General features: G+C 40.1%; 2 protein-coding genes and 1 pseudogene across 5 annotated transcripts; 1 reads left to right on the plus strand and 2 right to left on the minus strand.

The window, feature by feature from the left end:
* The first annotated feature begins 4,897 nt into the window (after positions 1 to 4,897).
* Positions 4,898 to 46,858, plus strand: Slc25a14 (solute carrier family 25 member 14). Of its 4 annotated transcripts, XM_052739131.1 has the most exons (12): positions 4,898 to 5,027; positions 5,158 to 5,404; positions 6,577 to 6,621; positions 11,170 to 11,263; positions 12,895 to 13,042; positions 15,235 to 15,329; positions 17,038 to 17,123; positions 19,982 to 20,077; positions 35,595 to 35,719; positions 37,127 to 37,262; positions 44,975 to 45,055; positions 46,428 to 46,858. In XM_052739131.1, the coding sequence occupies exons 4-12, from the start codon at positions 11,200 to 11,202 to the stop codon at positions 46,467 to 46,469; spliced, it is 873 nt and encodes a 290-aa protein (XP_052595091.1). In that variant the 5' UTR covers positions 4,898 to 5,027; positions 5,158 to 5,404; positions 6,577 to 6,621; positions 11,170 to 11,199; the 3' UTR covers positions 46,470 to 46,858. The 4 variants fall into 4 exon arrangements, with proteins under 4 accessions (XP_052595091.1, XP_052595077.1, XP_052595083.1 ...); XM_052739117.1 differs by lacking the exon at positions 6,577 to 6,621; XM_052739123.1 differs by lacking the exon at positions 6,577 to 6,621 and having other exon boundaries at positions 5,158 to 5,395.
* Positions 20,621 to 24,890, minus strand: LOC128111005 (60S ribosomal protein L7a-like; annotated as a pseudogene).
* An 11,992-nt stretch (positions 46,859 to 58,850) lies between the features above and the next one.
* On the minus strand, positions 58,851 to 59,858 carry Gpr119 (G protein-coupled receptor 119). Its single transcript, XM_052747083.1, has one exon. It carries the CDS (start codon positions 59,856 to 59,858, stop codon positions 58,851 to 58,853), a length of 1,008 nt encoding a protein of 335 aa, XP_052603043.1.
* Positions 59,859 to 72,089: the final 12,231 nt, after the last annotated feature.

Raw genomic sequence — 72,089 nt, forward strand, 5'->3', positions numbered from 1 at the left:
ACACAGTGGAGTATTAGTCAGACTTTTAAAAAAATGAAATAATGAAATTCTCAGGTAAATGGATCAAATAGAAAAAAATCGAGTGAGGTACTCAGACTCAGAGAGATAAATATGGTACGTATTCACTTATGTGTAGAAATAAGTTGTTAAATCAATGATAACCAAGCTCTGTAGAACCACATGGGTTAGGTACGGACTTAGAGTAAGGGTTTAAAGGGAACAGATAGATCTTCCTAGGAAAGGGAAATAGAACAGATAGTTATAGATGGATGGAGGGCCTGGAATGGGAGGATCAAGTTGGGAGGGGGAGAGGAGGGAGGATGAGGGAAAGAATGTGGGAAGAGAAAGTTAAAATGAAGGGTCATTTGAAGGGTAATATGGAAACCTAATATAGTAGAAGCTTCCTAAAATATATACATATATGAAGGCGCTTTAAATGAAATCACGAAATAATGGATGAGACAGAGTCACAATTGGGTATCTCTTGTCATCAAATGAAGTTTCCAGTACTGGGATTGGGTCATATCTAATTGAGTTGTTGGCCAAAGGGGTCCCATGGGAATCCCCAACAACCCAGGCTGTTCTCTAAAAACTGATGGCAAGGCCCTATTGCAGACAACACAGCCACAAATCATTGAACACAGAGATGATAAGCTGGTGCCTGCATAGAACCTTCACCCCTATGTGCTAGTGTTTCATACATGAAGGTACTCTGCAAGCTCTCAAAAGAAAAACACCAACATAAACCTAGCCACAAGCCCTTTGATCTATAAGGGTGTCCTGCCTGTAAGATATGCTAGTGCAATGGTGGCACAAAGCTTGTGGAAGCAACCAACCAGTACCTGATTTGACTTAAGACCCATGGGATGGAATCCATACCTGACACTGCTCGAAGCAGAGGTGGACAAACACAGAGCCTCACAGCCAGACATTATTCAGAGAGTAAGAGACCTTAGAACACCTAGCCCTAAATGGGATGTCTCCATCAAATCCCTTCCCTTGGGGCTCAGGGAACCCCGTGAAAGACAAAGCAGAAAGAGTGTAAGGATCAGAGAGGATGGAGGACACCAAGAAAACAAGGCCCTCTAAATCAACATGAGCAAAGCTCATATGAACTCACAGAGACTGAGGCAGCATATGCAGGGCCTGCATGGGTCTGCACCAGGTCCTATGTTATATAGTATAGCTTCCAGTTCAGTGTTTTTATGGATTCCTGAGTGTGCAAAAGAGTGGGTCTCTGTTTCTTATGCCTTCTCTAGAGCTCTTTCCTTCTGTTTATTTTGTCCAATTCCTATACGTTAGTTTTTGTTTTATCTCCTTATACTATATTATACTATACTATACTATACTATACTATACTATACTATACTATACTATACTATACAATTATATCCACTTAGAAGTCTGTCTGTTTTCCAATGAGAGACAGAAAGGGGGCAGATCTGGATGGTGGGGGAGGGTGGGAGGAACTGGGAGGAGTAGAGGGAGGGAAACATAATCAGGATATATTATGTGAGAAAAAAATCTATTTTTTTTTTTGGTTTTTTCAAGACAGGGTTTCTCTGTGTAGCTTTGTGCCTTTCCTGGAACTCACTTGGTAGCCCAGGCTGGCCTCAAACTCACAGAGATCCGCCTGGCTCTGCCTCCCGAGTGCTGGGATTAAAGGCATGCGCCACCACCGCCTGGCAAAAATCTATTTTTTAATAAAAGGAGAAGGGAGTGAGGGAGGGAGGCAGGGAGGGAGGGAGGGAGGGAGGGAGAGAGAGAGAGAGAGAGAGAGAGAGAGAGAGAGAGAGAGAGAGAGAGAGAGAGAGAGAGAGAGAGAGATTGGAGATGTGGGAGCTGAATATAATATAATGTCCTGAACTCGTGTATAATAGTAAAAGGACCAGCCTTAATATTATACTTTCCAGGGACTCAGAAGAGAAAACTACGAACGGTGAGAATTATTTTCAGGGAATGAATCTAAGTACACCATGCTCTTTGTCCGTCTACTTTGTTCCTCTGGGATAAATCCCATCTACACAGCTTCAGTTCTGTTCTCGTGCCTAGCTCCTCTCTTGCCTGATTTCTCTCTACTTTTATCTACTGCTCCCTCTAAGTTCTATCTTAATTCCCTTGTCTTAATTCTGCCTCATCTAGGTCCTTCTCATCTTGTTCTTACCCAGCTAGTACTTCCCGTCTGGCTCTTCCTCATCTTCCATCTTGACCTTCAGTTCTCTAGTCAAAAATCCTTTCCAGGCAAAATCCTCAATATCCTCTCTTTGTTCTCTTTATCCCTCTAGGTTCTATCTTTTTTCTCTGAAAATAAAACTGCCTTTTTATCCCTTTGATCCTTATCTGTCCAAGCTATCTGCCGATTTTTCTGCAGGGTAGGGGAAAGTGTGCTCGGTCCCTAGGCAACCTGTGTACAGCTAGATGCCTCCGGCGATAGTTAAAGGGAGATCTGGAACTAAAGGTATGATTTGGGAAAGGAGAAAGTTAAGCTTAATTGCCACATCCGCCAGGCCTTCTCAAACAGGTAGTTTGGATGCTAGGGTCTGTTCCTAGAGAGTACAGAGGTATCTCTGATAAGATACTTTCCTGGGTCTGGGGATGGACCTGGCCGGATGCTGCCAATGATGATAATTACAGGGAGGCTTGAACTGGGGTTCTGGCCGTGCATAGCTATCAGCACAGGTTATCTAAATTCCTAGAAGTGACTAGGTAAGGAGTTAGAGGTCTATAAAGTTAGTAAGGCTGTAAGAAAAGGAGGGTCTGAGCTAAATTGTGCGAAGCTATTACTTAAGGTCCACCTGACCTAGGCAGTGTCTCCATGTGGAATTTACCTTAGTTCAGGAGACTTATTATGTGCTGGTTTGGACTGTTATTCCTGTTAGTCCTTGAATGTGGCTAAGGGAGATATCTGATTCCAGCGCTAAAAGGAGAAGAAACGGATGGGCAATTAGGAAAGCTATGAAGGCACACATGATTTTCATAACAGAAGACAGTTGATAGATAACAAGCCAATTAACACCAAAAGCTCCTTGGAATTTGGCTTCCTCTGAAGGAATTCTTTAATCCCTTCAGGTAGTGGCTTTGCCATAACCAGCTGGGTTCTTATTCTATATTCCTGCGGCCCATAGCACTGAACTGGATACTCGAATGGTTCAAAGAAATTCATGTAAATGCTGGAGAGCTCAGAATGTCTATGGTTTAGTTAATATCTTGCTATTTGACTAACATGCTAAGTTACATAAATGTTAGCAATTAGCTTGGAGAAGCTGATAAGAGAACACTGTAGTATCTTTATAACTTCTATGTAAATCCAAATTATTCTAGATTTTTGGGTTTTTTTTGAGACAGGATTTCTCTGTGTAACAGCCTTGGTTGTCCTTGAACTCACTTTGTAGACCAGGCTGGCCTCGAACTCACAGAGATTCACCTGCCTCTGCCTCCTGAGTGCTGGGATTAAAGGCATGGGCCACCACACCCTCCTCCATTTTGCCACAATAAAAGAAAAAAGATAAATGTTTAATTTTTATGAAAAGTTCTATTTTTTTCTACAAAAGAGTAATTACAACCATAAATGATAAGGAGCCAAAATTAGTCCCTACCTCATAGTGTTCTTTAAATATGATATAGCTCTGGGCTCATAAAGAATACTCAATAAAAGATTGATAAATGTTATTGTAATAATTTAGAACCACTTAAGGGTAGTATATGCTTCTTGGGTGTGAATTGGATGTGTGCAAGATGAGGTGTAAACAGACTTCTTAAGTTTTCATATTCAAACTAATCACATAGGCATCATGAAAAATGCTGATTCTGATTTAAATAGGACTTGGCTGGAGTCTGACTATCAGAATTTCTTATAAGCTCCGAGTGTTCCTGATATTGTCACTTGGTCTCAGCTGAGTAGCAGGGAGCTAGATGCTTTGTTGAGGGCTTTCTGGAGAAGGTACATGATAATGCATAAGATCGAGCAAGGAGTCAGATGTCTGCTGCCTTGCATAGTGGCCACCTACCACATGTGGTTACTGAGCTTTTCTGGCCAATTATGAGGTGCGGATTAACTCCCATTATTCTCTTCAGATTAGTTCCCTTTAACTTTTCATGGTCCTCTTTCTGTTCCCAAGTAGTCCCGAAGTTTCTATCTCTCGGCTTCGAGAACAGGGCATGTAGCCTCAGCTACTGCTCTCTGACATTCAGTAGATGAGGCTTATTTGCTTCCCTCATCCTGATTTTCCTTTCTGAGCCCGGGTTCAGTGTCTAAATTCCGCTCACCTCCTAGTTCCCATTTTTTTTTATCTTAAATTCTCCCACTCTTAAAAAAATGTATTTATTTATTCTTCTCTCATATATTACATCCTCAACCGCAGTTTTTCCCTCCCTTCCCTGCTCCCAGTCCCCCTCCTCCCCTCCCCTGTTCCTCCAGACCCATTGTTCCTGCTTCCCTTCAGAGAAGAGCAGGCCTCCCAGGGATATCTACCAAACATGGCATAACAAGTTACAGTAAGACTAGGCACAAACCCTCATGTCAAGGCTGAGGGAGCCAACCCAGTAGGAGGAAAAGGGTCCCAAAAGCAGGCAAAAGAAATTCTCCCACTTTATCTGAAATCTTTTGATCGACCTCCCTTTAAGCGACGCCCCTCCCGCCGTCTCGCATTTTTAAGGCTACACGGACCATCTGGTAAGCTCCAGGGGGGTGGGTGACATGGCATCGCCTCTGCCCTCTCTGGTGAGCACATTCCGGGCAGAAGCGGCCGCATTCTCACGCCTTAGCGCCCTCTCTGGAAAAGCAGGTGGCTGGCTCCCGACCTTTTGCACGGCTTTCAGGACTCTGGCCTTTTGACCCTAATGGTTTCCTTTCATTCGCGCCTTCCTTTTCAGGCTAGGAGGGGGCGGAGTTAGGATGGTTTGCGCCACTGTTGCCGAGGCGACGCCTTGGTTACTTCCGTTCCTTTCAATGCTTCCGGGTTGGCGCTGCGGTGGCGTTTCCTACTGTGGGAGCCTCCGCTTCCCAGTCGTCTGATGAGCTTGAGCAGGTGAGGGGGAGCTCCTGGACTTCCAGGTTGGGGAGCGGGGTTGGGTTGAGGCAGGCCGCGCAGGGCCGGGCTGGCCTGGTTCCCGGCCTGGGAGGGGCTTAACGGTCCTTTGATCTCTCTCTCCCCTCAGCTGAGTCCCTTCCCTGTCTTTCACTCTTCTGGCATCGGTGGCTTTACTTCTTCGATTGAACCCTGCTTCCTCGATCCCCCCGGGAGGCCGCCTCCTTCAGGCGCCTCCCTTCTCTCTACGAACTCGCTCTGACAGCTGAGGAACTGGCAAGATCCTGCTACCCAGAGGGTGAATGGGTATCTTTCCCGGAATAATCCTAATTTTTCTAAGGGTGAAGTTTGCAACGGCGGCTGTGATTGTAAGCGGAGTAAGCAAACATCTCCATTGTATCAGTGTGAGGGATGCTGTTGAGAGATGCTCCCCATTACTTTCTATCCCCCTGTCACTCCTGAGGTTGAGGCATTGAAGGCATCTATTAAAATGCAGTTCAGTTACTTGATTGGGATCACAGCTATTATTAGCATGAATTTTGTTTCTCAGACAAGGTAACAGCAGGGACATTTATAGTTTTCTACCAGTGCTTCCTTGCCCAACCCCTAGAGATGCTTAGAGTAGCCATTAACTCTTTCCTCCTCTTCATTTATATCGTGAAGTGTCTTTTGTCTCCATTTCAACAGATTAACCCCATTGCTAATGAGCATTCTTTTTTTTTGCCTACTTTACACCCTCCTAAGCTATTTTCCCTACCTCTTCTGTTTGCAACCCACTGTGCTTGTAGTCCCTACTAGCTAATTAAAACAGGGTATTACCTTAATTCATTTCCCTATAAATAGAATCAGTCTTCCTCCAACATCTTGTTTTCAAGCCTTTCAAGTAGAACACTTGTTCAGCCAAAAAGCATATTGTGTATTCTGCTTGGGTCCTTCATTTCTGTCTCAGTACAAACTATATTGATGCCTACCTCCACGCGATTGTGTATGTTTGCACATCTCTCTTTGTGCATCCTATTCACCCATCCCAGATATCTTCCTTACCTGCTCCTACCCAGATTCGATCTGCTCACTATTGAGACCCAATTTAAATTCTCTCACTTCCAATAGCTTTTCCAAAGCATTCAAACACATGCCTATTGTTTTCTTGCTCTTATAGATTGCTATACAGTTTAACATTTATTTTTTTCTAACAAAATAATTAATTTCTTCTACCAGATGATTGTCCAGGGAAGATAAGTGGACTGACAAATATTGTCTACATTAGAATATATTTCTGTGAATTTTTTTGAGACAGGGTCTCACTATGTAGAACAGGCTGACTTCAGATGAACAGAGATCCATCTGCTTCTGCCTCTCAGGTGCTGGATTCAAAAACATCAATCACCACACCAGGCTGTGATTTTTACAAGCTTGACCAATTATATTCAGAGCACATTGCAGGTTTGAGTATTTAGTATGCCTTTAACACATAGCTTTAGGCTTCCTATTGCTGTCTTCCGAACATGAGAATGTTCTGAACGTGTCTAATACCTACTCTTTCTTAAAGGAGAAACCAAGAAGGTCACCCAGAATTTCCTGACCAGACTTTGAAGTAAGTGTAGGGGCTACATAATATGGATTCTAGGATATTTTTATTGTTATTTGTTAGGATATCAAGATTTCCACAATCAGATTCTAGGAATAGATGCACAAATTCTGAAGACAAATTTCATTGGCTTCTTTATATAATAAAAATATTTAGGGCACTGTATTTATATTGTTACTTAGATATGTTTTCTGTCCTTTCACCCAAAACTTAGGTTAGCCTCCATAAGTCAAAATAACTTTATGAGGAGTTGGAATACTTTACGAAGCAATTCTCTGCAACATAAGCAAGAGACAAGGGTTTCTAGGTAGAGAATCTGGGGATCAGGAGAGTGTTGTATAAGGTGTATAGTATTGGCCAGGTCCAGCAAATTACTTTTGTGGCTTCTTCTGTAATTGTTTATATACAGGTTGCATACATAAGACACTCAACTATTTGATATGTTTGTCCTCATTCTATACTAGTTTCTATGAGGTTTATAAAAGGTTTTTTTTAAGATTGATTTATTTATTATGTATACAGTGTTCTGCCTGCATGTATGCCTGCAGGCCAGAAGAGGGCACCATATCTTATTGTAGATGGTTGTGAGCCACCATGTGGTTGCTGGGAATTGAACTTAGGACCTCTTGTAAAGCAGCCAGTGCTCTTAACCTCTGAGCCATGTCTCCAGCCCCTATAAAAAGTTTTTTGAAATATGGCATCATCTTTTAGGGAATCTTACCTATTTAAGAGGAGAAGAGATGGGATAACTAGAGAATAAACCTCACCCTCGTCATCATTTTATGCCTGAATTTAAGATGTTGAGTAAACAGATTTCTCAAAAAAAATTGCATAGCTGTAGAATAATAGGTGAGGCATAAATTGGATCCATGTATCTAGCTTTATGTAAAAGACTTTGGTATTCACTGAAACTTTAATGCTTCAGTTGTATGATATGCCTCTCTGAAAAGAAACGGAGGTCTTCAGGCATAGTAACTGAAGTAAAACATATAGAATGAAGAAAATGATCAGGACTATTTAGCCCGAGAAAGAAAAATGTAGGAACATGAAAGCTGACTTTAAATATTTGAAGGGCTCCTTTGTGGGGACATAAATTTGTTCAGTGTGCCTCCAAATTGTTTTAAGGAAGGGCTGTATAAAGTCTAATAAAAGGAGATACAGAATTTCTTTCATAACTTTGATTTTTAACATTGGAGTGAAAGATGTTACTATCCCATGTGACCCGGGAGATGGTAGAGGGACAGTGTTGGTTTTGGTCAGTCTTCTACAGGCTTGTGTAATTTTATGGACTAATGGAATTTAGATGAAAACATGGCGGAGGGGATACAGATGAAGATCGCTATGCTTATTTTGCCAAATAAAGACACTAAATATTATCAACTACCTACTACCATTATAATTTTATATAAGAAAGACAATTTATCAGTGCTCCAGGGATAAACAATAGGATTTAGTAGTCATTTAGATGACGACATATGTGTAGCTGAAAAACAAAACAAAAAACAAACTTCTTTAGGAACCCCTGGGCTACCTGACCTAAGATCCAGAGACTGATCTTTCTGTTTCCTAGTATGTCTCTGTTCCCAACACTTAGTGATTTGTTATTGCTCCTGAACATTGAGCGTTTTCCTCATTAAAAGATTGGGTAGAAGGCTAGAGAGATGGCTCAGTTGTTAAGAGCAGTAGCTGCTCTACCAGAGGACTCAGGTTCAAGTCCCAACACTCACATGGCAGCTCACAACCACCTGTGACCAGTTCCAGGGGATCAAACACCCTCTTCTGGCCTTCATGGTCATTAGGCATGCATGTGGTACAGAGACATACATGTAAGCAAACACTCATATGCTGTGGGATGTTCTGTATGGCAAATGTGTTACTCTGATTGGTTGGTAAATAAAACACTGATTGGCCAGTAGTCAGGCAGGAGGAAGTATAGGCGGGACAAGGAGGAGAATAAAGCTGGGAAGTGGAAGGCTGAGTCAGAGACACTGCCAGCCGCCAAGATGACAAAGAGCATGTGAAGATGCCGGTAAGCCACGAGCCATGTGGCAAGGTATAGATTTATAGAAATGGATTAATTTAAGCTGTAAGAACAGTTAGCAAAAAGCCTGCCACGGCCATACAGTTTGTAACCAATATAAGTCTCTGTGTTTACTTGGTCGGGTCTGAGCGACTGTGGGATTGGCAGGTGAGAGATTTGTCCTGACTGTGGGCCAGGCAGGAAAACTCTAGCTACACTCATACACACACAAAAAAAATGATAAAACACTAAATATTTTCTAAAACATTGAGTAGTATGTCCTAAAGATGTGGAAGAATTTTTTTCTGTACTGAGAAAGGATGCATGAAGTTGTAAAGGGAAAGTCTGGGGGAGAAGCACAGCAGACATTTGAAATATCAAAGGCTATTTAGGGAAATCTCTAAATTTGACACCAGAGAGTGATTTTCCCCTCTTTTTTGTGTTTTTTTTGGAGACAGAGTCTTACATAGCTCAGGCTGATCTCAAACTCCCTATGTGGGAAAGGAAGGGTGAATTTGAACTACTGATCTTCCTGACTCCTATTTCCAAGTGCTGGAATTACAGGCATGTGCCACCACGTCTGACTTAAAATTGATTTTTTCTTGTCACTTGAGGAGGAATGCCCTAGTTCTCTTTTCCCTATCAATTTGCTCTTTAGAGTTGTAATGATCTTTCCTCCTATAGGGCTCTCTCTCACATATGCAATATATACTATGTTTGAAAGGAAGCTTCCACAACTATTTCTGTAGTATGTAACTAAGACATTTATGTGCGTGCTTGCTAGCCTCTCTGGAAAATTACTCTTTGCTTCGTTGCAGAGAATTACTTTTGTAAAAAATAAATCAAAACCCTCTTGCCTCTAAGAACAGAAAGTGGCTCAATGGTGCTAAGCCACACTTGGCAAGGGGAAGATAGACAGCACATGCTATCTATTAAAATGTAAATTCAGCAGTGTAGTCATAACTAGCTAACTTATTGAGCCAAGTTTCAGGGATTTTTCTAGGTGTTTAATATGTATTACTTATACACAACACAACAAACCTATGGCATGAGTTTTTATTATTATCGCTTTCAGAAAATGGAGGCAGAGAAAGACTGAATAACTTTCCCAGAGCCACAACTACTAAGTGAGAGTCAAGATGTGAATCTGGGGCCATTATTCAATGTTAGATGATCTGATTTCAGTGTGTTCCTTTTTGACCATTAACCCTTTTGAAATCGGGAAGTATACAAACTTTGAAGCTCTGAAAAAGAAAGAAATATTTCAAGGAAATCTGAAATTCTTTTAAGAAAAAGTAGTGTTTCCAAGTGGACCAGGATTTAGCAGGTGATGTCTACAGCAGTAGTTTTAAAGCATCAGTATTCTTTGAGACCTTGCAGATTCTCAGGGCAAGATTTAAACCGCCAATTAGAAACTCTGGGGGAGAGGCTCAGCAGTTCATGCTTTAATAACCTTTCTGGTACATGCTACAATTTGACAAATATTTGCCTAGATGCTAGAGCTGTGGAAAAACAAATCCAAGAGTGAAGGAGCTGAGAGTGGCAGAAAACATAAAACTGAAGTTTTTTAGTTGTTTTTGTTTTTTGAGACAGGGTTTCTCTGTGTAGCCCTGGCTGTCCTGGAACTTTGTTAAACAGGCTGGCCTCAGACTCACAGAGATCCACCTGCCTTTGCCTATGCCTCCCAAGTGTTGGGCTTAAAGGCATGTGCCACCACTGCCCTGGCAAAGCTGAAGATTTTGAAGATGCCAGATCTAAGATGGATTTGATGGGGAAGAAGTAAAATGGCTGGGGACAGAAGTACATTACTAAAGAATTAGAACATAAAAAGTATAGTACTTGCATATGTTATTCAAGTTCAGGGAAAGGGAAAGGAGATCACTGGATGGCTGATGTTCAATGTCAGAAGTGTGATAGATCCACGTTGCTGTCATTTCTCCAGGAGCCAGAAGCAAGGTGAATTGCTCCTTAGCTCAGTGTGGGCCTCACTGAGTTACCTGCTTTGGTGTATAGCTAACTCAGTTCCTAGAACTGAGATGCTAAATTTTAGTGGAGAGCTGAGAGAGCAGAGAACATTAGGGGGTAGTGCTGGGAGCTTGTCCTTTGTGCCTGAATCAAGCTAACTGAATACCATGAACTGCTTTTATAAGATGCCTCAGCCTATGTAACGTGAATTCCAGTTTCCTTGACTGGTGATTGTCTAGATGAATGTCACAGATGGGTGTGCTGGATGGGCTGAAGCTTCTTTGGGTGGGGAACAGTGGAAAATTAAATTAGAAAGAATGAAGGGCACATGTTGATTTTTTGAGTGACTGTACACCTACCCTACAGAATGACATTAAAGAACGAACTCATCATCATCATCCAGCACATGAAACAGGACTTTCCATTTTGTCTCATTCCACTTGGTGGTTTTTATTTTTTCCTCTACATTTGTTTGATTTGCCAGTTTTGTTGATTCAGATCATATAACCAAGTGTTAACCAATACTCTCTTCATTGTTGTGCCCTTTTCTGATTCGTGTTTATTTTTAGCATCAGAAAAGTTCCACTTTAAGCCATGAGATGTCTGGTCTGAACTGGAAACCTTTTGTGTATGGCGGCCTTGCCTCTATTGTTGCCGAGTTCGGTAAGAATCTGAAAAAAGAATGACAAGTATGTTTTATTTCACAGATTGTTATATATGGTACCAATTATTTTTGGAGAAAACCAGAGAACAAATAAAAAGAGTGTTGTCATCTTTGTTTTAAAAATTATTGTGCCAGGCAGTGGTAGTGCACAGCTTTTATCCCAGCACTCGGGAGGCAGAGGCAGGTGGATCTCTGAGTTCGAGGCCAGCCTGGTCTGCAAAGTGATTTCCAGAACAACCAGGGCTACTACACAGAGAAATCCTGTCTTGAAAAACCAAAAAATATTGTTGTTTTATAGCTATCAAGGAATATTCCTGAGAAGGTGTTAGTAATGATAAAGCGAATGGGATTAAGAAGTCAAATTTTGAACATTTTTGATAGCTTAGTGATTTGTTAATTTTTCCAAGCCAAACATACATAATCATGGAGGACTATATATGACAGTGGTTTCTGTGTATTCCTTGTACTAATGGTCTTTCATTTATGCTAAGATTATAATTTTCTTCTTATCAAGGCTTCTTTTTTGAAAATCTCATTTCCATTTTAGAAGCAAACAAGATCAAACAAGAGTCATCTCTATTTTGGTTTAAATTTTGAAATATTTTTAGATTGTGACTTTTCATTTTCCAGATTTTTCTTTTCCCTAAATGATTCCTAAGTATCTACAATTCAGCAGTGTTTGTTGACTTTCTTGCTATATACTCTGGTCTTATACTATCCAGGTCACAAAAGTTCAGAACTACATATATAAAGAGCTTGCTAGTTTTAGATCTTGAAATCTTTCTTAAAACCCAGTTTGTTCATGCAACAACCACTTTTATGTGCTGAGATAAGAAAAGAGAGTTTTATTGAAGAATCCTGCTAGAGATGACAAGAAGGCTCAGCAGGTAAAAATGCATGCTGCCAAGTTTGAGGGACCTGAATTTGATCCCTGGGACCCATATGGTTGTAAGACAGAACCAATTCCTGAAGGCTGTCCTCTGATGTCCATGCATGAGCCATGGCAAATGTACCCCCCACACATACATATGCATGCACACAAATAAATAAAGCCTAATTGAAAAAAATAATGGCTTAAGTACTCTGCGGGTATTACTCCTGAACTATCCAAGGCACCATGATGAATAGAGCCAAGTGAGACTTGGCCAGTTTCTCTCATAGTATTAGGAAGTTGTAAACACACACATGCCGACACCCCCACCCCCACACTATTGGAACTGCATCTAAGAGCATCTAAAGCAGCGATCCCATGCTTTCTTGTGCTTGTGATAATGTGAGGGGATTTTATGAGGGAGAGACAGGGAGACTTGAGGTGGGAGAGAATGGGAGGAAAAGACTAATAAATGTCATTGGCATTGGTATGTTACAGACAAAGTGAGAGAAACATCTAAACTTCTTTGCATTTCTGACAGAAAATATCAGGTATACTGTGTGGCAAGTTGTGCTTCCTAGAGAGGCTAGTGCATTTCACTTCACTTAGAGCCTTTACCCTCTGGCAGTGGTGGTGGAGTAGATATCTGAGTGTTATGAAGAGGGCCCTGTCTTAGATTTCCAATATTGTCATTGCCTTATATTTAGCCAAAACATACTTGTGTTCTTTGTAAATACTTAGGAGTGTGTTCCTTCATAGGCACTTTCCCTGTGGACCTTACTAAAACACGGCTGCAAGTCCAAGGCCAGAGCATCGATGTCCGTTTCAAAGAAATAAAATATAGAGGGATGTTTCATGCCTTGTTCCGAATTTATAAAGAAGAAGGGATCTTGGCTCTGTATTCAGGGTAAGTCTGGCTTCTTTCCTTCTGTCATGAACAACTGCATGATAGTTTACACCATTCACATTTCAACTTGTAGTTCTGTATTGGTGGGCTTTTGTATATTTCATCTGCTTGTAAGTCTTGAGCTTTGGATTTTGTGTTAATCTGGCTGTATGTAAGAAATGTGAAGATGGATAATATCATTGCATCATAAGCTTTTTTTTCTGGCTTCCTGACACTCATTGGTGGCTGTTGTAAAAGCAGCACCAATTAGCTGTATACATTCTTGTGAGAATTTTTCTGATTTGGCAAACACTGGCTTCCTTTAAGACGTTCTTTGTGAAAGATACACTATTTTGGCATATTAAATAGGAGTGAAGAATAGGAGAAAGGGAGAACCTTTTTTCATCACCTCTTGATTACCCCTCTGTTTATGATTTATTGTCCAGTTTGTAGTTCACCTGCTGCTGATTTCCTAGTCCATCCTAAGTCTAGGCTACCAGAATTGCTGGGAGGATGGAAATCAATTTTGCCAGTGACCTGGGTTGGGCTTATTTAAAATATAGTTTTCTTAGAGGAAAAGAAAAAAGCAAAAAAGCAAACAAAAAAACCGATCTTCATCCAGAATGAAATGATTCATGGATCATCTCATTTACCTTGTTCTTTCATTAGCATAGATAACCTCGATATTCTTTTCCTGATACAAGTAATAGAGTCAGAAATATGCATATTTAGTCATCTGTTTTTTCTTCTTCTTCAATCCTAACCATTTGAGCTGTTGCTTTATTTCTATTTATATCTCTTAAAGTATAGTTCTGCAATTTGGATGAATCTCAAAGGAGGCATGAGTGAGAACATCTTCAGTTTATGAGCAGAATTTCAGTAGGTTGAGAGCTTGGCGCTATTGCTTCCTTTTTGATCGGGTTAAAGATGTATCTGCAATTGGTAGGAAATAAAGGTTGATTTTTTTTTAACCTATAAGGTGTGGGTTAGTGTCTTAACTCTTGTAGATGGCTACATTCAATTTGTTCATCTTTTCTAAAGGATTTTTGCATCTAAGTTCATGAGCGATATAGGTCTGTGGTTTTTGTTTGTACTATTTTTATCTGTTTTTTTGCTATCAAGGTAATGCTAGCCAAAATGATTTGGGAAACATTCCTGCTTCTGTTTTCTCGAGAAATTGTATAAGATTAATGTTAATTCTTCAACCGTTTTTTGGTAAACTTGTTTGGGCTGGGAATTTCTAATTTTTGAACTTTTATAAAACTATTAATTCAATGGGGGTGGAGAGATGGCTCAGTAGTTAGGAGCACTGGCTGCTCTTCCATAGGACCTGGGTTCCATTTCCAGTACCCACATGGTGATTAACTACTGCCTGTAACTCCAGTTCTAGAAGATCTTATGCCCTCCTCTGGCCTCCATGGGCATTGCATGCACATGGTGCACAGATATACTTGTAGGCAAAATACCCATATACATAAAATAAAAGTAAACATAATCTGAAAAATTTAAAAACGATGAATTCAATTTTATTTTGTAAAATTTTAATACTCTTAGTTTGGGCCACTGTAACAAAGTACATATACTTGATGTCTTGTAAATAGCGGGAATGAATTTTTCATACTTCTAGAGGTTGGGTGAGCACTTGACTATAAATTATTCTCAGCTATGCTTTGGCTACATATTCTCTGCCTACCCCCCGACTGTTTTCTAATACTGGTGATTGAGCCTAGGGTCTAACACATGCTATGCAAGTGCTCTATCTGTGAACTGCCTAGTCCTCCTCTTGACTTTTTATGTAAGAGAGGGCCATATTAAGCTGCTCAGGCTTGCCTTGTACTCACCCTAGTTCAAGCAGGCCGGGAACTCCTCATTCTCCTACCTTAGCCTGCAAGTAGCTGCTGGGATTACAGAACTGTTCTGCCAGACCTGGCTGTATCCTGTGTACTTTTTATTATTTTTTATAATATTTAACATTTTTGAATTACAATTATATAATTTCCTCCTTCCCTTTCTCCCTCCACCCATTTCCATGTATATCTTTCCCCTCTCTCATATTCATGGCATCTTTTTCTTTCTTTGTCAGTTTTTCATGGGTGAGTGAAAAAAAATGCATGCTGTATTGCTTGGAAAGATATAGATAAAATAATTGTAAAATCTACAAGTACGTGTTAAATAAAATTAACTTCTCTTTCTCTCTCTCTTTTTTTGGGCAGAATTGCCCCTGCTTTGCTAAGACAGGCATCATATGGCACCATCAAAATTGGTATTTACCAAAGCTTGAAGCGGTTATTTGTAGAACGTTTGGAAGGTCAGTATGCTCAACTGTCTTTCGAGGTTATCCTCAAAGGATTGTTGAAATCATGCTTAATGTGAAATATTTACCTCATGATACCAGAGAGTGAAAGACAGTCACTGTGGGGATAAAGGGAGCATCTGTTGACTTGGCCTAAATCCCTACAGAGGGGATATGTGGGTTAGAGGAACCTGCTCTTCAAATGTATCTTTTACAATCAACTAAAGAAAACTTGTAGTCTGGCAAGATGGCTTAATGGGTAAATTCATGCAAGTGTAACTACCTGAGTTTGATACCTGTAACCTATGCAAATGTGGAAGGAGTGAACACATTCTGTAAAGTTGAACTCTGACCTTCATACATATATATGAGGCCATGATATATGTCCTCCCCGCAAAATAGCAATTCTTAAAAAAAAACAAACTTGTTGTCATTCTTGAAGAAGCCTAGAACAGCCATTTTATATATATATAAAATGTACATATGTTTTGTTTTTATTTTTTGTTTTTTTTGAGACAGGGTTTCTGTAGCCAGGGTTTTCCTGTGTCCCACCTGGCCTGCAGTCAGGACAAATCTCTCTCACCCATGAGTCCTGCAGCCACTGGACCCAAGTAAACACACAGAGGCTTATATTATTTACAAACTGTATGGCCATTAGTTCAAGCTTATTACTGACTAGCTCTTTCACTTAAACTCAGCTCATTTCTGTTAATCTATATGTTGCCATGTTTTCTGTGGCTTTACCTGTGTGCCATTACATGCTGCTCCCTGGATGGTGGGCTGGTATCTCCCGACTCAGCCTTTCTCTTCCCGGAATTCTCCTTGTCTGCTTATCCTGCCTATAATTCCTGCCTGGCTACTGGCCAATCAGCATTTTATTTATCAACCAATCAGAGCAACACATATTCACAGCATACAGAACATTCCACAGCAGGTTTCTCTGTGTAGTTTTGGTGCCTGTCCTGGATCTTGCTCTGTAGACTAGGCTGGCCTCGAACTCACAGAGATCTGCCGGGTTCTGTCTCCCGAGTGCTGGGATTAAAGGTGTGCACCACCACCACCCGGTGATATGTATGTTCACATGTACATGTAGTAACAATTAGTGAAAAAAGACACCATAAATTTGAAGAACAGGGAGAGGTATAGGGAAGGCTTTGGAGGGAAAAAAGGGAAGGGAGAAATGTTGTAATTAAATTATAATCTCAGGCAGTGGTGGCACACGCTTTTAATCCCAGCACTCGGGAGGCAGAGGCAAGCAGATTTCTGAGTTCAAGGCCAGCCTGGTCTACAGACTGAGCTCCAGAACATCCAGGGCTATTACAAAGAGAAATCCTGTCTTGAAAAACTGAAAAACAAAACAAAACAAAACCATAAATTATAATATCAAAAAAATTTAAAAAATTTATAATCAGATGCATTATATGTTTGAAGTGGTTAATAAGAAAATACCACATTCTAATTTGTGTAGTATACTGACAATTATGTAGAAGAATATGATGTCTTCAAGATAATGTTTCTAAGGAAATAATGGTTTATATTTTATAATTTGTATATATTTTGTATAAATTTGGGATGGTCTACAGATATTTGAAAATCTTTACTTTGATAAACCTTGAAGTTCCTTTTCATGTCATCTCTCTGGAAAGGATTTTCTTCATACGGTGTCTCACCAATACTTAATAAAATGAGCCTTTATTTATTTATTTATTTTATATTTTCACAGATGAAACTCTCCTGATTAATATGATCTGTGGGGTAGTGTCAGGAGTGATTTCATCTACTATAGCCAATCCCACTGATGTTCTAAAGGTAAGAGAGATGTCTGCAATGTGAGTTGAAAGACCACAGCTTTAACTCAGATTCGAGTTCAGATTCTTATCTGTCCATTGTTAGTTCTAAATTCTTGGGTAAATTTCTTAACCACGTAATGTCTCATTCATTCTTGTTTTGGAATGAAGATAATGCAGTGCTTTTAGCATAAAGTTGTTAAGAATTAGAGTTAATATATGTAAACTTGTATAACATTATGCTTCATAGTAGATGTTCAAAAATATTTTAAGGTGATATGCATTAATCCATTGGTTTTCAGCCTGGGCTTTGCTATCCACTACAGATTCTTTTCAAAGCTCTGCAGGAAATTGATTTCTAGATTCCTTATTCTGTTTATATTCTTCAAGTGGTGTGAGAATGAATTTGTGTTTCTAATAGCCTTTTTCCCATTTTACAAGACAAAGGCATATCCCTTATCTATTCCAGATCTTCAGATGGTGTATTGATCTGAGACATCAAACTAGGATAGATCGAGGTAGAGGTTTTTAGAGAAGTTTCTTTTCATAACTGCTTTACCTTAAATTTATACTGTTTCTGTCTTTCCTTACCTTGTCTACATTAAAGATGAGCTTTGACTTTCAATGTGATGTATCTTGGATTTTGCTGATTTATAAGAATGTGATTGGACTTCTTTAGCATTTTATCAGTCACAGAATGAAACACTTATTTTAATGCCAGCCTTCAGCTTTATCTGACAAATGGTAAAAATTTCCTTCTTAATTAATAAAGCACTAAATGTATGATAAAACTATGTGAGGGAATCACAAATTGGGATTTTTGTTTGTTTTTCTGAGACAGAATCTTATGTAGTCCATTCTAGCTTTGAACTCACTAAGTAGCAAAGAATGACCTTGAATTCCTGGTCCTCCTGCCTTACTGGGAATACAGGTATTTACAACCATGAATCTCAAGTTTAAAAAATATTGTTTTATGTGTGTGGGTGTTTTGCCTTCATGTGTGTCTGTGTGTCTGTGTACCACGTGCATGCAGTGTTCATGGAAGCTGGGAGAGGACATCTGAGTCCCTGGAACTGGAGTTACAGACAGTTGTGAGCTACCATGTGGGTGCTGGAATTGGGCCTAGGTCTGCTGGAAGACCAGCAAGTACTCGTAACTGCCGAGCCGTGTCTCCAGGCCAGAGTTATGAGAAAAAAATGTCAAATTCATTGCTTATAATAAGAGAAAGTACAAATTAGGATCCAAGTGGCAAACTAAGTGGCAGGAGAGTCAGTCACCTTACAGCAATAACAGCAGAGTCTATAATGTATAAGCGAATACTCAGCCCAATCTATAGGGGTTTCTTCCGGGACTTTGCCCCAGTGAATAGCAAAATCCTTGGATGCTCAAGTCCCTTACATAGAATGAAACAGTATTTGTGCATAACCTGTGCGTATTCCCTTAGATATTTTAAAGCCACTCTAGATTACTTATGATGTTTAATATAATGTAAACATATATAAATAGTTGCTATATTATTCCAGAAATATTGACGAGGAAAAATTCTACACGTGTTCAGTACAAGTGCAGTTTTTTTTCCAAAGATTTCTCAATTGGGGATTGGTTGAATCCAGAAATATAAAACTGCAGACTATTTTGATCATTATTTGATTGTCTGGTATAAATTATCATTCTTTTTAAAAATGAAATTAGCCAGGTGATGGTGCCGCACACCTTTAATCCTGGCACTCGGGAGGCAGAGGCAGGTGGATATCTGTGAGTTCAATGCCAACCTGGTCTACAGAGTGAGTTCCAAGACAGCCAAAGCTACACAGAGAAACCCTGTCTCAAAAAAGAAAATAAAAAAAAAGAAAAGAAAAAGAAAATTAAAAATTTAAATATTATTTTTTGTGTATATGTACTTTACCTGAATGTATGCATGTGTACCTCATGTGCCTAGTGTCCATAGAGCCTGAAGAGGGCGTTGGATCCCCTGGAACTGTAAAGAGAGTTGTGAGCTCCTATGTTGGTGTTGAGAACTGAACCCAGGTCCTCTGGAATAACTCTGAGCTGACTCTTTAGCCCCCAAATTAAATTTATCATCATCATCATTACTATAATTTTGTGTGTGGGGCACATGTATGTACATGTGGAGGTTAGAGGAAACCTTTTGAAATCAACTCTCTTTTGACAATGAGTTCTAGGGTTTGGACTCAAAAGAGAACAATGATCATCTATAGAATCCCCATTCATATGTAAACCTCTATTAATATTTGGGTATGTATGATCATCTAGTCTTCTCACCGTGTTTATAGTTTTTTCTAAACTTCCCATGTTTTTGGTAAGAATTATATATACTGCTTTGCAGCACTTTTCTGTTTAACAGTTAATTTTTAACACTTTCTAAAGTCTACAAATACTTTAGGGGAAAATGTTATGGCTCCATTGTATTCTGTTAAATGGATGTCATCATTATGTAAGCAATGGATTGTTGATATTGATTTTTGGCATTTGAATAGTCCCTAATATTTTACTGAACTAATTACATGCTTTTTTCAAACAGGGTCTTACTATGTAGTCATGACTGTCCTAGAACTCACTGTATAGAACAGGTGGGCCTTGGATTCACAAAGATCCACCTGGCTCTGCCTCCTGAGTGCTGGGATTAAAGGAGTGCGCCACCACCGCCTGGCTCAAACTAGTTATATTTCACTGAAGACTTGTTATTGTCCAACTCCAGAAAAGATAGATTTACTATGGGAAATATGAGGCCAAATGAGAATCTTTATAGAATATACTTTGGCATAAATTATGTAAAGTAATTCCTTAATTTTAAAGGAGTGAACTCTCTCATTTTGGTTTTCTCTGCCAAAATAAAATGTTCACTTCTTTTTGTTTTAGATTCGGATGCAGGCTCAAGGAAGTTTGTTCCAAGGGAGCATGATTGGCAGCTTCATCGATATATACCAGCAAGAAGGTACCAGGGGGCTGTGGAGAGTGAGTACTCTTTTACTGGTGCTGTATTTTACTCCTTACTTGACATTCATATTAAGCCATGAGATTGTGACTAACCCCAAGCAAGGTAAAGAGCTCCTTGCCACCCCTGAAAGGATCAAAACTTACCAGCAGTTCCTATGTCTAGACATACAGTTTAGGGTTGTATGTATGAGAAAAATGCCGTATTATTTGAGATAGCCATTTTGCTTTCCTAAACGTCACAGTGAATTTAGTGGTTCAGTATAGCTTTGTCAGTTTCAGATTAAACACAGTAATGTTTATCTGTCATGGTCTCTATAGTGCTTATGTTCAAAGAGTATAACAGTGTTTTTAACCTTATAATTATAAAGCATAAGATGTACCATAAAATATTGATAAAATTTACAAAAATATGAGGAAAAATTCCAGTAGTTCCACCACTTAGAGATTATCACTTTGAACATTTTGTCATTATTGTCTAGTCTTTATTTATACTTTGCTTTTTTTTAGATGGAAGATAAGTTTGTAATTATATTTATGTACAGAAAACTTAGCAGTGTACATTTAACCCAATTTAGTGGCGAGTTCTTTGGCCTTTGCCTTTTCCAGCTTGGCAAATTGAGCCACAGATTTAGGACCCAGGACGTTGCCTCCCAGTGGCGGCGGATCTCATCATATCTGTCGTTGTAATTGATAGCTTCCACCAGCTTAGTCAGAGCACCCTTGTCTTCTGAGTTAACCTGTGTGAAGGCAACAGTGGTGCATGTCTTCCTGTGGACCAGCCGCCCCAGTCTGGCCTTTCCCTTGGTGATGCAGTAGGGGACCCCCATCTTTGACACAGGGCAGGCAGGAAGACCACCCGCTCAATGGGGTCTACATCGTGGGCAATCACCACCAGCTGAGCCTTCTTGTTCTCCACCAAGGTGGTGACTGTACTGACCCCCGCTCGGAGGACAGGTGGTCCCTTAGTTGGGACGTCCCCTTTGCCAGCAGCTTTCTTCTCAGCACAGGCCACCAGCCTTTGCTTCTTCTCCTGCTTTGTCTCTGGCTTGTACTTGTGAGCAAGCCTAAGCAGCTGGGTAGCTGTTTGCTGGTCCAGGGCCTGTGTGAACTGGTTAACAGCAGGAGGTGCTTTGAGCCGCTTGTAGAGGATGGCTTTTTGCTGCTGCAGCCTAATGTAGCGGGGGCCATTTGACGAAGCGTGTGAGATCTCTTTATGGCTGAATGTCCTGCCCAAAGCCGAAGTTCTTAGGCCTTTTCTCAAACAAAGGATTCACCACCTTTTTGGCCTCCTGTTTCTTCACGACGGCGGGGGCCGGGGCCACCTTCTTCCCCTTGGCCTTCTTTCCCTTGGACATCTTGCTTGGCTGGAGGAGAGAGAAAGAAAAGGGAATTGTGGGTAATATATAAGCAGTCGCGGAGATCTATACTTCGCCTTTTGCTGTCATTGTTGCAATAACTTTTTTGTTTTTGTTTTGTTTTGAGATAGGGTTTAGTAAGTAGCCCAGACTGGTCTTGAACTTGTGATTCTCCTGCCTATGTCTCCTGAGTGCTGAGATGTCAGGTCTGTTCCACTATACCTAACTTCTTTTGAGACAGGATCTTACTATGTAGTCTTGGCTGGCCTAGAATGTACTGTGTAGTCCAGGCTGGCCTCAAACTCACAGAGCTCCCCCTCCTCTGCCTCCTGAGTGCTAGGATTAAAGGCATGTGCCACCACACTAGGCTATTGAATAACTTTTTATTCTGTTGTGATCATTGAATTATTCTAAGCAAATAAGACTATTATTAGAATATGCAAAGAGAGCAGAATGGCATGGCAAGTCCATTGATAGACTTTTAAATAAAATTGAGAGCTTTATTATTTTCTTTCCTTTATAATTTTCTACAGCTAATTCTTACTTTAAAAATTCAAACAAAATAGAGCTGAAAGAATTGAACTATGAATATGCATGATCTGGATTAGACAACTGATAACGTTTTGGCATAATTACTTGATCTGTCTCTTTGAGTACAGAAGCACACACACTATTTTGCTAAACGATATAATAGTATGTCATAGACATTATGAAAGTCCCCTAAACACTTCAAGATGTGTCTCATAAGAAGGTAGAGATGGCTCATCAGTTAAGAGCACAGACTGTGTTTGCAGAAACCCGAGTTTGGGCTAAATGTAATGGCAGGTAGCTGCACTCATGTGTGCATACCCTTTCATAGGCATACACATAATTAAAAATAAAAAGGAAAATAAATTTAGAAAAAGAACAAAACATTCTCTATGCTAACAATACTATTGTCAATTGTAAGAAAGTTAACAGTACTTAAGGGGCTGAAGAGATAGCTCAGTGGTTAAGAACACTTGCTGCTCTTGCAGAGGAAATAGTTGGGTTGCCAGCTACTACATGGCAGCTTTACCATCCATAACTCTAGTTCCAGGGGAATCAAAGCCCTTTTCTAACTTTTGCAGGAACCCAGGAACACACGTGATGCATAGATATACATGTAGGCAAAACAGGTATATGCATAATAAATAAATCTGAAAAAAGAACCTAATACTTAAAACCTAGACCATATTAAAAATCCGCCTATTTATGAGACCAGGATAGTTTTCATATAGTGTATTTACGTGTGGTCTTTGGCTTGTTCCTCTATTGCCTGAAACTTGAGATTACTGACTTTCTTACATTCATTCTAAACCTTTTGCATCCAGGTAAGAGGTGCGTGTTTGGTTATGCCACATTAAGCTGTGCAGAGATGCCTACTTAGTCATATGATGTCCAGCAGCTCTTGCTGTCATAAAAGGCAAGCTTTCATCCTTTTGCAATTAGCAGGTAATTTATGAGGTGAAATTCTGACAACATGCATATATCCCAATACCTAATAATTGAATATAACTACTTTTATGGCCACGCTACTTGTATGATCCTGGCACATAATGTACAGAAGCAAAGTACATTGTGTTATGTATTCTTTTGATATAGACATAACTTTTTACTTAATGATCATAGCACCATTAATGATCCTTGAGGTTTGCTTTCTGATAACAGTAGGGTGTACTTTCCTGATTAGTCCAATTTATAGCAAGAACTAGAACATTTTCATGAATTGATGCCAAGAGACAAAGACCAAACAATGAGATTATAAATTAGGTTAGGGGAACCCAGACATTTTATTTTTAATTTTACTTGTGGTAATTGTTATACAATACACATAGAATTTCAATAGTATTGAATCTATTCACATTGTTTGCAACCAATATCCAGAACTTAAAAAATTATTATTTTTATTAACATATATTAATTATAAACAATGAGTTTCATTTCACCCTTTATTACCTTCTACTCCTATTGAACCCTGTCCTCTTTCCAGTTTGTCTCCCTCTACTTCCATGTTTTTGTTTTTATTTGTGAACCAATGTGTTTAATTAGTTTTACTTGCAGGAGCATGGATACCTTACCAATGTGTATATCACTAAAATAAAATGTCTTTTCTTCCCCCAGCAACCATTAACCGTCTATAGATCCTCAGGCAGAGGTGGAGCCTCATGAGCCTCTCTGTGCTCCACGATTAATTCAGAATTCATTGAAATGCAATGCATGCAAAACTGAGACTCTATAACCACTAAACAACCATTCTTACTTTCCCCTACCTCCTGGCAACTCCCATACTACTCTCTGTTTTTGTGAATTTGTCAAGTAACTCAAATAAGTGGATTCATCTAAGTTTGCCCTTTTATGAGATTTCATTTAGCACAGTGTCCCTGAAATTCATCCATGCAATAGAATGTATTTGAATTTCCTTCCTGTTAAAGATTGGATAATATTTATGTGTGTATATTATTTAAACACTTCACAGACAGACTGTATACATACACACACACACACACACACACACACACACAAATATGCACACACAGTTTATCTATTCAACCACTGATGGATGTTTGGGCATTTTCATTTTTTGGGCTATTGTGAATGATGTTGCAATGAACATGGGTATGCAAATATCCTTTTGGAGACACTATATTTAATTTTTTGGGGTACATATATAGAAGTGGAATTGCTGGATTATTTGGTAATTCAGTTTGATTTTTTGAGGAGTTGACATAGCTATCATTATTTTCCAGACTACTTAACATTATTAAGGCATGTAATGAAAAGAAGTAAAAGTATATTTTATTATGTTTTCTTGAGATATACTGTTTTTTCTGTCCCACCTGCCAGCTCCAAAATAACCACGCAGAGACTTATTATTAGTTATGGAAGCTTGGCTGATAGCTTAGGCTTGTTTCTAACTAGCTCTTATAACTTAAATTAACCCATAGCTTTTGTTCTATGTTCTTTTACATGGCTCGGTTACCTTTTCTTAGTAATACCCATGCTGTTTGCTCTGTGTCCCTGGCATGTCCTCCTCCTTCCCAGCATCCTGTCTACCCCCTCTGCCCCCAAAATCCTGGCTAGCCATTGGCTGTTCAGCTTTTTATTAAACCAATCTGATTGACACATCTTCACAGTGTACAAAAAGATTATTCCACAACATTTCTCCCTTTTTGTAAAAGGAAAGGTTTTAACTTTAACATAGTAAAACTACATATAATAACAATTATCAGGTAAGAATTACATTTACAATGTCAAGTCCATTTGTATTTGGCAATTTCAAAGAAAATGCTCCATTATTTATCCTATTTTGGTGAGTCCAAAGTGTTTTTTTAACCTAATTTTCTATCATAATTAAGGAAAAGTATAACTATAACTATCTAGTCTTCAACTCCATCAAAGACCTTATAGGACATAATATTACCTGAATAAACAAAGCACATTGCAAGCAACTTCCAAAAATATAGAAATGACAGAGACATTTGGCTACTTGGACAATCACCCAAAGTTCCCAAAAAAAAAAAAAAAAAACAAAAAAAAAACAAAAAGCCGGGCGGTGGTGGCGCACGCCTTTAATCCCAGCACTCGGGAGGCAGAGCCAGGCAGATCTCTGTGAGTTCGAGGCCAGCCTGGGCTGCCAAGTGAGTTCCAGGAAAGGCGCAAAGCTACACAGAGAAACCCTGTCTCGAAAAACTAAACAAAACAAAACAAAACAAAACAAAAAAAAAAAAAAAACAAAGTTCCTCTGCAGCAGTGGGGCATCCAATCTTTGGCCTACAGGCCTAGAATATCTGGCAGACTTTTTTTTTTATGAAGCAGGGAGTTTGAAGGACTGTTCCACCTTATCTTGGCAAAGTTCAGCAGTCTTTTTCCTTTGTGTCCTGTTTGTCCAGTTTGTACAGCATGTTGTCAGCAGTCAAAGCAAGAGCAATTTCTTGCCCAAATGGCTGGTTTTGCCACAATGAAAGCAAACTCCATATGGAGGTTCTTTGATGCCCATTATTCTTTCTGAAGTAAATGGTGCTGTCAGGAGCAGAGGTATCTCACTGTCATGAAAAGTCTCAGGTTATTAAACATCTTAAATGTCTTTGAAGTATTGAAGATTACATATATATCTAAAATATATTTATTTAATCTTGAAAACATACCCAATATGACTACAAGTTTGATTATTATAAATGACTATTAACCTGCATTTCTTAATTATACATTACATTTTAAATGAGCTGCATAAGCACAATACCACAAACAAGAATAGAAGCGTACATACAGCATAACAAAAATAATTTTAAATTTTATCAATATACCAAAATCCATACCAATGTAAAAATTTTAAGACTAGTGGTTGTTCAAAAGTAGACTCAACAATCTGCCCTTTTATCCCATCATTTCTATACTATATTACCCCTTTTTCTCTTCAGAAAGAGATCCCTGAATCTAATCTTTGTAGATGTATCCAACCTTCTTATTAAATAATAAACACAGAACCAATGCAAAGAAGAAAGCCAAGAGGTCAGAGCTAAGAGCTAAAACCTTACCCTTCCTCCTGCGGTGGTCCTACCTCTCCGAACCAGAGCTACCCCTGTGTTAAAGTCTTTATATAGAGTTCCTGTCCTGCCTTCTCATTGGTTGTAAACCCAACCACATGACCGCCTCCTCACAGCCTGTCTGTATAGGCCTCCAGGTTTTCCATGATTGGTACTAAGATTAAAGGCATGTGTATCCAATAATGGCTGTATCCCTGAACACACAGAGACTTACCCAGCTCTGCCTACCAAGTGCTGGAATTACAAGCGTACGCTACCACTGCCCTGCTTTCCTATGGCTTGCTAATAGCTCTGACCCCCGGGCAACTTTATTTATTAACATACAAATAACATTTTAATACAAATAAAATATCACCATAAATCTTGTTTGTTTAATTTTTTTGACCATGACCGATAACAATTTGTAGTCAACTCCCCTAAACAGTGACAAGTATCCATAACCCACCGAATGACCAAAAACCACCCACTCCATCTCATGGGAATGTGGGCATTGTGTTCTCTAGACTGCTTCCTCTTGTCTGGGGGCACTGTCATCTTTGGGGGACTCTGAGAAAATTAGGATAATGATCAAGTCGTGGCTGGAATAGTCTATGAGTCTGGATCATCTCAGCCAACAAGCTTGAAGCTGTTCTGGATGCCTCCCCAATCAAATCTGGTATCTATTAACATTGAACAAATCCACGGTCTTTTTTTTTTCATGTGGAAACAAAATCATAACCTCTTTCCCAAATGAATATGATTTTTGAGTTCCATTTTAAAGTTAAGGCATTCTTAAAGTTTCTAGGTTGGTTTATTTCCACAGTCCCTTTCACAATCCAGTGTTTCCCAGCAGCTATCCTTTGCTTATCAGCAATGAAAAAATTCAAAGACAGCCGGGCGGTGGTGGCGCACGCCTTTAATCCCAGCACTCGGGAGGCAGAGGCAGGCGGATCTCTGTGAGTTCGAGGCCAGCCTGGTCTACAGCGCGAGATCCAGGAAAGGCGCAAAGCTACACAGAGAAACCCTGTCTCGAAAAACCAAAAAAAAAAAACAAAAAAACAAAAAACAAAAAACAAAAAATTCAAAGACAATACAACAGCATACAGGATTCAGACTCCCTGTGTATTTCCCATTACCACATGCCTTATTCTTTTTTTAATTACTTTACTCTTTCTTTAAAGCATTTACTCTATTATTTTTAAACCACTTATTCATTTATTTTTATGACTGTATATACTCTTTCTTTTTTTTCTTAAGCCCACACACATTGTTAAACACTGCAATTATTTAGAGTTTTTTTTCCATCTGAACCTGCTTTTCTGTGCATCTGTAACCTTTTCTGCCTGCATTAGCAAAATCTTAAACCACCACACAGTTTATGGCTCAAGCCCTCAGGCCGTGGCTGGGAGGCGTGTCTCTGTATTTTGGCCTGTATAAGAGACTATGGGATTAGGAAGCTGCATTTGACTCCATTTTTGTGTTTGGAATCTTTTTAAAAGCTTTTTCATGTTTTATGTTGAAATATGTGTCTGGACAGTGGGCACCGTATGTAGTGAGTCTTTCTCTCTCCTGCCAGCCAGCTCCCAAATAATGACACAGAGCCTTATTATTAATTATTAAAGCCTCGCCAATAGCTTAGGCTTGTTTCTAACTAGCTCTTATAACTTAAATTACCCATTACTATTAATTTACTTTCTGCTTTGTGGCTTTATTACCTCATCTCTGTAGTGCTCATCCTGCTCACTCCATGGCATTTCTTCATTCTTCCCAGCATCCTCATTGCCCTGAAAATCCTGCCTAGCTATTGACTGTTCAGCTTTTTATATAAACCAACCTAAGTGACACATCTTCACAGTGTATAAAAGGATTATTCCACAAGAATAAATACATTTTATTTACATGTAAAAATATAGTTCTGAGGATACCTGTAAAAATATAGTTCTGAGAGAAGTATATCCCAGTGCGGATACTTTGCCTAGCATGCATGAATCCATAGGTCCAGTCCCCGGTATGCCTGCATACAAATCTATGTTGACACTTTTCTTAACAAACTCCAATTTTGTTTCAAATTTTTTAAAAAATTCAAAAATTTCAACAAAGAAATACATTTACTTTCCCCTCTGCAAATATGTGATCCTTTTAGTCTGTTTAATATTCCTGCCTTGGTTGTAACATTTGGTCCTGAGAAATTTCAAGGTGTTCCTAACTCCTCTGTACAGGGAAGTGGTAACAAAATGGAACTTCTGTAAGAGTTGGAGAGACAGTTGTGTGCTAAGGCTTGTCTGGTGAGCTGGAGTATACCTTACCTGTTCAAAGATGATAGCTGCTTTTTAGCTGTGGTTTGTTGCTGTCATGCATTAGTGGGAAGCTGTGCGCGGCTAAATTTTGAATTCTCTTTTTTTCCCCCAGATTTATTTATTTTTATTTTATGTGCATGAGTCTTTTGCCAGAATGTTATATAAGTGCACCACATGCATGTAGTGCCAGCAGAGGCCAGAAGAGGGCATCAAATACCTTCGAATTGGAGTTAGGGAAAGTTGTGAGCCGTTATGTGGGTGCTGGAAAGTGAATTTGGGTCCTCTGTGAAAGCAACAAGGGCTCTTAACCTCTGAGCCATCACTCCAGCCCCTAAAATTTGATTTTCAAGAGAAGCTAGAAACTTGCATTTTTATGTGAAATCCCTTAATTGACAGCTAACCAAATCTTTTAGAAATGTTGTATAGGCCACATAAATAATATCTGTGGAGTGAAATCAGCTAATATACCCTAAATTAGGAACTTATTGGTCACCAGTGTGGTCTTATGGGCATGGTCATTCTGTTTAGCAGAGTGAGGCAGATGGGAGAGTCATAGAGCAAGCTACTGTTAGGCTAGGTCAGCAAGATCAACGTTGGCACAGCTGCATCACCTGTAATTAGGGTTTGGGAATTCAGAGATGATGAAATACTTTAATATAAAAGTTGCCTCAGAAGGTATTTATCTACATAATACATTATTTTCAGTTCTTAAATTCTATTTATTTTCATTGATTCTCTATTTTTTTTGTCCAAGTGTACTTAACAAATCCCTTATACATAATTAAGGAGTAATGTGGATTGTGCGGATATTTCTGTTGGTAAAATGTTTGATGTACAAACAGGAGGACCTGAGTTTGATTGCGATAACCCCCATAAAATGATCAACAGCCAGGCACGGTGGTGTGCGCTTCATTCCCAGTATTGGAAAGGCAGAGATGGGTGAATCCCCAGGCTCGCTGGCCAGCCAGCGTAGGCTGGTATGTGAGACCCAGGTCTCAATGAAAGACCCAGTCTCAAAAATCAATGTGGATAGCTCCAGAGGATTGTTCCCATGCACCTGCCCACACACAAAAGGAGTCATGATCAACGAAACTTATAAAGGCAAAACATTCCTTGTGAAAATTTTAAAAAATGATGAGCATAAAAACAAAGGCCTGGTGAGATGGTTCACTGGGTAATGACACCTCTCTCCAAGCCTGATGACCTGAGCTCAATCTCTGGGACTCACGTGATGGACGGAGAGAACTGACTCCTGCAAGATGTCCTCTGACATCCACATGGGTAGCCTGCATGTGTGTACTTACACATATAACACAAACACACACATGCACACACAAAATTAAAATAAAATAAAAAATGGATAAAAGGAAAGTATAAAATGAAACTACCTTATCTCTAATCCAACAAACAGATAAAATGTTTTAATATATTTCCTTCTAATCCTTTCTGAAAAGTATATATCTCTTTCTCTCTAAACTTAGAATAGCAGTGCTGGATATAATTTCATATCATGCATTTAAAAAATTCATCAGGACAACTTTAAGTGCCATCTACCTTTTTTTTGAGACAAGTGTAACATGAATTTCTAAATGGTCTTATTAAACAAAAAACTCAGGGGAGCCAGGTATTGGAGTGAACACTGGAAGATCAGAGAAGCAGAACAAGCCACAGCTAACCTCACCTCGCCAACTTCTCAGCCGCTCCTGTTTCCTCAAACTGGAAGCCTCTGAGTCCTCACCCAAATGGATCTCAACTGAACTGCTGCTGAAAGCCTAAAAGCTTAAAAGCCTCTAGTTCCTGGTCCTCACACCTTAATATACCTTTCTGCTTCCTACCATCACTCCCTGGGATTAAAGGCATGTGCCACTATGCCTGGCTCAGTTTCCAGTGTGGCCTTGAACTCACAGAGATCTGGATGGATCTCTGCCTTCAGAATGCTAGGATTAAAGGTGTGAGTGCCACCATTTTCTGGCCTCCATGTCTATCTAGTGGCTGTTCTGTTCTCTGACCCCAGATAAGTTTATTAGGGTGCACAATATATTGGGGGACACAATATCACCATAGACAAGAGTCTCTCATTGGCCTGGAGCTTACTAAGTCTGCTAGAGTGGGTGTCTAGAAAGCCCCAAGGATCTGTCTTTGCTCACATCACTGGGATAATGACAGAAGTCTGACTTGTCATGCATTACCAGCTGTCTGTGGTCACGAGAGTTGTGATAGGCATATTCTGTTGGTTCACTGGTCTCTCGCTGCAGAAGGGCCTGTAAGGGAGGAACTGTTTTCCTTTGCCCTTACCCCAGCTTTTCACACTTGTCTTTCACCCTAGTGTTATCCTTTCTTCTCACCCTCACATTCTGGGAGTCACTCTGGGAAGTTTCCCTTCCTCATTTCACTGACTTTCATTGTCTTTTTCAATTTTTTTTTTTAATTTTAGATACAAAATTTCATCGTGTAGTTCTGGCTGACTTCGAACTTGCTATGTAGACTTGAACTCACAGAGATCTACCTGCTTCTGCCACCCAAGTGCTGGGATTAAAGGTGTGTGCCACAAAGCACAGCTGCCAATGTTTTTAATATTTTGTCACTGTAATGAGTGTGGACTCACGTCTCACCTTGTTTAGAGAAACTTACTCTAGTACTGCACATTGAGCTTAGGGCCTCGTGTGTCCCATACAAGCTCTCTACCATGGAATTATATCAGCGGTCCTTTTTCTTCTTTTATAATTTGAGAGAGAGGATCTCACTCAGTTGGTAAGGCTAGCCGTGAACTCATTCTGTAGTCAACACTGTCCTTGATTTTAGGGTTCTTCCGCCTTAACATCATGAGTAGCTGTGATTAACTGCCAAGACTAGATCACCAGGCCTATCATTTTAAATCAAACATTTCGTCAGTGTATGTTATAGAAAATGAATTTCATGCTGAGATTTTCATATATGCATATAGCATGTTTTGATTGTATTCATCCCCCCATTGCATGTAGTTTCCCCCTAATTCCCTTCATCTTCACAGATTATCCCCTTTGTGCTTTGATGTCGTGTGTGTGTGTGTGTGTGTGTGTGTGTGTGTGTGTGTGTGTGTGTGTGTGTGTGTGTGTGTGTGTAAGCATTTGTGTGGGTGACAGAGACTAATAACCTTGGATGTGATTCCTCAAGAGCTGTCTACCTTGTTATTTTGAGACAAGGTCTCTGACTACAGGGAGTCTTCTCTCTTCCTCCTCTTTACTGAGATTACAAATATGCATCACCACTCCCCATTTTTAAAAAAATGTGGACTCTGAGAGTTGAAGTCAGCTCCTCATGCTTGTATAGGAAGCGCTTCGCTGATTGAGCCCCTTAAGACTTAAAGAAAAGATTTATTCTTTGTATTTTTAATTACGTGAATCTCTGTGTGTTTGCAGGTTCTCTTGGAAGCCATGCCAATGGATGCCCTGGAGCTAGAGTTACAGGCAGTTGTGACCCACCTGACATGGGTGCTGGGAATCGAACTCAGGTCCTCTGCAACAACAGTGCACGCTCTTAGCCACTGAGCCATCTCTTCAGCCCCTCTTAAAATAAAAAAATCTATATTTATGTCTTTGGATGGCCTGCATGTATGTCTATTTACCACATGAGGTCAGGCAAGGGTATTGGATCCCTTGGAAATGGAGTTATAGATGCTTGTGAGTTGCCACAGAGGTGATGGGAATTGAACCTTAGTCTTATTTAAGAACAACCAGTACTCTTTAACTGCTGAGCTGTTTCTTCAGCCCCATAGGGTGTTGTTTGTTTGTTTTTAACTGAGACAGGGTCTAACTATATAGCCCTGGCTGACTTGCAACCTGCTATGTAGACCAGGCTGGTCTAGTACTTAGAGATCTGCCTGCCTTTGCCTCCTAAGTGATGGAATTTAAATTTAGGGTTAACGTGCCTGGCCCCCTTAAAACTTTTTATATGGCCTAAAATATGATGTATTTTGTAGAAAGTTCCATGGGCTACTGAGAAGAATTTGTATTATATAGCTGTTGGGTATAATATTCTGTAGACGCGCATGTCTATTTTGTCCATTTTATCTGTATTGTAGTTTAACTGGTTTCTTTGTTTTTTTGCCTAGATGAGATCTGTTGGTGGCAATGGGTTACTGAAGTCGCTCAGTACGATTGCTTCTATACTTACTTGTCGCTTTATGTTGGTCGTGTTTGTTTTATGAAATTGGGTGCACCAATATTTGGTACATGTATAGATGTAGTTGTTATATTTTCTTGGCTGATTATTCTATTTATTAATATGTGGTGACCATCTTTCCTTTCTTTGCTAGAGATTGAACTCTGGGCCTTATACCAGACAAGTAGTGTATTACTAAGCCATAACCCCAGCCAGGGACCTTCTTTAGTTTGTCTTAATAATTTTGCTTTGAAATCAGCTTAGTCACCTATGGGAGTAGCTAATTCTGTTTACTTTCAGATTCTCTTTGCTTTGAATATCATTTTTTTGTTACTTCCCATGTAGTATGTCTTTGCTAGTGAGGCAAGTCATTTACAGATAACAAACACTTAGGTCTTGAGTGTTCTTCTTTTAATTCCATATAGCCAGTCTGTGGCTTTTTAATTAGTGACTTAATATCATTTACACTTAAGGCTATTATTGAAAAGGTATGCACTCTTCTGTCTCTTCCTTATCTTAGTCATTGCCTCATTTTAAGAGTTAATAATGTTTGATTCTTCTCTCCTAATTCTTATTTACCTGCTCTATGAAGATTTATTCTTTCCTAAGGGCTCATGATTATATATTTTTAAAACATTTTTATTATGTACATTTGTATGTATTTATGTATGGGAATGTGTTTGTGAGTGCAGGTGCTTTGGAGTTAAAGTAGAGGCAGGGGATCCCCCTGGAGTTGGAGTTACAGGCAGTTGTGATGTACCTGATGTAGGTGCTAGGAATTGAACTCAGGTCCTCTGTAAGAGCTTAGAGCTCTCAGCCTCTGATGCAATCCACAGGTAACAGGACTTGCTGCTCACTGTGGAGGATGGGAGCACATTCTGTCCTCTTCCTCCGTGCCTCACACTTCCTTCCGCTTAAAATTCAGTAGGTCTGTGTTGAACTCTCTCTCTCTGTGACTTTTTCTGATGGGCATCTTCCAGCCAGACACTGTGACAGGGTATCCCTAGGTGTCCTAAGTATTCCTGTTCCTGAGCTTGTATTCCCCCGCTCCCCCACCCCCAGGTTTTCGGTTCTGTAGAGTAGCTCAGTCAAGCAACGGGCCCCCTCTCAAGATATCTGATTAGTACACCCCAACATTTGGGCAGTGATGCAGTGGATTGCTTCTCCAATGATAGCCTGCCATCCGGGAACACTCAGTGTCACACCAGATCTCCATATGGTCATTTAAGGCTTGCAGGCCTGCCACTTAGTTTCATTCGGACTGCCCGGATTCTACTGCTTATGTGTGGTTGCTACGTAGCATCTTTCTCACCCTCTTGATGGGGCTGGAGCTATGGACTGTTCCTTAGGTCCCTTTGCCTCACCTTTCTGCATCTCTGTGTGTTTAACCTCTTCCTTGATTCCTCATGTTCTCTTTCTGTCCTTGTAATACCGACTCCCCATTGTTGCCCTGACGTCTTATTTTGGGCGTCATATGGAAGGAACCGTCTAACTTGCCACTTTACTACCGAACTCTGCCCTCTTCAGTACCTTTTCCTTTGTGATTTTAGTTTTTCCTAACAGCTTTTTTTTTTTTTTTTTGAAGCAGGGTTTCTCTGTGTAGCTTTGGTGCCTTTCCTGGAACTCACTTGGTAGCCCAGGCTGGCCTCGAACTCACAGAGATCCGCCTGCCTCTACCTCCCAAGTGCTGAGATTAAAGGCGTGCACCACCACCACCCGGCCTCCTAACAGCTTTATTGGGAAAATTCACATATTGTAAAAATTTTCATCTTTAAAATATACAATTATATCAGGTGGTTTCATAGATTTATGCCATCATCTCTATTGTCTAAGTTGAGAACATTTCTTTACCAAAAAGATAGTCATTCCCATCACTGCCAATCCTCAGAACACTAAAAAACTACTATTCTTCTTTTTGTCTATATAGATTTGCCTACTTTACATGTTTCATCCAAGTAGAATTGTATGTCAATCTTCAGGGAGTAGGTATGCACACCCTCCTGCCTTCTCCCTCCTTCCCTCCTCTCTTTCTGTCACTGAGCTATGCCCCAAGTCTCAGTATATCATTTCTTTTTGTGGCCAAATAACAATTCCATTTTGGGGATATGCTGTAGCTTTCATTTATCTATTCACCAATTAATGAGCATTTGGATTATTTTGTGCTTTTCAATAATATGCTAGCTATTGCTGTGAACATTGCTATGTACATTTTTTTGCATGAAAATGTGTTTTCAGGCCAGGTGATGGCAGCGCACACCTTTAATCCCAGCATTCCTGATGCAGAGGCAGGCGGATCTCTGTGAGTTCCAGGCCATCTGATCTACAGAGTGAGTTCAGGACTGGACAGCCAGGGCTGTTACACAGAGAAAGCCTGTCTCAAACAACAGCAGCAGCAACAACAACAAAAGAAAATGTGCTTTCAGTTCTCTTGGGTATACATCTATGAAGGGAATTGCTAGGTCATTTGGTAATTTTATGTGTAATGTTTTGAGGAGATACCAAATGGTTTCCCATGTTGGTGCTCCATTTTATGTATTTATCAGCAGTGATGAGGGCTCCAGTTTCCTCACATCTTTACCAACACTTACTATTTTACTTAGCAAACATGACTGCAGTCACCCCAGGAGGTGTGAAATGGCATGTCGTTGTCGGTTGTTTTTGTTTTTGTTTTTTTTGGAGACAGGGTTTCTCTGTGTAGGTCTGGATGTATTGGAATTCATTCTGTAGCCCAGGCTGGCCTCAAATTTAGAGATCTACCTGCCTCTGCCTCCCAAGTGCTAGGATTAAAGGCGTGTGCCACTATTGCCTGACTATCATTGTGGTTTTGATGTAGATTTTTCTAATGACTGAATTATTTATGATTTTCAAGTATTTCTCCATTGTGTGTGTTATTTCCTCACTCCATGGTATTTTTTAAATTGCAAGGTTTTGATTATGGTGCAGTCCAACTTAACATGTTTTATCTATATTTTTTGTCTTTTGTGCTTTGGGTGCTGGGAAGGGTTTTATTTGTAGTACAGAATGTCGATTAGGATTATAAACATCTCAGTGTTAGTCACTGATTTGAAAGAATGAATGATCCATTTCAGAGTTTATTTTTCCGGTAATTTCCACCATCGACCAATTTTGTTCACTTTTAAGATATATGTCACTCTCGGTATTTCTCACATGTCTGATAGATATCACTTTGGTTTTGTAGGGTGTGGTCCCAACTGCTCAGCGTGCTGCCATCGTTGTGGGAGTGGAGTTGCCAGTTTATGATATTACCAAGAAGCACCTGATACTGTCGGGAATGCTGGGAGACACCATTTTAACACATTTTGTGTAAGTGAGCTGTGTTTGATTCAGTCTCTGTGTTTAGCAGTTTGAACATAAAAAGCCTCTTTTACTGATATCCTCAGGTAGATGTATAACTGATATGTATGGCCTTAACACTTGTCTCCTATGGCCAATACTTCAAGCCTTCTGGATATTGTATAGTTTTAAATTTATTGCTATATATTAATTATATAAAATAGTGGGTTTTATTATGACATTTCTTGTTATTTACTTTTCTCATTATTTAATTAGTATATATTCATTATAGAAGATTATGTGTTTCAGTATGACATTTTCTCACATTTGTATTATATAACATAACATGCTCATATTCATAACATGCATATGAAGTACTCTGATTATATTTTCCCCCACCCATTACCTGCACTTATCCTCAGATACTGTGGACACCTGGCCACTTGGGAGCTGTGTATAGTGTAGAGACCTACTAGATGTTTGTATGATATTCTTTTGTTTTGTTTTGTTTTTCAAGACAGGGTTTTTCTGTGCAGCCTTGGATGTCCTGGAACTTGTTCTGTAGACCAGGCTGGCCTCGAACTCAGATATCCACCTGCCTCTGCCTCCCCAGTGCTGGGATTAAAGGTATGTGCCACCACCACCCGGCTTGTATGATATTTTTAGACAGTTTGTACTTTATTTACTTACATGTTTTAGAGGAAAGGCCTCATAGAGCTCAGACTGGCCTCAGATTTCCTGTGAAGTCAAAGATTACTTTGAATTTCTGATCCTCCTGCCTTTACTTTCAGAGTGCTAGAATTACAGATGTGCAAAATGCACTAGCACAACCTGTTTCTTCGATGCTAGGGACCGAAGCCAGGGCTTCATGCTTGCTAGGCAAACACTGAACTGAGCTGCAGCCCTGGTCCCACCCACCTGTACTTCTTATAAGCACATTATTTTTCTTGCTTTTGTTTTTCCTTATCTGAAGGGAAATTTGCTCTTAATGGGACCCAGAAAAAAAGGGTCAAATTTTGTAGAGTTTCTGAAGCTAAACAGTTTTTGGATGAAGACTATTTCTGCTCTCATCTTGCATTTTCTTTGTCGTGTAACCTCTATGATATTTTGCTACTTAAATGCTTTTGGCATATGATACTGTGGTCAGAAAATTTTATGTAACTTATCAGTGGTACAGGACACTTCCTGCTTAGGAATGTCATTAGGTCTATGGACTATGTCCTCTCTAAAAGAGGCCGCATTTTAGAATGAGAATGGAAGGGACAGCCTTTCATTAGAAAGTAGTTTCTTTCTCTTTAGATTATAATGAAAGGATGTCAGGCTTTATCTAATTGATCTGAGTTATTATACCTTTTGCCTTTGGCATAAGTTCTCTTTAAGTGGGCAAGTGGTGGAAGTGGGAATAATCTGTCTTGTTAAATTAGTTTTCTCCTTTAGTTCTAGCTTTACCTGTGGTTTGGCTGGGGCTCTGGCATCTAACCCAGTTGATGTTGTGAGAACGCGAATGATGAATCAGAGGGCAATAGTGGGCCATGTGGACCTCTACAAGGGTACTTTGGATGGTATTTTAAAGGTATGTGTACTGTGGATTTGGGTTACACTTTCAGTTTTTCTTTGGTGTTTAAGACTTTTTTTCAGTCTTTATTCTTCTTGCTACATATTCTGAACATCAAACAACCATTATGTGTATTTTCAATAGCTTCTGAGAATCAATCAAAGACAAATAACCTATCTCCTAGGAAATTTGCTAATGTGTAGTGCTTCTTAATATTATTCCAGTTCAAATGCTTGAAAATACAGGATACATATATTAATAGCACTTTGTAGAATTTCAAGATTTAATATATCTGAGGTCATGGAAGGGGAAGTTGGAAGGGGAGCAGGAAGAGTGGAAATGATATAAGTGGGTACTTATGTATGAAATTCTCTTTTTTTTTAATTAGGAGGCTGGAGAGATAGCTTAGCACTTAAGAGTGCTGGTTACTCTCCCAAAGGCCTGGTGTTTAATTCCCAGCATCCACATGATACCTTACAACTGTCTATAATGCACATGGTATATGATACACATGCATACAAAACACCTATACACATAAAATAAAAATTTTAATAGGATTTATAATATCCCATGTTTTCCAACCTCACATAAGAGAGACCCTGTCGTAGAAAGCCTGGTACTTAAGAAACCTCAAACCCAGCCGGGCGGTGGTGGCGCACGCCTTTAATCCCAGCACTCGGGAGGCAGAGGCAGGCGGATCTCTGTGAGTTCGAGGCCAGCCTGGGCTACCAAGTGAGTTCCAGGAAAGGCGCAAAGCTACACAGAGAAACCCTGTCTCGAAAAAACCAAAAAAAAAAAAAAAAAAAAAAGAAACCTCAAACCCAATACTTGATTTAAGTTCCAGGTTGTTCGGTTGATCACATTTTGCTTTGAGTATTCCTGTTGGGGTTGAATGTCATAAATGTATACAGAAGTATTGGTTACATTACTGCTATAAAAACAAATTCAGGGATAAAATGTGAAGGGGCCATATGGTTTTTCTGCTGTTATCAGTTTCACTGAACAGCTATTTGTTATTTATGGGGCACTATTTTAATGGCTAAAGGGAAATTATAGCTATTACTAAAGTACTGGCAGTTACAAATAGATAATCAATACAGCCTAAAAAGTGATAAAACTCAGAAATCTATGGTAGGAAATTATATCCCACACTTGAGAAGTTTGAAATAAGTTCTCTGGAGTTGTTAGTAAATTGAATAATAACTCATTTCTGTTGAATGCTGTATTGCATGAGAGGAGCTGTTCTAATGAGACTCCTAGGTATTCAGTCATTGAGTTCTCCTCATTATCCCACGAGGTAGCTATCGAAGCACTGAAGGCTCATCTTCCTTTGAGCTTCCCAGTAAGCAAGTAGGCTGCTGCAGTAAACTCAGACCCTTTGGCGTGAGGAAGCATTCTTAACTAAAACACTTGGTGCTTTCCTGATATTAGTACTATAGGTTGGTTGGGTTATAAAGGGTGTTGAATGTTGTACCAAGACACTTGGAGATACTGAGAGCTTTAATCAGGTCCCATTTGTATTTTAAGTAGACCACTCTTGTCTTTGTGGAAATAGGATCTAAGATAGTGGTTCTCAATCTTGGGTATACATTGAAATCACTCACTAATTCCGCAGCTTCCATGTTTGCCTTAGATCAATCAACTCAGAACCTGGGTTATCAAAAGTTTTAGAATTTCACAGGTGGTTGTGTGTTCATCCAAGTTTGAAGACCTCTAATCTAAGGGAATAAGGGTGGGGCAGTGAATGAGTCTTCCAAGTTTAACATGTTTCAGAATTACTTGAATTAATTCATTATGTCAGAAGTGGGACCTGAGAATTTGTATTTCCAGGAAGTTCCCGGGTAGTACTGATTCTGATCTGGTTGACTTAAAGAGCCGTTGACCTGCAGATAAAGATGTTGATTAAAAGACTGTGTAGTGATCTGAGTGAGAAAGGATGAAGGCCTGAGCCTCAATATGACTGTGAGTGTAGAAGGTAGGACAGAATTGAGAATAATTTAATAATCTGGAATAATTAGAATAATAGAGTTTTGTTGAGATGATACAGAGAAGTGTGGGGAGGAGGGGATGTCAAAGATGACCTCCTGGGTTTGGATTTGGTGACCAGATGGTGGCATTCAGTGATGGAGACATCATAAGATGAATAGGGTTCAGCAGTTAAGAGTACTAGCTACTCTTGCAAAGGACCTGGGTTCAATTTCCAGCACCCACATGACAGTTTTATGAGCATCTGTAACTCCAGTCCCAGGGGATCCAACAGCATCTTCTGGCCTCTGTGAGCACAAGGCACACATGTGGTACATGGACAAACATTCATGCACATACAAAAATTTGAAAGAACAGATTTTATAGGAGACATTGGTTTTGATGCTTAGTTTGATGTGTATGAGGAGCAGCCCGTGGTATTTGGAGATATCAGGCCTAAGTTGGGGGAATTTTGTGGTTATAGGTAAGTGTCCTTGGGATCATTAGCATCCAGATAGGTATATAACCAAAGAGAAGATAGAGTAGTTCACAACCTTTTTACTTTCTGAGGATGCTAAAGTACTATACAGTTTTTTGCAGTAGAGGCTTGTGCCAAACTGTATCCTGCCGAGAACTGCTGTCTCAGTCAGTCACTACTTCTGTAAAGAAGTGTATAGTTCATTAGTATCCTTTTCACTCCTCCACCCCCATTTCTCCCTTTTTACACTCCAAGTGCACTGAAAGTTGTCCAGCCCTAGATTTTTTTCTCCTAAGTGTTCATCCATATACTTTCTTAGATACCTGCTGTAATAACTTAAATGTGCCTTTTGCTTTTTCCCATTCCTATAGATTCTCCAGATCCATATCTTTTTCCACAAGAGCCTTTACTGACCATTGGACTAGATTATATATGCAAGGTTTCTTTTTTCCTTTTTCTTATTTATTTTTTCTTTATTTACATTTGTTTATTTTTTTAGAAAGTATCTTGCTATGTTGCTCACTATTTAGCCCAGACTAGTCCCAAATATATAATTCTCCTGCCTCTGCCTTCTGAGTGTGCAGGGTTTCTTATAGTTCCTGTCATAGCATTAACCATTCTCTCTCTGTTCCTCCCTTCCTCTCCCTCGCTCTCTCTCAATATATGTTTAAATCTTCATTGAGGACAAATTCACATATTGTTAAAATAACTCATTCAAAATGGTGTGTAGTATATAATGATGAGATGTGTGTAACAATTACTTGGTCAATTTTTGAGCATCTTCATGACCTCTGTCTTTCCCATCCCCTCAGAACTAAGTAAACACTAGCTTACTTCCTATTTCTATCAATAGGTCTGTTCTAGATATTTTATCAAAATGGATCATATTGTATGACCTTTTTAATTGGCTCCTTTCAAAGTAGCATCCTTTCAAGGTTCACTCATAGTAGCATGTATCTATTCTTTGCTTTTTATTGCTGAATAAAATACTACATTGCATGACTGTATCACATTTTATTCATATTTAGTACTTTTTATTGGAATTGTTTTTATTGTTTGTCCCAGTAAAGTTTCATGAAAACAGAGCTGCATACATTTCCATTTATTAGTTTTTCCTGGGCAAGTTATTTATTAAATCAAGGTATTCATTTATTACACAGCAGCAGATAACTTACACTGTCAGTGCCCCTATGGAAGGTATGTGCTAGTGATATTGACAAGCAAATACACAAATTGATATAGACAGATAGGTATTGGTAGATATTAATATATTAATAATCATATTTTGATATATTTATTGCAGAACTCTGTTATCTGTGTTTACCTGCAGAAGTTCTTATTTGTTTATACATAACCTGCTTCTTCAAATGTCCTGGAGAATTATAAGGATTCAGATGAGTTTTGGAACTGTTAGAGCATCATACTATTTTTGTGTGTGTGCATTTATATTCAACAAAACTTTAATATTCCAAGAGGTATGAGGTGGTGGGTATATAGAGGTGAACAAGGCAAACACTATTCATTCTCTATTGAAAGTTATAATGTAGTTGAGAGAGACAGACAAATAATTTTAGATAGAAGTAAATACTATGAAGAAAATAACAGCATATTGAAATAGCAACTTGGTGGTCTGAATTCCTTCAGCTAGGATGCTTAAGAAATCTTATGGATAATTTGGATAATGGGAAGGAGGTGGCCATGTGAAAACCTTGAGAAAACCATTTCATAAAGAAAGAAGAGATTATAAAAGGCCTGAGTTGAAATGAGTTTGACATATTAGAGTTAAAAATCAGGATTGTGTGGCTGAGTGTGGTGAAGGAACGAGAAAGTAGTAGGAAGTGAGTCTACAGAGAGGGACAGACGGGTCTAAATCATGAAGGATTGTAGCTTGAGTTTTCCTGCCTGGCCCACAGTCAGGGCAAATCTCTCTCACCTGCCAGTCCCACAGCCGCTCAGACCCGACCAAGTAAACACAGAGACTTATATTGGTTACAAACTGTATGGCCGTGGCAGGCTTCTTGCTAACTGTTCTTACAGCTTAAATTAATCCATTTCTATAAATCTATACCTTGCCACATGGCTTGTGGCTTACCGGCATCTTCACATGCTGTTTCTCATCATGGTGGCTGGCAGTGTCTCTCCGACTTAGCCTTCCACTTCCCAGCTTTATTCTCCTCCCTGTCCGGCCTACACTTCCTGCCTAGCCACTGGCCAATCAGTGATTTATTTATTGACCAATCAGAGCAACACATTTGCCATACAGAACATCCCACAGCAAAGGATCCTGCAGATCATTGCAGAGAATTTACAATTAGAATGAAGCCACCTGAGAACCTTTAAGTAGGAATATAATATGGTCTGATTTATAATTCTTAAAGATTGATTTTAGTTTGTAGGTGGAGATCTTAGACCAATTAGGATTTTATTGTGGTATTTGAGATAATGATAATTGGATTATGTCTGAAGTCTCTTGTCATTTAATTGTATATTTTTAGGTTATCTGCATCTTAGCTTTATTTTGAGTAGTTGTAAAAACGAAAACGGATTTTGGCGTGAGTCCTTCAGAGTTTGCTGGAGATCCATTTGTAGAAGCATATTATCTATGGCTGTCTATCAGTAGTATCATTAGTATGCAATTATTTGTCCTCCCCACTCCCAAGTGGTTAATGAGGATACTTATTTCTATATTCTTAATCTGCAGGATGAGAAGAGAGATATTTTTAAATCTGGCTGCTCATATCATTATCTTATTAAAATGTGTTCATTTCTTAAAACAATGGTAAAATTCATTTCACCAATGAAAAGGAAGAACAATATTTCTCAGTATCTGACAAAACACCCAACATATTGCCATTACTTAATAGATATTTGTCTATTATATAAACTACTTTTTGGCAGAATTCAGCATATGACATCAGCTTTTGACTTTTAGTCTGTCATCTAAATCTTGAGACCATGTGGTGCATATAGAGACCCCCTACTATATAAATAAGGGCACGACAGTGCAGAGTAGCTCATGTTGTTCCTCACACATGGTCCTTAAAGCATTCCCATGAAATATACCATGGAATCACAATAACTTTAAAAATAGAAAACAGAGTTAGAGAAGGCAAGTGACTTTCTCAAGTCCTTATTCCCTTCCTTGTTTTCTTCATCCTTATCATTTCTGGATACAATATGTATCAATATATTAATATCTACCAATATCTGTCTATCTATGACAATGTGTGTATTTGCTTGTCCACACTAGAATATACATTCTCTAGGGGCACAGACTGTATAAGCTATGTACTGCTGTGTAAAAAAGTACTCTAAGCCGGGCGGTGGTGGCGCACGCCTTTAATCCCAGCACTCGGGAGGCAGAGCCAGGCGGATCTCTGTGAGTTCGAGGCCAGCCTGGGCTACCAAGTGAGTTCCAGGAAAGGCGCAAAGCTACACAGAGAAACCCTGTCTTGAAAAACCAAAAAAAAAAAAAAAAGTACTCTAAAACTCAGGGTCTTGAAAGAACAATTATTCTTTTCCAGTTTTGGCGGATCAGGAATTGAAAAGCAGCTTTGTTGAATTATTCTAGATTAAGACCTCTTAAGAGGTTTTATGTCAGCCAGGGCTTCAGTCATCATCAAGGCTTGATTGGGGCTAGCATATCTGCTTCAAAGATGACTTGACAGTATTAGTTAAATGCTTCAACTCTCTATGATGTAGGCCTCTCTTCATGGTATGACAGCTGGTTTTCTTCAGAGTGAATAATTCAAGAAAGGAGGAGATAGACACCTTAATATATATATATATATATATATATATATATATATATATATATATATATATATATAATACCTTTTATAATCTAGCAGTGTTAATTTCTGCTATGTTCTTTTGGTAACTCACAACAGTCCTGATATGTTATGATGTGAGGACTACGCAAAGATATGGATGACTGGGAATAGGGTACAGAAATGTGGTAATGCAAGTTAGGATAGAAAGTGAATTAGGTACAACCCTTTGGACTCACCAAAATAGGATAGATAATGGAGTATTTTCTCTGAATTTGTCAAATGCTAATGGACTAGACATTGTTAATATAATTCTTGCCTATAGTTATTGTACTTATTGTATTTAGACAAAAAGGGGGAAAGGTTGTATGATATTTTGTTTGTGTTCTGACAAATAAAGCTTGCCTGGAGATCAGAGGGTGGAGCTAGCCACTAGTTAACCATAGAGGCCAGGTGGTGGTGGTTCACACCTTTAATCCCAGTACAATCAGAATGTCGAGACAGGAATATAAGGAGGGTGGAGACAGGATCTCAGCCCCTCTTTCTGTTAGAGGATTCATAGAGGTAAGAAGTCTCTAGTGGCTGCTGCTCTGCTTCTCTGATTTTTTTAAAAAATTTTTTTTAAATAACAGTTTTATTTTATTTATTTATTTTTACAATTTATCTAGCTATTACATATACAGTGCTCTGTCTGCATGTATGCCTGCAGGCCAGAAGAGGGCACCAGATCTCATTATAAATGGTTGTGAGCCACCATGTGGTTGCTGGGAATTGAACTCAAGACCTCTGGTAGAACAGCCAGTGCTCTTAACCTCTGAGCCATCTCTCCAGCTCCTGCTTCTCTGATTTTTACCCCGATATTTGACTCTTGGTTTTTATTGATAAGACTAATTAGCATCACGGTTCAATAGGGTCCTTTAAGTGTGCCATCACTTTATGTAGTGATCTCTAGTTACTTCAAATATAATAATGCCTATGAAATTATTATTATTCATAATTTCACTACACTCATTCATATAAAGAACTTGGATCAGTTATCCTGCATTATCCTCTCTTATTCCTGTCCCATTCCCTCAAAACTCCCTTCTACTACCCAGCAACTTCTATTTCTCATCTTTTTTGTCTGTTTGTGACCCACTACATTTAATTAGGGTGTTTGGAGACAGGGTCTCATGTAGCCTAGGCTGGTCTCAAATTCACTGTATAGCTAAGGATAGTCTTGAACTCCCGATTTACTTCCTCTACTTCCAGAGTGCGAAGATTATAGGCATGTGCTGCCATGCCCAGCTCTTCTTTCCAGAATTAAGAAGTATGTGTTGTATATGTTGGGTACTCAGTAATAATTGTTGAATAATGGTTTGATGGATTTAGACTACCAATTATTTAGACTCCAAAGTGTATCTTCAGAAAAGAGATCATTCATTATAGCCAAAGTTGCTGGGGGTGGGCATGGAAAATGGTTGTCAAATATAAAAAGAAAGGAAAATTCACTATTTTTGGTTATGTCTTTACCTCAGATGTGGAAACATGAAGGCTTTTTTGCCCTCTATAAAGGATTTTGGCCAAACTGGCTTCGACTTGGACCCTGGAACATCATTGTATCCTTTTAGAAACTGAGAATACATGCCAGTGCTTCAATGTCCCAGGTAATTCTAGGTTATGGAAAGGTAATTTTGATATTAAATGCTTTATAGGCATATAAGAAACTCAAGTATCCCACTGGAGACCATTGTGAATGGAACCAATAGTGAAACAACTTTCCCTTGGAGGCAAATACACATTTAAATCGACAGAAAAGATGTGCCAAATGTTCCTTTTTAAATCAAAATGTCTAAGATGGCTCCATGTGTAAAGTTGCTCACCTCCATACCTGGTGACCTGAGTTTAATCTCTGGGACTTATGGTGGAAGGAGAGAATTGACTCCTGTAACTTGTCCTCTGAATTCCATATACATACCGTGGCAGGTACATACCCTTCCCAGCAAATAAACAACTAACTAACTAAATAAATAAATAAATAAGCAAATAAATGTAATGCAACAAAATGTCAAGCACAGCCAGTTGTGCTCTGAACTCCATGCACACACTGTGGCAGGTGCATGCCCTCCCCAGCAAATAGTAAACAAACAAACAAATAAATGTAATAAAACAAAGTGTCAAGCACAGCCAGTCTTAAAAGGGCTATGAAACTTTTAGCAACACTGATCGAAGATGCTCACAGGAAAGTGCATGCTATTGTGGTCTAGATTTCTTTTCTTTCTTTCTTTTTTTTTTTTTTTTTGGTTTTTTGAGACAGGGTTTCTCTGTGTAGCTTTGGTGCCTGTCCTGGATCTCGCTCTGGAGACCAGGCTGGCCTTGAACTCACAGAGATCTGCCTGGCTCTGCCTCCCAAGTGCTGGGATTAAAGGCTTGTGCCACTGCCGCCTGGCAGTGGTCTAGATTTCTTAACAAATAACTATGAGACCCAAATAGCTGGAAAATCCTAACAAGACACAAAGTATTCATACAGTGAAAGACTCCACAGCCAAGTGGGATTCTGTTATTGCGAGTGCATTTCTCCCCCTCAGCTGTGCTTGAGTACCTCATGTGTTTAGAGCCATGTGCTGGATACTGTGTGTGGTGCTAATGTGTGTACTTGTGAGCTTGGCAGGGTTGGAAAATAGCTCCCCACTCTTCTGGAATCTGTAGGCTGAACAGAGAGAATATTTCTTTCTCTCTTTGTAATTGTGTGTTGTGTTGTTTTTGTTTTGTTTGCTTTTGAAAACTGTAACTTTGTTATAATCAGTTTCCATTGCTGAGTGCCATTGATCATGGTGGGTACATAGTGGGCACTCAACACAGTTTATCTTAAGAAAAGTCTTCTAAGGCAATCCCCTTTAGACATTAATTTAAGAGAATGCAATGCCCAGTTTTCAAAATGGGTTTAACTTTCACTATCAACTCAGAAATCTTCCCTGACTCATTTTTCAGTTTTTTATTACATATGAGCAGCTCAAGAGGCTTCAGATCTAAGAACTGAACATCTGTGAGCCCAGCCCTGCCGCCCTTTCTACTGTTCTCCTTTGTGTTCCTAATGTATTTTGACAAAGACGTATGTGTTTACAGAACCAGTGGTCTCCCAAGGGCCCTCTAATGGAAGACGAGTAGGATGACTTAAGGTTGTTGATGCATTTGTGTTACCTCTTCCCTAAGAGGAAGTATTAACATTGCGAGTGTGACCCCAGATTGGTGTCTTCTGTGAAGATGGATACTGATGGGTGACATTCAAAAGGGCCTTCTTTTCAAATGTGGGTTAAATGTAGTTGGTTATCCCCAGATAGGCTACAGCAGAAGGCTACCAGCACAGTTCCTGCTAGCTATGTTATAGACCTTGGTTCTCATTAAACTATTTATTGGCTGAATCATTTTGACTTTGTCTTCATTTACCCTCTTCTTTCCTAACTCTAAGTTACATTCTCTGGGAAGTGAAAAAGAGAAAGTGACTATGAAATCGAGACTGGACTCTTAAAACACATTTATGGGAGTAGAATAAGTACATTGTGTTTTTGCAAGGCCATTTGTCAACATAATGCCACCCACTTCTAAACATCAGGGCAGTGGTTCTTTCCAGAATATGAAACAAGTAAGCAAGTGGATCATTTGGAAGGTTCTACAGATTAAATGCTAACCAAGGTTTACAATACAGCCCTGTGCTCCGGGTTAAGGTCTTCATAATTATCCGCTCACGTGTTTATTCAAATGTTAGGTGCCTTTTATTTCCTGGATGCTGGGGATAAGAAGAATGAGTCTGTCTCTGTTTTGAAAGCTTACCTTACAGTAGACACTGCTTCTACGCACTGTGAGAGGGGTGGTCAAAAAGCTACAGGAGGATGGAGGAGAAAGAGCTTTACTTAGAGGCTTTGCCAAAGCTTCATAGTGGAGTTGACATTTACGCTGAGTCAAAGGAAGAGTGGATGTTACCATGTGGATAATGCCTTACACATCTTGACAAGTGTTTAACAAGATATATCTGCCATTAGAGAATCATAAAGAATGATTTTATTGCCCTAAAAATTCTCCTAGCCCTTGACAACCACCAAGACTTTTACTGTCTCAATGGTAATGCCTTTTTCAGAGTATCATAATTGGAATCATATAGTAGCCTCTCACATGGGCTTCTTTTACTTAGTGATGTTCATTTAAGTGTCCTCTATGTCTTTTAGAGATTTCTTTATTTTTATTTTGTGTGCATGGGTGTGTTGCCTGCATTGTATGTTTGTGTACCACCTGTGTGCCTGGTGCTCCTTGGAAGCCAAGAAAGGGTGTTGGATCCCCTGGAACTGGAGTTACAGAAGATTGTGAACTGCCATGTGGTTGCTGGGAACTGATCCTGCATCCTCTGCAAGAGCAATAAGTGCTCTTAAACACCAAGCCATCTCTTTGTCCCCATTCTATATCTTTTGATGGCTATATATCTCATTTTGGTTTAGTGCTATGTTAGACAACACTTTGTCACTGGGACATAATACCAGAGAAACATAAAGAGGGAGAGTTTTTTTTTGGCTCATGGTTTGATAAGTTTCGGTTCATTTAGGTGAAATGACCACACTTTGGGAGCTTTGATGAGGCCCATGGTGGCAGAAAACCATGATAGAAGAAAGCAATCTGCTTTGTAGTAGCCAGGAAGCAAGGAGAAAGAGATGAAGGGACCTGTGTACCAAAATAGTCTTCAAAGATGTACCTCCAGTGACCTATTTCCGTCAGTTAGGCCCTACCTCATCATTTCCCACTACATCCCAGTGATACCATCAGCCAAAGACCAATATCTCAACACAGGATTCTTAGGGGGCAACCCTTAAGATCCAAACCTTAACAGTGGTGAATAATACTCTGTTTCCCCTGTGCACAACAGTTTATCCATTCACCTATTAAAGGACATTTTATTGCTTTCAAGTTTGGGCAATAATAAAGAGGTGGCAAACATTTGTGTGTAGGATTTTATGTAGGTGTAATATTTTAGTTTTCTTATGCAAATATCAAGGAGCATGATTGCAGAATGGTATGAGAATGTTTAATTGAACAAGAAGTTGCTTAATAAGCCGGGTGGTGGTGGCGCACGCCTTTAATCCCAGCACTTGGGAGGCAGAGGCAGGCGGATCTCTGTGAGTTTGAGGCCAGCCTGGTCTCCAAAGCGAGTTCCAGGAAAGGCGCAAAGCTACACAGAAAAACCCTGTCTCGAAAGAACCAAAAAAAAAAAAAAAAAAAAAAAAAAAAAAAAAAAAAAAAAGAAGTTGCTTAATAATTTGCATTTGGTATTTTTTTAAACTTGGTTTTGAGACTTTAGTACATGAGCATGGTATCTACATCATCCCCACTCCTCCTTCCCTCCACTCTGGCTCCTCCTGTGCCCCCCATTCATGGCCTCTTCTTTAATTATTACTTATATCCCTTAATAGAACATTGTAAGTGATTTCCTCTCTCCTGATGTCATTAACTTTTCTTGTTTATAATTTCTTACACTGTATCACAGTTTATAACTTTATATTGTATTCGTGTGACCATTCAAGTAACATCCACATTTCTGTTCAGGCTGAAATCTCTGTAAAGAAAGGGTTGCCAGCTGTGGTGGCAAACACCTTTAATCCCAGCACTTGGGAGGCAGAGGCAGGTGGATCTCTGAGTTCGAGACCAGCCTGGTCTACAGAGTGAGTTCCAGGACAGCCAGGGCTGTTACACAGAGAAACTCTGTCTCAGAAAAAAAAGAACAAAAAACAAAACAAAACAAAAACAAAAACAGAGAAATAGAGGAATTATATTGACTTCTGGATTCTTAATGCCTAGCAAGTTACATATGGTAAGTATCTGTCAAATGATTAAGTGAATTAATCCGTAGCCAAAGTATCAGATAAAATACCTAAAAATATAGTAAAGGTTCAGAAGGTACTATAGTATATGTTAATTTAAAAATTGAATTACTAGATAGATGATTTATGTTAAAGATTATTTCAAACTTGCGCCACTAGAAGGGGCAGAAGTGCCATGGTTTGAAGTACTGTCTGTATACTGATGACTTCCGGATGGACATCTCCAGCCTGGGCCTTTCCCCTGACATGCCTACTAGTTTTGTGTGTATGTGCCATTGTCTACTCCATATCTCTGATCAAGTCTAATGGGTACTTCAGATTTGTGTGTGTGTGTGTGTGTGTGTGTGTGTGTGTGTGTGTGTGTGTGTGTTAGAGAGAGAGAGCGATACTTCAATAATTTATTATGTGCCAGATACCATTGTAAGTATAATGTATTTACAAAATGAAGTCCTTAAAACCATCCTGCAAGGCAGATACTAGTCTCATTTTTTTTTTTCAGATTGGACATTGGCACACAGGGAAGTGACATACTTTGCTCATCAAAAGTAGCAAATACTAACCAAAGTCTAGCCCATGAGCTCATGCTTATGACTATTCGAGAGGTAAACTGACTTACTTTGTTAGGAGTCACTTAAAGTTTCTAGCAGGTGAGCACTAAAAATAGTGATTCCATTAATTCCTTGATCTTCACAACATCATTAGAGAAAGGAGGTCAGTAGTATTGTTGTGGTTGGTCACTCTCGGACACTTAACTGTAATACTGGATTTTGATGGTTTTCTTGGAGACCTTGACTGTGTCTATATCATTTCCCCATTATTTTCCACTTCCTACAACTTTCATTTGTTGGCCTCCCTTTTCCATTACCTTCATTGTTACCCTATCCCTTCTTCCTCCAGTCAAAGCCAGCACAGTTCACCAGTGGGTAACACTGCAGGGTTCAGAAAGATGTTTAGAACAAGGAGTTATTAGTATAGATGAAATGTTGAAATTTTTAATTTGGATATGGGGCTAGACTTCTAGGCCTCTCTTCCAATGTAAAGTTCTATCTATCTGTCTATCTATCATCTATCTGTCTATCATCTATCTGTCTATCATCTATCTATCTATCTATCTATCTATCTATCTATCTATCTATCTATCTATCTATCTATCTACCTACCTACCTACCTACCTACCTGTCATCTATTCGTTTATTTGGTTTTTAGAGACAGGGTTTCCTGTATACTCTTGGTTGTGCTGGAACTCACTTTGTAGACTGACTAACCTTGAACTCACAGAAGCCTGCCTCTGCCTCCCGAGTGCTGAGATTAAAGGTATGTGCCACCACCACCTGGTGGCCAGCCAGTGTAAAGTTATATTTTGTAATAACCATATTTATAGAACAAATATTAAGTTATTAAGTACCAGATTATAAATAATTCTCTGTTCACTAAGATTTTAATCACTTCATTCTCCTCTAGTAGTGTAAGCTAAAGTTAAAACGTTGCTTTTCTGAGGCCGGGTGTGCTGGTCAACATCTTCAATTCCAGGAGTCAGGATATCTCTGTGAGTTCCAGACCAGCCTGATCTACGTAGTGAGTTCCAGAACAGCCAGGCCTACATTGAGAGGCCCTGTCTCAAACAAACAAACAAACAAACAAACAAAGTTGCCTTCCCAGGGCTCAGAAGCTAAGAGTACTTACTACTCTTGCAGAAGATCCAGATTCAGTTCCCAGCACCCACATGGCCGCTCACAACCATCCTTAACTCTAGCTCCAGGAGATCCAGCTCCCTCTTCTGCCTCTGTGGGTACCAGGCATGCATGCAATGTGTGTGTGTGTGTGTGTGTGTGTGTGTGTGTGTGTGTGTGTGTGTATACATATATATGTATACATATACATATATATACATACATATACATGCAGGCAAAGCAGTCATACACATACAATAAAAAAATAACAAATCTTTTAAAAGTTTCACTTTCCTTTTTTTTTAATTCTTTTTTTTTAATTTATTTTAATTTATTTTGCAATACAATTCAGTTCTACATATCAGCCACGGATTCCCTTGTTCTCCCCCCTCCCGTCCCCCTCACCTTCCCCCCAACCCCCCCCCCCATTCCCATCTCCTCCAGGGCAAAGCCTTCCCCACAGACTGAGGTCAACCTGGTAGACTCAGTCCAGGTAGGTCTAGTCCCCTCCTCCCAGGCTGAGCCAAACAATCCTGCATAGGCCCCAGGTTTCAAACAGCCAACTCATGCAATGAGCACAAGATCTGGTCCCACTGCCTGGATGCCTCCCAAACAGATCAAGCCAATCAACTGTCTCACCCATTCAGAGGGCCTGATCCAGTGGGGACCCCTCAGCCATTGGTTCATAGTTCATGTGTTTCCATTCATTTGGCTATTTGTCCCTGTGCTTTATCCAACCTTGGTCTCAACAATTCTCGCTCATATAAACCCTCCTCATTCTTTTTTTTTTTTTTTAAACAGCATCTTTCATGTCTTCTCCATTAGAATGGCTGTTCCCCAATAATGATACATTCTAAAATTTTAATCTAAAAGATGCTTCTCTTTATTCACTGTTTTAGGATCAGACTCCAGTTGTTTTTGGAGCTGTGCCTTACTCATTGTAAACACGTTTTTGTTTTTGTTTTTCTCTCGATACAGGGTTTCATTGTGTAACAGCCGTGGCTGTCCTGGAACTCACTATGTAGTCCAGGCTGGCCTCGAACTCACAGAGATCTGCCTGCCTCTGCCTCCGGAGTATCAGGATTAAAGGTGTGCGGTGCTGCCACTGCTGCCACCACTACCAGGCATTGTACACACTTTTTAATGCATCTATGTTCCTATCACTTATTTAGTAAATAAGAAAAAAAACAGTTCAGTGTTACTATATATAAGATTATGGGGGGACCTGGTCATCTTAAAGAGGTACTTGGAACTTTGAGGTGTAAAGGACTAAGAGCCACTTACTCTGAATCAATTTTTCACACTTGAAATCATCTCATAGCCATTCAGCTGTAAATTACTGTTTTTTTGCATTTCACCCTTTTCCAAATTACTGCTGAGCTGATAGGACGTTCAGTTGCTCTCTGTGTGAAGTGTTTTCACATCTGTTGACTGTCCCAATGAACACATTTGTCAAAATGCATTTAACAGTTTTGTAAGGCAGCACAGCCTTTTACATGACCTAAGCCAGTGTATTTATCAACTGTTTAGTGCCTTAATGTCAACACAATTGAGACAGAACTGGAACTGATGCACATTTATTACGGTGAACGGGAAATGGGATCAAATCATGGGATTGTCAGGCAGCATATATCAAAACAGAACAGATATGTGTGGAGCCTTCCTCAGGCTTTCTACCCTATGTGATCTTATTTCCTCTGGCACTCAGGAGCAAATGAATCCTGCCTGCCCAACTCTAACGGAGTGGAGTTTTAAGAAATGGGGGTGCTTTGTATTGCTTTGTATGTAACAACAGATCTTAGACCCTTAGCGGCTGCATTGATTGTTTCCAGGCTTCCTCATGAGAGGGCTGCTTGAGCCCAGTGACTGACTGTGATCCTAACAGCTTGTAAATCCAGGGACCATATGGCTGGGTAGCATGTTAAACTCTCATGCACTTTATCCTGCCGTGCCTGATCCATCAGACAGAGCACATCTTTCCTTTTCAGTAAGTCTCTCAGAAGACTACAGCTTCTCATCTTCAACTATATCAAGACTCACCTCCTAGCTCTTTGTAAATGTTTGGCTCTCACGCTTGCTTAGCAGTTTGTGATATTGTACAAAGATTGCCTCTGAAAATTTGAGTGCTAACACTGAAATTGATATCTGGATATCACACTGTGTGCTGTATTGATGGAGTCACAGCGAAGGGCTTTCTTAAACTACTGTGTTCTGTATTCCAGCTTTCTGAGTTTCAGGAGAAAGATTAAGCATCTTGATAGCAGGACATATCAAAAGATTTCATTTTGTTAAACCAAGCAAGACCTAACATAAACCAATTTTTCTTGGATGGCTTATGCTTTTATTTCCTTGAGATAGTCATGTCAGTGCTGTCTGTTCATTTGATGTCTCTTAGTAGCTATCCCAGGGAAACCTAACATGCCAAGGAATGCCAGTCAAAACCTAAATGAAAATCATTGTTACTTTTTGTTGTTTTTGAGACAAGTTTTCACTACATAGACCAGGCTGGCCTAAAAACTCAGAGAGATCTGTCTGCCTCTGCCTCCTGAGTGCTGGGATTAAAAGCATGCACCACCATACATGGCCTAAATCAAAATTCTTATCAAGGATTAATACTTGTTGGTTTAGTAATGCTGCTTTGGAGACTGTATGCTTAAGTAACTGAACAGAGGCACATCAGAGATTTATGCACAGGTTATTTATACTGATTTAACAGTGAAAAATACTAAATTTGAACACAACTATAGCAAGTGATTAAAATACTACATATTCATTTGTTGAAAACACACATACAGCCATTATGTTATGCTTTTGAAGAAGACACAGTGACATAGGAAAATACACACAATATAATATAAAGTGGAAAAAAGATGAAGAATAAAAGTGGCCATCTCTAGAGCGTATAATTTATAAGCACCTGAATGATTTTATGTATTTTCAAATATTTCTAAAATGAGTAAAAGTAGTTTTAATACAAAAGGGTTAATAAATGTTTCATATGTCAGTGTGCACCTCTAAAAGAAACCCCAGCAAAGATGCAGTTTTGTAGCACCTAACTCTTAAATAATTGTGGGATAGACAGGTGGACAGATATAAAATTAATGAATGGCAGTTAACATTTGTAGGTCCTACCATGAGTTTGTAAATTTGAAGAACTAGCAAAGGAGGATTCATGGCAAAGGAGGTGGATTCCAGACTTCTCAGCAGCCTTTGAAGGGTGGATGACAAGGCAGAGACTGCAGTGATCACACAGCTGTGAGTGACTGGTGATAGTCAGAGTTGGGGTCTGTCCGGGAGTACATTGCTGTTCTTATCACCCAGCTGTTGACACCTTAGTTCCTCTTATTCTATGCGTGTCCTTGGAGGATCTCTCGTGCTTGCTCATTTCAGTGGTCTCTGTTCAGTTTGGCCAAACCAAACTTGCTGAGAAAGAAATCAATCTCATGACTTTAATTCTCCTTTGAGTCAGTTAAAACTTCATCTAGGGAGAAGATATCCCAAGGGCAATTCTGGCTGGTCAACTCCTAGAGATGGACTGAGTGGTTATGCGAGAGTGTTGGCAGGTCAGGGCAACCTGCCTTTACCAATTGTAAAACACTCAAAACACATTATACAGAAGGGGATGTGATTTCATGTTCTTGAGAGAAATCCTGAAGCTGAAACAGAAGTATAATATGCATAAGTTTAGTTTCCCAAGGATTTAATATGAAACTTGCTCAAGGCACAATTTTTACAACAAACTTAAAATAAGCTGCTCCTGGAAACTATGAATGTAACTGATAGTTCTACATTGATTGTGTCAGTGTCTTTATATCTTTTGGATATTTGATCAGTTGCTGAATAGAATCTGGCTTCTTTGTAAGTCTGCGGGATAACATTGGATATGTAAATGAAATCTCACTGTTTCCTCTTCTCTGTGAATAAGCCTTCATCAAAGAGAGCCATTAAACTTTTGCATAGCATTCTGTATCTCTGGTCTTGGAAGCTTATTTAACATAGTGTTCTTAATTGCAGGTACTCCCAAGTGTGCAACACTACTAGTGCCTTGTGTGTGTCTTGTTCTGTCTCGAAGCTGATAAGGTGTTAGATTTACAGCTTGTTTTTTGCACCTTGAATCTTTTTTTTTTGAGATTTTATTTTTACTTCATTTCATTTATATGAGTGTTTGCCAGAATGTATGCCTGTGTACCAAAGTGTGCAGTGTCTGAGGAGGGCTGAAGAGGGTATTGGATCCTCTGGAACTGGAGTTACACTTGTGAGCTACCCTCTACATAGCCCTGGCTATCCTGGAATTCACTATGTAGGCCAGGCCGGCCTTGAACTCCTGCATATATTTTAAAAACATTTACTATTTTATATGTACGTGTGTGAGCTTGAGTGTATGCTTGTGAACCACAGAGACCACAAGAGTGTGTTGGATCCCCTGGAACTGGAGTTACAGGCCATTGTTAGCCATCATGTGGATGCTCTGAAACAAAACTGGGTCTTTTGCAAGAACAGCAAATGATCCAAATCACTGAACACTTTCTCTAAACCCTGTACCCGGAGTCTTATCTCTCTCTCAAAAAAAAAAATCAAACAAAACAAAAAACCAAAAAACTCAGGTGGTGGTGGCATACTTCTTTAATCCTAGCACTTGGGAGGCAGAGGCAGGCGAATCTCTGAGTTCAAGGCCAGCCTGGTCTACAGAGCAAGTTCCAGGACAGGCAGGACTACACAGAGAAACCCTGTCTTGAAAAACCAAATTAAAAGAAAAAAAAGGCTTATTCATCAGGTGAAGGTTTCACAGTTCTGAGCCAAATTGCCCTTGCCTTGTAGCTCATGATATCTGAATATAATGGACTCCCTTAAATGGATCATTTACATGTTTTATTCTTTAGGATTTTTTTCTTTTTCTCTTTCCTCTCTCTCTCTCCCCCTCCCTCTCTCTCTCTCTCTCCCCCTCTTTTTCCTCCCTCCCTCTCTCCCCCTTTCCCTTTCTTTCTTTCTTTCTTTCTTTCTTTCTTTCTTTCTTTCTTTCTTTCTTTCTTTCTTTCTTTCTTCCTTCCTTCCTTCCTTCCTTCCTTCCTTCCTTCCTTCCTTCCTTCCTTTCTTTCTTTCTTTCTTTTTGAATTTTCAAGACGGAGTTTCTCTTTGCAGCCCTGGCTGTCCTAGAACTCACTCTGTAGATCAGGCTGGGCTTGAACTCAGATCCACCTATCTCTGTCTCCCAAGTGCTGGGATTAAAAGTGTGCACTAATTGAACACTTGTCTGTTGGACTCCAAAGCCTGTAATTTCTCAGCTGTACGTGTTCCTCACAGATATAGCACGGGTTCTTACACTGGAGCTGATAGCTCACCTATCACCTAGCTTCCTCTTAGATCCTGCTTTCCTCTTATGGCTTTAAAATATCTTTAATTTTTTTTAAATTTCTGGTTGAAAAATAAATGTGTGCATTTATGGAGTACAATGTAATTTATGGAGTACAATGTAATGCTTTGATGTGTTTATAATATGGAATGATTAAATCAGACTAATTAAATTTAACTTAGATTATCTTAGCAAGGTCTGTCCTTTGCAGGAAGGACAAGAATTAAGCTGTGAATACCAGTGGGGTGGGGGGGGAGGGGGGACTGCTTTGAACCAGTTTTCAATTTTATCTGAAACCCACTTCTTATTTGTATTTTAGCTAGTTTGTAGTAATGCAGACCAACCATTACATGATGGTTGTGAAGCTTATTGGGTTCTATCAACCACTCAAGAAGCAAAAACTTCCTTGGTTGGAGGGACATAAAATTTGTTGTGGTGAAAGCAAGCTTTTTCCTCCTCTGAGCTACAATGGTAAACAGTGCAGCCACAGAGTGTCTCACCAAAGCAGGGTTAATGTGGGCTAGTATAGAGCAGTAGAAACCAGGCTCTTAGATGGAGGATAGCGAAAAGGGATCTTAAAGGGTATGGAATGTCAAAGGAGTGATTATTATCCTCTGAGTGGCTGTTGTAAGAATGCTGAGAATTAACTTAAGATTAACAGAGAATTAAGAAAACCCAATTGTAAGCATCCTGTGGAGAGGAGGATGGCTTCCCAATAGTATTTCAGATTTGAATGAAGAATTCCAATGATGTCTTGGAATGAGCCTTTGCACATTGGACATATCAAGCCATCATTTTAAAGATAGTGAGGGAATAACATTTCAGGGTGTTTAAAGTCCAAATCCCAGAGAAGTTAACCCACACTGTTTTCCTTTCTTCGTGGCACCTTTTGTTATGAACTAAGTATCTTTCTGAGAGGTTATTAAGCTTAGTGTTCTGAGACCTGTACTGTAATAATCCACAATGAAGACCAGAAGGGTGAGGAAAGAGTTAGAGGAAAGTACAGTGTGATTGTTGAGTTTCTGGACACCCCCCCCCCCCCCCCCCCCCCCCCCCCCCCCACCGCGCGCCAATTCTGCCTTGACTTTTGCTGTCAGGGCTGCCCAGAGGGACCTCAAGCATCATTCCCAGGTGGAAAGCATGGGCATTTACTTGGGGGGGGGGGCAGGGAGAACTGAAGATGGAACCCAGGACCTTGCATGTGCTAGGCAAGTGTTCTATCAAGCAGCTGCATCTTCAGCTTTCAACACTTTCACTTTTACCCAGAAGAAAGGGATGAGCTTGTTTCTTGGGCAATTTTGGCACATCTTAGATGACTGAGTTTCTTAGGAAAATGCACATCTCAGAATGAATTCAAGAATGTGTAGCTCTGAGGAGCAAGGCGAGTTCACTCTTGAGAGCTTGGCGGTGCCTACTTGGGACCTGCCTCTTTCCCTCTTTCTTCCCTTACAGTGTCTCAGTTTGTGGTTCTGCATTGTCACCAGCAGGTAGCTACAAGTGACAAAGGAGGCAACAGAGGGGAAGGGGCACCGGAGAGTGAAACAGGTGGTGGGCTGGAGGTGCCAATAGCAGAAATAATCACTAGAGAGGGGATTCACTAAAGAAACATTGTTTTGAACCCCATGATGAAAGACAAGCATTGGGTCCTATAATCTGGGTTCCTGTATTCAGTGTAAACTTGCCATATATAACCTGTGATACACATTAGGGAAGGCAGGGACTCTGTTTGATAGTGGTTGTTGTAGTAAATCACCAAAATAAATAGCTAACAAGAAAAGAACCTGATCTCCCTCATGCTGTGCTGTCTTGTATGGGGGAACTAGCTACTTATGGCTCTTGAACATATGATGTATTGTTAGTTTGAACTGAGATGTTCTGTAAGAGTGAAATACACACTTGGTTTCAAAACTTGATATGAAAAAAAGTATAGTAATTTTCATATTGATTAAACATTGTGTCAATATTCTGAGTATACTGGGTTAAATAAAGCATCAATATTAATGTGTAAGGTGATGGGAATGTTACTGTGATTTATTCAGTATATACTGCCCACTTGAAATATGACATTGTACTACATAAATATGTACAATTAAAATAAGAATTTAGAAATCAAAGCCTGAGACTTAAAAAACTTAACATTAATTTTGCCTCTTAACATGATTACTAGAATATTAAGCTTGCATTATATTTCTATTGAACAACATTGCTCTGGTATAATAAAAAATGGGATCTAATATGCAAACACCTTTTCGGCAGTACCGTCCTTGAAGCGAGTATACCTGTCTAGGAAACCGGCCTATTTCCAAAGAAGAGGAAAGGGTGGAGATTTTACAGGTGCAGAAACTGATTATGTATGAAAGTCAGGATCCAGCCTCATTTGCCTCATTCTGAGGGTGTAGGATGTGGAAGATTGGGTGATCAATTTGCTGAGGCAAGTTCTCTCATTTTGGGGGGTATTATATATTATTTCTTAGCTGGTATCCAGAATGAGAATGGGAAAGACACTTAGAAACTTTCCTTCCTTACCATCTTAGCCATCGAGCTCTGGGTGGCTGATAGTGACGATGTGATAGGAGCTTTCTCTGTTCCTCTCTGGACCACCATTCTTGGCTGAGAGAAGGAGGAGGATTGAAGTGAAGCCCTTCTTCACTCCCAGGGCCATGTGGTAGAGCTGCTGCCGAACCTCCCTCTGCCAATAGGCATAGATGAGTGGGTTGAGCAGGGAGTTGCCAACTCCGAGGAGCCACAGGTACTTTTCCAGCACTTGGTAGAGGCAGCAGTTATGGCAGGCCACCTGCACAATACCAGTGATAAGAAAAGGAGACCAGGACAGAGTGAAGCTCCCAATGAGAATAGACACGGTACGGACAGCCTTGAAGTCATTGACAGGCCGTGGGGGCCGGTAAGCACCAGCCATGGCTCCTGCATGTTCCATCTTTCGGATCTGCTGGCTGTGCACAGAGGCAATCTTGAGCATGTCACAGTAGAAGAAGACAAAGAGGAGCACAGCTGGGAAGAAGCCAGCGCAGGAGAGGGTCAACACAAACCTTGGGTGAAACACGGCAAAGAAGCTGCAGGGCCCGTGGTAGGTGGTCTGCTGGAATATGGAGACTCCGAGTGGGAGGAAGCCGATAAGGTAAGATACGAACCACAGTCCGGCAATGCATGCCCCAGCCACAAGCCCGTTCATGATCTGGAAGTAACGGAGGGGCTGCTTAATGGCAAGGTATCTGTCAAGGGCAATCAGCATGACCGTGAGGACAGAGGCCGCTGCAGAAGAAGTGACAAATGCCATCCGAAGGCTACACATGGTCTTCTGGGTGTACTGAGCAGAGCTGGAGAGCTGGTCTGTAACTAGACCAGAGATAGCCACGCCAATCAAGGTATCAGCCACAGCCAGATTCAAGGTGAAGCAAAGACCAACACCATCATTTCTGTAGATTGATAGCAGCATAGCCACGACTACTAGTCCATTAACAGCAATGATGAGGACGGTCAGGACAGCAAGGATCACTCCAAATGAGAAAGAGGACTCCATGGCTTGAGGTAGTAGGACTTCCACTTACAAGGGCATGCTGGATCTTGAGCTCAGATTCTCATGGGACAGGATAAGATGTGCGGTAGGTTCAGAGCCCCAGCACAGTTCTGGCCATTACTGACAGTACAGCCTGGCAGCATGCCATCTTTGGGTTCCTGATGTCATTAGGATTACTCATCCTCTCCTTTTCAGCCCTCAGCCTCCTGCTTTTCTAGCTTTCTGAAGGCAGCAATCTCTGAGCAAATATGTCCCTGGGGCCCTGAGCTAGTTAGTCCCTCCCCCTCTACCATCCAAGTTACTAGACAACTCCCAAGTACCTGGTACACACTGTCCATTGGAACCCCCTCCCTTCATTGATGCTTCAAGGGCTATGAAAGGATAGGGACCTTTGTCAAGGTCTCCTGTCTGACACGAGATCTAATTGACGCTAATCATACTTTTCTCCCTCCATAGCTTCATATTAAACTTTGATTTCTTCTTAAGCTTCAAGTGCTAGATTAGTAACTAATCTCAGCTTAATTAAACATTTGCTTAATAAATAATTCTCAGTTACTATTATGATTGCTTTTAATCAAGCAAAATGATCATAATCAGTTCAAGTGACAGGTGAGGCAGATAAGGTATTTGAGGGGCTCAGCATCCTTTCAGGGGCGTTATCACACATTTAAGCTATTTTTTTTTTATTCCCAGCACTTCAAAGGCCAATTCTCTCAAATAGGATGTACACCTTCCCTGTTTCTTCTCCCTTGGATGTCAATTCATTGATTTAGAAGGACACAGAGACAAGGCAAAGAATTGTTAATAGCTACCATTTGGTTTAGAAGGGAGCCAACTTCTCATCTCTAAGTGGTTGGTAACTGTTTCCATACTGATGGGCTATGTCTCTGGTCAGTAAGTCATGGCTGGCAGGCTTGTTTCTTTCATCCTGTAGCCCCAAGACTGTCTCTGAGAAGAGATGAGTTCAGCATTTGGCAGTGGAATTTTCCAGGGCTGGAGCTCATGGGAGTTAGGTCGAAGGGGGAGAGAGTTGCCAAAGCAGATGAGACGAGTCCAGAGGCCAGCTGTGGAAGTCGCTCCACTTTCGGTTGTATATCCATTTCCTCGGGTACATTATAACTAACCTTTTGCCTCCCTGCTATTCTCATCTTGGATACCAAGAAGAGAGGGGTGGGAAGAAGAGTGGTTAGAAGCTGTTTACTCAATCCAGGTGAAAGCACAAATGGGAAAGGCTAGCGTTTTAAGCGAGAGAGTGGAGAGCAAGGTGCAGAATAGGAGCAAATATCAGGATGTTTTGACAGTTGGAGAGGACTTTGGGCAGATGTCTTTCCTAACAAGGCTCAGAAAAACCTGTGTCATGGGGGCTTGATATTTTAATCCTTGTTACCTTCATTTAGGAGGCTGATTGGAATCTGGCCTAGTTCTATAACAGGACTTAATTTGTGCTTTTGCTTGCACAGTTTTTGACTTCATATGTGAAGTTAAGTTGGACCTTTGCAAGCTCACATTCAAACTTGTGAGGGCATCAAAATGATTCTTGATTCAGTAGGTATGGATGGTCCTTCAAATCTATCTATCTATCTATCTATCTATCTATCTATCTATCTATCTATCTATCTACTACCTACCTACCTATTATTTATCTATCTATCATATCTATCTATCTATCTATCTATCTATCTATCTATCTATCTATCTATCTATCTACCTACCTATTATTTATCTATCTATCATATCTATCTATCTATCTATCTATCTATCTATCTATCTATCTATCATTTCTATCTCTCTCTATCATCTATCTATCTATCTGTTATCATTTCTATCTATTATTTATCTATCATCTCTATTATTTATCTATCATTTCTCTCTCTATCTCTCTATCTATCATCTCTATCTATCTATTATTTATCATTTCTCTCTCTTTATCTATCTATTATTTATCATTTCTCTATTATTTATCATTTCTCTCTATCTATTATTTATCTATCATCTCTATTATTTATCTATCATTTCTATCTCTTTATCTCTCTATTATTTATCTATCTATCATATCTATTTATCTATCATTTATCATTTCTCTCTATCTCTATCTATTATTTATCATTTCTCTATCTATCTATCTATCTATCTATCTATCTATCTATCTATCTATCTATCATCTCTATCTATTATTTATCTGTCATTTCTCTCTCTCTATTATTTATCATTTCTATCTATCTGTCTATCTATCTGTCTATCTATCTATCTATCTATCTATCTATCTATCTATCTATCTATCTATCTTTTTGAGACAGGGTTTCATTATTCCCAGGTTGGTCTTCAAACTCACTATGCAGCTGTGGATGACCTTGAACTTTTAATCCTCCAGCTTCCACCTCTAGAATTTTAAGATTATAGGTAAGTGTCACCAAATCCAATCTATGTGGTGCTGAGGACTGAACATGAGCATCATACATACAGTCCCACAAGCTGCCCATCTACAGCTACAGCCCCAGCCCCAGCCCCTGAATATGCATCTCTGTTTACAGTCACTACTGTTGATGGCTAAAGAATTACTACTAGACTAGTGATTTGTTTTTCCAGAGACAGGGTCCAACTTTGTAGCCCAGGCTGGCCGGGAACTTGGGTCAATCTTCTTGCCTCAGTCTTTCAAATTCTGGGACTACAGGCATGGGTCATTATACCTGGTGCTAGAGTAGAGCTTCTTTTTTGTTTTTAGTCAGGGTCTCTCTATGTAGCCTTGGCTGTCCTTATCTCACTATGTAGAGCAGGCTGGCCTTCTACTCACAGAGATCCACCTGACTCTGCCTCTCAAGTGCTGGGAATAAAGGCAAGCACTACCATGCCCAGCAGAATAATGATTCTTAACCTTAGCCGTGCTTTGTAATCACCTGCCAATTCCAAAAAGATACTGTTGTTTAGGCAATACACAAAAGGCAGTCTGGGACATGCATCTGGAGTCTTAAAAGGCAATTTGGGTACTTAGGAGTGAGAACCACTGTTTAATAGCAAAAACACAGGCCCAAGAGTTAGACACCAGGGTTCTATATTCCTGATTTTGTTTGGACAAATGACTTCATCTTTCTTACTTAGCTTTGGTTATTTTTCCTCTGCTTATTCTGGGGGAAGACACTCTTATATCACAGGATTGTGGGGATGACAAAATGAAGGCTGCAAAATTGTAAAAACTTGCATGAGTATTATTGTCCTTTAATCTCTGTTAGTCATATTACACAGTGTTAATCAAAATGTATGTCTGAGTGGTAACCAAAATATAGTAGAATATAGAGAAAGAAAAACAAACATCACATTTTCTTTTATGTAGTGTGTGTGTGTGTGTGTGTGTGTGTGTGTGTGTGTGTGTGTGTGTGTGTAACATGAGAGCACGCAAGCAGAGGGCAGACTATTTAGGAGAAGGAAAGTGACCAGCGGGGAGAGGGTAGGTAAGGAAGGGGCCCAGTGCTGAATATGAGCAGATTGCAATGATATACATGCCTGAAAAGGTTACAATGCAACCCATTATTTGTACACCAGAAATGACTGATAGGAAAAACAATCAATGAAAAATGCTAATCAGTGTGCACATCAGTGACTGCAACACTTTCAATACAAGTGTGTGTCAGAAGCATCTGCATGACTTGAGAGATTGGTAGAGATGTGCAATCTCAGGCCTTGTACAGGACCTGAATCTGAGTCTGCACTTTAACAGGATCTTCAGGTGAGCTGTATGCATACTAAATGTTTCCTTGTTCTCCTTTAGTCTCAGGTGACTGGTCATATTGGTTTTTTGTTTGGTTGTTTTTTTTTTCTCTACTGGAACATATTACCACACACTTAATGACTTACAATAAAACAAATCTCAGGCTGGAGAGGAAGCTTAGCATTTTAAGGGCAATTGTTGCTTTTGTAGAGGACTGGAGTTAGGTTCCCAGCACAAACGTTGGGTAGTTCACAACCATCTGTAACTCCAGCTCCTGGAGATGCAACACTGTCTTCTGGCCACCGTAGACACCTATACCCACATGCACACATAGATGAAAATAAAATTAATATTTAATAAAACAAATCCAATTTATTATCTTTTCATGGGTTGGAGATGTAACTCCATTGATACGGTGCTATCCTAGAATGTGTTAAGTTCTGGGTTAGATCCTCAGTACTGAATAAAACTGGGTGTGGTGGTATGTGCCTATAAGCCTAGCACTTGAGAGGTGGAGACAGGATCAGAAGTTCAAGGTTATCCTTGGTTACATAGTGAGTTTAAGGCTAGCCTGGGCTACATGAGATTGTGCCTCCAAAATAACAGCAGCAAAGCAACTCACAAATTTAAGATTTTCTTAAGGCCAGACATCTGGGTTAGATCTTACAGGGCTAAAATCAAGGTGCCAGGATGTGTTCCTTTCCTGAACCTGGGAGAGCAGGGCCTAACCTAAAAATGAGGCAGATTAAAGTCTCCTGTAACGGCCAACTTTATTCAGGGTTAAGAAGAGTCACATGTGTAAGGTGTTCAGTCACAAGGACAAGCCACTTGTGGCAAAAACATGTCGGACTTGGCTTTTATTTCATAGTCTATGTTTTGGGGATTGAACATAGGTTGTCAGGCTCGGTGACAAGTGCCTTTATCTTCTGAGCCATCTTGCTGGCCCAAAAAAGCTCTTTATAATAATAATAATAATAATAATAATAATAATAATAATAATAATAAATATTATAACATTAAATTTTATATAATAATAATTAACTGCTTCTCATATATTCTTATATATTTTTACAATGAGGTTGTTTGTGCAATTTCAAAAGGAAACCCTCCTCCAAACTTCTATCAAGGTTAATCTATATACAGTATATAAACTACAGACAGTAAACTTATGTGTATATACACTGTAGTAGGCTTTCTTTGACTGCCAGCCTCCAAATCATGACATGGAGACTTACCATTTGTAGCATGAATCTTAAAGAGTTCTTATTAATAAAATCAAACCCAAGGCCAGTTATTGGGGTCAAATGCTGGATGGTCAGAGAGACAGAACAAGCCACAGCTAACCTCACCTGGTCAACTTCTCAGCTGGCCTTGTTTCCTCAGACTGGAAGCTTCTGAGTCCTCATCCCAAAAACTCTCAGCTGAACTACTGCTCCAAATCCTGAACGCTTAACCAGCCAAATGCTTAACCAGGCAAATGCTTCTAGTTTCTGGTCCTCACACCTTATAAACCTTTCTTCTTTCTACCACCACTCCCTGGGATTAAAGGCTGCTTTCTGGGATTAAAGGCGTGAGTCACCATGCCTGGCTGTTTCCAATGCAGCCTTGAACTCACAGAGATCCAGAGGGATTTCTGTCTCTGGAATGCTAGGATTAAAGGCGTTTGCTAACATTTTCTAGCCTAAGTATCTTGTGGCTTTTCTGTTCTCTGACCCCAGATAAGTTTATTAAGGTACACAATATTTGGGGGAACACAATACCACCACAACCATTAGTTATGAATGCTCAGTCTTACCTTTTGCTTGTCCCACTAACTCTTATAACTTAAATTAGCCTGTTTCTCTTTATGTGCATTTTGCCTCAGGGCTTTTTATCTTTCTTTCATTCTGTATATCTTACTCCATGTCTGGCTGGCTGGTGGCTGCCTAGCTGGCTGGCCCCAGGCATCTCCCTCTATTTCTTCCTCATTCTCTCCTCTCTCATTCTTCTCTTTTTGAGTCTAGGCTTCTCCTCCTATTTATTCTCTCTGCCTGCCAGCCCCACCCATCCCTGTCCTGCCTAGCTATTGGCCATTCAGCTTTTTACTAGACCAATCAGGTGCCTTAGGTAAGCAAGGTGAAACAAGTGCCACACATCTTTACATAATTAGACAAATGTAGCACAAACAAATGTAATACATCTTTCCATAGTTAAAGTAATATTCCACAACAATACGGTATATAGTACAGCGCCCCCTCCAGCATTTATTTGCTTCTGTTGCTTTTATCTATTTGTTCTATATTTGTAGAGAGAAATAATTGTGGATTGAGGGAAATGGTAGGGCAAAACAGGGTGAGAGAATCAATGTTTCAGCCTTTAGTTCTTTCTTGGAGTAGGAGGCACTTACTCCAAGAAAGGAGTTTAGGCCTTAGACTCGTGGGGTATTTAAGATGGCTTGTAGCAGTGATGTGCTCGTTAACATTTATGAAACCTTTATTGCCAGATACTGTGCTAAATACACAACAGGAAGTTCCTTTTTATCCTTAAAATGTGTCTATAAGCGGCTGGAGAGATGACTCAGAGGTTAAGAGCACTGACTGCTCTTCCAGAGGTCCTAAGTTCAATTCCCAGCATCCACACGGTGGCTCACAACCATCTATAATGAGATCTGGTGTCTTCTTCTGGTGTGCAGACATACATACAAACAGAACACTGTATACACAATAAATAAATAAATCTTAAAAAAAAGTGTCTATAAGGTAGGTCTCATTATCGTCTCGATCACAGATGAAGAAGTTGAAGCACACAGAGAGGGTAACTTGTTTACCCAAGGCTATAATTAAGTTTGTAATTAGAAGGCATTGCATAATTGTAGACAGGCCAGCAACTTGCATGGGACCTATGGACAGCCATCTGGAGGTTGCCCTTTCTCACATCAACCATAGAGGTTGGATATTGTCCCCTCCTTTTGTCAGCTTGTACCTCTGTGCCTTTGCACATTCTACTGCATTTGACCTTCAAGCTAAGGTATCACTTTTATGCTTTTGGGTTGTTCCAGAGGTGGCTTGGATGAGAACAAGTGGAAGCCATTGTTTGTTTATGAAATCCTGTGATCATGGAAAATGAAGATCATTTCCCCCTGAGCCCAAAGAAACAGAAATGTGGGTGCATGTACACCCTTTAACTTCCTATTCCTGGTTAACATTCTTGTTCTTGCCTCTGTTATTCAGCGCTGTATTAGTTACTTTTCTCCTCATTGTGATCAAACACTTGGCAAGAAGCAACCTAAGGGAAGAAGGATTTGCTCTAGTTCATAATTTGTCAAGATACTGTCCGTAATGGTGGCCAGCATTTCTGTGATGGCAGGAGCAAGAAGTGGCTTGCTTATACCTTGGTGGGCTAGAAAATTTACAGGCTGGGGCTAGAAATGAGACTGAGCTATAACTCAAGGTCTGTTCTCCAGTGACCCACTTCTCCTACCAAGTACCACTTCCTAAAGGTGTCACAACTTCTCAAAATAGCACCATCTTCTGAGGACTAAGTTTTCAAACATATAAGCCCATGGGGAAACCTTTTCTAGCCAATCTGCAACAACACATGCTATTACCTTTCCTCTTTACTATTGTAGCTTTCTCATCCTGTTGCCCCATGCCAACACCCACATACCAGCTAATTTAATGCGTGTATTCTCTGCACTAGTAACTCTACTGTGTAAGAGCTTTTCATATATTCAGTCAATACATGTGAATGAGGGACTATTAGCATCCCTGCTAACCCATGAAGGAGGTGATGCTTGGAGGTGAAGGATCCTACTCAAGGTTACTCAGCTAGGAAGGAGTGGTAGATTTGGAATTAGAATGCAGTCCTCATTGCTCCTGGTTAAATGATCATGTTGCTTCTTTTTATTTTTATTAATTAAAAAAGTTTATGTGTATGGGTGTTTCGCCTGCATGTTTGTCTGTGTACCACTTGCGTGTCTGGTGCCCACAGAGGCCAGAAGATGGCATCATATTCCCTAGAACTGGAGTTCCATATGGTTATGAGCTACCATGTAAGTACTAAGAATCGAACCTGGGACCTCTGCAAGAGCAACCAGCGATGTTAACCTCTGAGCTATTTCTCCAGTCCCTCTTGTTGCTGCTTCTTGTTGCTGAACCCTCCATGTGGCAGGCTGAATAAAGCCTCACCACACTGATGCCTACAGTCTTTTTATTATGTGTGTAGTGCCCGGAACCTAGTATAAGCTAGGCAAATGGATGACTGAACATTACCAGCCCTTGTTTTTTGAGACAGGGTCTCACTATGTAACCCAGGCTGGCCTCAAATTCATGATCTCTTGAGTGCTGGGATTAGAGGTTCATGTCACCATATCTGACTCATGGCCATGTTGTAATCCCTGTAATCTATAAACATGCCACTTTACGTGGAGACAGCTACTTTGCAGATATGAATAAGTTAAGGATCTTGAGATGTAGCAATTATTCTAGATTTTCCAGGTACACCCAAAAATATCGTTACAAGTGTCCTTGTGATCAGTGAACACATAAATGACCAGCATGAACAATATTGGCAGTTTGACAAGAGAGCCAGAAGTTGGAGGGATGCAAGGGAGAGACTGTCAGTCAAGAATTGCAGTCAAGTAACCCCTTTCAGAGCTTCCAGAAGGAACCAGGTCTGCCAACACTCTGATTGACATTAGCTCAGTGAAATTCACTCTGGAATTCAGGCCTCAAGAACGGAAAGAAATGGTTTTAAAGAAGTGGGTGGAGAGGGTAATAGAATACATGAACCATGAAAGTGGAAAGAAGACTACGGAGGGTAGAAGGGTACAAGAGAGTGAGGGAGGGTCAGCCGAAAGAAAGTATATATAAGCATGCCACAATCAGTCTTGTTACTTGCGTGCTAATTAAAGAGAAACAGAGGCCAGGGCGATGGCTCCATCAATGAAGGACTTGCTGTACAAGCATGAAAACCTGAAATTGGATCTCTAGCACCCATGAATAAAAAGCCTGGCATAGCAGTTCATGCTTATAATCCCAGCACTGTGGAGGCAGAGGTAGAAGGGTCTCTGGGCTTTGCTGGTCAGCCTTCTAGCCAAATGTGCAAGCTCTGCGTTCAGTGAGAGACCTTGTCTGAAAAACAGTTGATAGCAATACCCAATATAAACTTCTGGCCTCTGCACATGCAGGCATTCATGCGTGCGTGCACACACACATGCACACACATATGAACATGTGTACACCAATGCACCACGTGTATACAAAATAAATACACACCAATCAATCAATACCAAGACAAAAAACAACTGAAAGGAAACAAGTCCATCATTTCAAGCTTCTAAGTTTGCAGTAAGTTACTATAGCAACAGTAGGGAAACAAGGCATGAGGCTAAAGGTTAACATGAAGAGAAAATTTAAAAACTGGGCCCTGTTTGTATTGCTTCTTGGTAGTGGCAACTGCCTGTGAAGCCTTTGGCTGCCGAAGTACAAAGATGTCTTCAAAAGCACGCAGGCAGAAGGCACCAAAATGCCAGAGGCCAGAACGTCCAGCAGAGGGCACTATGCATAGATAAAGCACTATAGGAAAGGTGTCTAAAGGAAAAGATGCAGTTCAACAGTTCTGGGTTGGCCCAACTGTGTTGCATTTAGCTGTTGCTTTCATGTGGGCCAGTGGAGCTCTAGTCTGGTGAGTATACACCATTTTTGACTTGGTTTTTAGAACTTAGTACCTGTGTTTTGTGTGAGTACTCCCTTAACCCCTGTGTGTGTGTGTGTGTGTGTGTGTGTGTGTGTGTGTGTGTGTGTGTGTGTGTATCCAGAAGACAACCTTGGTGTCATTCTCAGGATCACCCTCCACCTCCTTTGAGACAAGGCTTCTCATTGTTTTGAAGCTCACCAATTATGTCAGACTGGCTGGCCAGTGAGTCCCAGGGACCCTCCTGTCTGTACCTCAGCAATACTAGGATCACAAACCCACACTACCATGCCCCAACATTTGTTTTTCAAGACAGGGTTTCTTTGTACAGCCTTGGCTGTCCTGGAACTCACTTTGTAGCCCAGGCTGGCCCTGAACTCACAGAGATCCTCCTGTTTCTGTCTCCGGAGTGCTGGGATTAAAGATGTGCGCCCCCACCGCCCTGGCATCCCAACATTTTTGTGTAGCTTCTGGGGATTGAGCTCAGGTTCTCATGCTTGCAAAGCAAGCACTTTACCCGTTGAGTTGTCTTCCTGGCCCTCCCCTTTTTCTTCTTTTAAACTTATCATGGGGCAGAAGAAATGGCGCAGAGGTTAAGAGCACTTGTTGCTCTTGCAAAGGACCCAAGTTTGGTTCGCAGCATCCAGGGCAGCTCCCAACCATTTGTGATCCCAACTTCAGGAGACCCAATGCTGGCTTCTGGCTTCCATGGGCTTCAGGCACATACACGGTGCACAGACATGGACGCAGACACCCCTACACATAAAATAAAAATAGATTTAAAAAAGACGTATTTCTATCACTGGACAAGTAAATTGAAATCCTCCTTACCCTGCAGAGTATAGCTGGGCAATAAGGCACACACATTTTTAGCTAATGGCTTGTGGGATGAGGTGGAGTCAGTGGAGAAACTATATTATTTAGCTAATCTTTCCTGTTTTCTTTTTCACTGAAGGAAAACTTTACTAAAGATGGCATTCTAGTCTGAAGTTTGTATAGCAGCTCTCTAACCCCAAGGTTTACCTAAGGGAATAAGATTTGGGGGCTGGCAGGGGATTGACAAGTTTGAGGCCAGCCTGGGCTACATAGTTCCAGGCTAGTATAGGTAACAGCAAATCAGTTTCTGAGAGAGAGAAGGGGGTGAGATCAAATCATCTAACCATTCACAATCCTGAGGTGATAGTTTCACCATTCTGTAATTTTGGCATCCTAACACAAAGTAGAGAATTGGAGCTAAATTGTCCACAGTCTCATAGCTAGCAAGTAATGGGGCTGAGACTTACTGCAAGTCTGCCAAACCTCAGATCTTACGTTTTAACTACTCGGTCTTTCCAGAATGGAAGATGCTGACCAGACACAGAATGAAAACTGTGTGGCATTATTCTATAGTTCTGGAAACCTGGGTCCAGCCCCCCTCAAAGGATTCTAGTCTAAAAAAAAAGGCTTTCAGCTTTCATGTATACACATTGCAATTTGAGCCACAACAGGCTTCATTAGTCACCTTTCTCTTTCTTTTTTCTGTGGTAAAATGTTCTCACAAAAAATCAACTTAAAGTGAGGCAGTGGCAGGCTGATCTGTCTGAGTTTGAGGCCAGCCTGCTCTGTACAGTGAGTTCTGGGCCAATTTGGACCATATGGTTGAGACCCTCTCTCAAAAAGAAAACAAAACAGCAACTTAATGAAGGATGTTTTATTTTGACTCAAGGTTCTGGGGCACACAGTCCATCATGACGGGAAAGTCATGAGTCATGGCAGTTGGCCACATGGCACCCCAAGTCAGAAGGCAGAGAGTGATGACTGCTGATGCTCTCCTTCCTCTTCAGTCCAGAACCCCAGCCCATGGGATGGTGCCACCCACGGGTAAGGTGCTTCTTGTCACCTCAACCAACCTCATCTTGATAATCCCTCCCAGGCATACCCAGAAGCTAAATGCTACCTTACAGGTGTGCTTGGAGGCTTCTCTCCTAGGTGATTCTAGAGCATATCACATAGACAAAATTAACCATCAAACAGGCCAATGCCATGCTTTGTCTCTGAGGTTTCAGTATCGACCTATGGCATTTTTTTTGTCACTTATCGGTTCCAGTGCCATGTCTTGTTTGGCGTTCCTGATCCTTGGCCTACCCTCTCCTTCCCCTAGTCCACAGACCTGGTCTCCTGCTGGACCAGTTTGCTGTGGGATGTTCTGTATGGCAAATGTGCTGCTGATTGGTCAATAAATAAATCACTGATTGGCCCGTGGCCAGGCAGGAAGTATAGGCGGGACAAGGAGGAGAATAGAGCGGGGAAGTGGAAGGCTGAGTCAGAGAGACACTGCCAGTCGCCATGATGAGAAACAGCATGTGAAGATGCCGGTAAGTCACAAGCCACGTGACAAGGTATAGATTTATAGAAATGCATTAATTTAAGCTGTAAGAACAGTTAGCAAGAAGCCTGCCACGGCCATACAGTTTGTAAGCAATATAAGTCTCTGTGTTTACTTGGTTGGGTCTGAGGGGTTGTGGGACTGGTGGGTGGCAGAGATTTATCCTGACTGTGGGCCAGGCAGGAAAACTCTAGCTACACCAGTTTCACCAGGTATTTCTGCTAAGTGACTTCTTCACCTTGGGCATGATTTGCTATCATGTGATCTGTCTCAGCAATAGAACACTCCTGGAAAAATCTGGGCTAAGAACAATGAAAGTGACCAAGAAAGGGGTAAAAACTGCCCTTGCAGACAATCTTTTGGAGAACAGAAGGTGGCCATTAGTCAGTGGTTTGAAACCTAACCTGTTTCACTGTAGCTGTGGTAGCCATTTGGGATCTCTTGCCTTGGGCAGCCTCCTGCTATCCCTTAAAATTCCTTTTCCACTGAGCTC

This window comes from Peromyscus californicus, unplaced genomic scaffold (genome assembly GCF_007827085.1).
Source record: "Peromyscus californicus insignis strain IS unplaced genomic scaffold, ASM782708v3 Scaffold_10__1_contigs__length_136768540, whole genome shotgun sequence".
NCBI classification, from domain to species: Eukaryota; Metazoa; Chordata; class Mammalia; order Rodentia; family Cricetidae; genus Peromyscus; species Peromyscus californicus.

Excerpts from the sequence above, each read along its gene's own strand:
- Gpr119 (XM_052747083.1), bottom strand. The coding sequence starts at position 59,858 with ATGGAGTCCTCTTTCTCATTTGGAGTGATCCTTGCTGTCCTGACCGTC.
- Slc25a14 (XM_052739117.1), top strand. The coding sequence starts at position 5,330 with ATGGGTATCTTTCCCGGAATAATCCTAATTTTTCTAAGGGTGAAGTTT. Across the intron at positions 11,264-12,894 it reads CTCTATTGTTGCCGAGTTCG|GCACTTTCCCTGTGGACCTT; the intron begins GTAAGAATCTGA and ends GTTCCTTCATAG. Across the intron at positions 13,043-15,234 it reads ATCTTGGCTCTGTATTCAGG|AATTGCCCCTGCTTTGCTAA; the intron begins GTAAGTCTGGCT and ends TTTTTTGGGCAG.